We start from the raw sequence: 72089 nt of genomic DNA, 5'->3' as shown, positions 1-72089 counted from the left end.
CAGCTTAGCCTTTTGCTAAGCGTCACACGGTCTACGAAGCAACTGTGATGGAAGTCGCTTCGGCGACGCGACCGTGTAACTGTATAACAATAACTGCGTAGCCTACTTATTACCGTATTCACTGTTCACTGCGTCCAGTAGTTTATTCCACGTTACTGTACATCCAAAGGTTGAGGGTTGTATCTCCAATATATAACCATTACTTTGATACAAGATCCGAAATAAATCGATTATGCATTTAAACATATATCCAGTGCTTGACTGTAATAAGCGACCGTTAAGCAGACGTCCAAAACGAACTAACTTTCTTTTTCAAGTTTCAGAAATAAAAATGGCTTCTTACAAGAGAGGAGCGCATCTCTCATAACGAAGAAACAAACACTGCGCTCTCACTAAATCTAACGTCACATTCCAGAACTGTGGAAGAGCGGACCAATCACGTGCTACTACGAGCTTGTCTCCCAGTGATGCACAAAACACATTATTATTTGGGTTCCATGGAGGGGAGTACCGCGACATAGCTCCCCCTCTAAGTGGGTACGAAGTTATGCGAACACACGACAAGAATACAAAACGAAATGACAAAATTATTGGTAGTTCTGGGTGAATCGGCTGATGGTTGTTGTTACGGCATGAAGCAGGCGGAGAAGAATGATCGTTGTTCTTCTAGCATGACGGTCATTCCGAGTAGCAATCCGGATGTGATAAAAATCCCGCGGAACGGCCGCAGTATCGCGTGAGCGATCGACATGCAGAGTATCCCTGCTCGCGATGACATAATGTCCGTAATTGTCCAATCAGTCCTTAGATTTCTTCTGATCTTTCAAAGTTGTGTCACCCAGTCTACAGCAGTGTTGGAGGTGAATATCTACAAAGTATATACAAGGCAGTAAGAGTCCTTCATAAGGAAGGTGTCTAAAGTAAGTCAAAAATTTTGAATCACACTCATACTCAAAGATGTTCAAGATTCACCAGAGAAACGAAGGGACACGAACACAGAATCCCTAGACTCAAGGTAAGGTAAAAAAAAAAAAGGAACTGTGTACAGCAGAAAGGTACGGTAAAGGCAAGGGTTCATCACTTCCGGAAACGAGTAGGTAACCTGACTTCTCTGCCGGTACGTGTCACGTATTGTGAAGCGGTCGATGAGACTGGGAGCTCATCGGAAACCCTAGGATCATCCTGGGAACGAACGTACTGCATAGAAGGAGTCGAAGAAGTTAAGAACGTATCGTCTCGAAACGGCAGTGACGTTTCGGCATGACTTGAAAAATCCTCATCAGGGGAAGTGTCCATATAAGCAGGTTTTAATCTGTCAATGGTAACTGTATCAGTGCGACCAGCGATGTCAACGGTAAAGTACTTATCACAACGATCGATTACACGGTAAGGCCCGTCGTAAGGTGGACGTAACGGTCCCTTCACTGCATCATGTCGTATAAAAACGTGTGAGCATGTGTCAAGGTCAGCGTCCATATAAACAGAGCGTTTGCCATGACGCGGGCGTATGTAAGGAAAATTGTTGACAAAATCACGTAACTGACGCACGTAGTGGGAATTGACAGGACCTACAACGGGGTCTGCAAAAAAATCACCTGGTAAACGAAGGGTGGTGCCAAGTGTGGCTTCAGCAGAAGAAAAACCAAGATCTTCCTTTATCACTGCACGAGTGCCCAGGAGTGCCAATCCGAGGTGGGAGAACCAGTTGTTTGGGTTGGATTGAGCTCTGATGGCAGTTTTGAGTGTGCGATGCACCCTTTCAACTAATCCGTTGCAAGCAGGGTGGTAAGCAGTAGTTGTACGATGATCACACCCAAGGTATTGGCATAGCTCTTTCCACAGGAGAGAGGTGAATTGTCGACCACGGTCAGTGACCATGGTGACAGGGGCGCCAAAGCGTGATACCCAACCCCAGAGAAAGGCATCAGCACATGCACGTGCAGTAATGCTGGTCAACGGTAGGGCTTCGACCCAACGCGTGTGGCGGTCAATAACGGTGAGAAGATACGAATATCCGCTGGACTCAGGTAGTTCTCCAACGATATCAACATGGACATTCGCAAAACGTTTGTCAGGAGTAGGAAAATGAGTTAGAGGCGCCGAGACGTGCCGTTGAATTTTGGCGCGTTGACAAGAGACACATGTCTTAACCCAAGCTTTAATGTCAGCCTTCATGTCAGGCCAAACGTAGCGTTGAGCAATAAGGCGTTGTGTTGATTTGATTCCTCCGTGGTTGAGGTTGTGCAGTTTGTCAAAAACTGTTTGGCGATACGTCGTCGGCAACAGGACTCTAAAGCGTCCAGTTGAGGTATCCCCCTCGATGGAGATGCCGTGTTCAGGTAGGAGTCGTTTTTCCAACGTAAGAGAGGTAGGACTCATACGAAAGTCAGCTAAGGAGGTGTCATCGTGTTGAGCAATGGCCAGGTCACAAAAGTCGAAGTTGATACCATCTTCATAAATGGCATTGACTGCAGCGCGACTGAGACAGTCTGCGACCAAGTTTTCACTACCCTTTAAGTAGCGAACATCAGTGGAGAACTCACTGACGTAGGCCAAGTAACGTAACTGTCGTGCTGTGGCTTTCGCCATCGTTGCGCTGAAAGCTGCAGCTAGCGGACGGTGATCTGTAAAGATTGTGAAATCACGTGACTCAAGGAAGTAGGAGAAATGTCGGACGGCGAGGTACATGGCTGTAAGCTCCCTGTCAAAGACACTATACTTCTGTTGAGCTGTATTAAAGAAACGAGAAAAAAACATGAGCGGCTTGGCTTCGCCATCGATGAGTTGTTGAACAACAGCGCCAGCGGCAGTATCTGACGCGTCTGTGACTAGTTGGATGGGAGCACCATGAACGGGGTGAGAGAGTAACGTGACTTTCGCGAGGCTCTGTTTCGCAGTCTCAAAAGCATGCTTCATGATGTCAGTCCAGATCAGAGGTTTCTTTGACGACTTACCAGGCGGTAAGGAAGTGTACAGAGGTTGAAGGATTTCCGCACAGTGTGGTATGAACATGCGGTAGAAGTTGAGCATACCCAGGAAACATCGTAATTGTCTTACGGTGGTGGGTAGAGGAAAGTTCAGGTTAGCTGAGACTTTGCCAGGAAGCGGCCGTATGCCGCTCGAGTCGAGCTGGTGTCCTAGGAACTTCAGTTCGGGTACCGCAAAGGAACATTTTTCCTTGTTGAGGATGAGACCGTAGTGGTCAAGACGTTTGAACACCTGAGATAGGTGGCGTTTGTGCTCTTCTAAGTCTCGAGAATGGACGAGGACGTCGTCAATATAACAATAGACATAGGGAAGACCCCGCAGCACTTCATCCATGAAGCGCTGAAACGTCTGTGCGGCACCCGAGAGACCCATAGCTGTACGTTTGAAGTTGTAACTCCCCATTGGAGTCACAAGGGTCGTCTTGTGACGATCCTGTTTTGCTATGGGTATCTGGTGGTAGCTCTTCACGAGATCCAGGCTGGAGAAGATAGTGGATCCAGAGAGGTGGTCTACAAAGTCGTGAAGATAGGGTATGCGGTAGGAGTCTTTCGTGGTTTGTTTGTTGAGCAAGCGAAAATCACCCGTGATTCTGTACCGCCCATTTGGCTTGGGTACAAGGTGTACTGGTGTACCGTATGGAGAGTTCGCCGGTTCTATAATGTCCAAGTCAAGGAGCGTCTGCAGTTCCTTGCGGAGACCCTCCAGCTTTTCTGGAGATAGTCGTCGTGCCCGTTGGCACACAGGTGGACCATTGGTAGGAATATAGTGTTCCGTTGTGTGGCGAACTGGACGGTTGAAGTTCTCCAGCTCAAAAACAGAAGGAAACTCTTCCTCTAGGAAAGCTAGTTCAGCAGGAATCTGTGCTGTGCTCGCAGAAGGTGAACAGGCATCAGAATAGAGTTGAACTTCAGAAGCATCAGTAGGTGAAGTAGACAAATCCGTATCAGAAGCAAAGTCAGTACTCGATACACAGGGATCGGCTGGGGTCGTCTGTAGGAGACGGCCGTTAACAACGTCAGGTGTTAAACAAAAATGGCGTAAGAAATCCAGTCCAAGAATGGGAAAATCTACGTCTGCAACGCGGAACGTCCACTCAAATGTGCGGTCAAAACCAAGCGACAAAGTCAATGGTCTTTCGCCAAAAATGTTAACCGCAGTGTGATTAGCTGCGCGTAGACTGGATTGCGGTTCGGAAACGTCGGTATAACAACGCGGCAACAACGAAAAGGTCGATCCTGTATCAACACAAAAGTTAATGTCAGTAAGAGTGTCAAGAATCATGAAAAGAGCGGAATGTGTCATAGGTCCTGCGGAGCCGAGGCTGCCCACTCGTCCATCCCTCGGCGTTATTCGTTTTTTGGCTTGCCTCTTGGGACCCAAGAGCAAGGTTTTTTACAGCGATGTGCCTTATTACCATATGTGAGGTGGTAATAGCATAAAACACGCCTTGAGTCATTGGACCTCGGTTTGGGTTTGAAGTCGGTGGAGTCCGTAATTTTCGGAGTAGAGGTACTCGGCTCCGAGCGCCTAAAATTCGCAGGCGAGCTCAGTGTAGACATCGAGGTTGTACATGAACGAGAGTCAGAAGAAGCAGTAATGGAGGTTTGGAGCTCCTCCAGGCGGTCCGCGAGTGAAGAAATGCGGTTCTCCAAGTGGAAGTTAATTTCTGGCTGTTTATTGGTATCTTGCGTGGGAGCAGAATTAGATGGCTCTCCCGCAGCAATGATGTCATCTGCTCGTTCGGCGAGCGTTTGAAGATCGTCACCCTTACAGATGGTTAAAAGTTGTCGCACTCCAGGAGGAAGACGGTCAAGAAAAGCTATGCGAAGGAGAGGAAAAAAATTCTCAGGAACACGACCGTTTAACGCAACTAACTGACGTAAACGCTTTAAGAGCTCGGTCGGCTTAAGGCCTCGATCTTTGTTACCATGTAAGAACTCGTGAAGTCTCTCCGTAGAAGACTTCATATTCTCGGCAGTGATCAAAGTTTTAAAATTTTCATACGGTAAATCACAATGTACACAATTATCCAAAATTTCTGTCATATCAGCCAATTGCTTAGGATCAAATTTTTGTACGATGCAATCGAACTTATCACGTGAGCTCATGTCAGGGTGCTGCATGAACGCAGATTCACACAATGATAACCATAATTGCACATTGCTATGAGTAAACACAGGTAATTTAAGTTTTTTTGATACTGGTACGTTTGCCGACAAGTTCATAATATTTTGTGCAGCAGTGTGAAAAGCCTCTGTGGCGTTATTATTTGCCTTAGTATTAATGCTACGCACTACGAAATACAGTAAGGTAGTTAAAAATGACGTCACAATAGCCAAAAGTGACACTACAATAACAATAAACTCCATGTTGGTTGAATTAGGCCAAGTTAAGTTACATAAAAAAATTGTTGCAACGTTCCAAATCCAATCACGTCGGGGTCACCAATGTCGCCTTTCCACTTATGGATGAGTTGGGGTCACCAGCTTAGCCTTTTGCTAAGCGTCACACGGTCTACGAAACAACTGTGATGGAAGTCGCTTCGGCGACGCGACCGTGTAACTGTATAACAATAACTGCGTAGCCTACTTATTACCGTATTCACTGTTCACTGCGTCCAGTAGTTTATTCCACGTTACTGTACATCCAAAGGTTGAGGGTTGTATCTCCAATATATAACCATTACTTTGATACAAGATCCGAAATAAATCGATTATGCATTTAAACATATATCCAGTGCTTGACTGTAATAAGCGACCGTTAAGCAGACGTCCAAAACGAACTAACTTTCTTTTTCAAGTTTCAGAAATAAAAATGGCTTCTTACAAGAGAGGAGCGCATCTCTCATAACGAAGAAACAAACACTGCGCTCTCACTAAATCTAACGTCACATTCCAGAACTGTGGAAGAGCGGACCAATCACGTGCTACTACGAGCTTGTCTCCCAGTGATGCACAAAACACATTATTATTTGGGTTCCATGGAGGGGAGTACCGCGACACGCACAAATGTCGAATTCTGCAGTAAAATGTTGTGTGGTGTGCAATACGCCTAAGCAAACATCACACTTTTTGCCCAAAACAAAGGGGGTCCGGAGTGAGAGGGGAGCCCGGAATGACTCTTCGTACCCCTAGTGAAAATTTCTCTCAGAGGCCCTGATTAGTGCTATATTATAAAAATTGTAAACTACATTGTGAAAAATATACCGTAGGCTACACGGTTCAGCGTACACCCCGACAGCTCAGTTGGTTAGCGTTTGACTTTGTAAACGACGAAGTTTCAAGGTGAAGCAGCGCTGGTTCGATTCTCGGGGTGTGCACTTGAACAACGTATTCTGAGGACTGCTTTCCATTGTTGATGGAATAGTTCACAGACAACAATTCTTCAATAATCGGAAACTTCACTCTGTCAATCTCGGTGACTGGGCCAGTGTCAGTGCTTGTTAGTCCAGTAAGACGACGACACCCCTGGGCACTTTGGTAGCAAAAGGGGATAAGGGTACGAGACCATGATTTGCTTCCAAAATCCTTCATCCTATCATTGACCGTGCAACTTTTATTTCAGATAAAGCAAAGAATAAACTACAGCCAGAACTATAACGAAGAAAACAAATAACCAGTTACTAACCAAAACGATTATGACAGGATATTGCAACAGAGCCATAATAGGAAAGGTCTAAAAAAGGCAATCTAAGATTAGTCTAAAATTCTGCCAAATTTGATCAAAAGCTGAACACAGTATATAAAATTAGACCAATTTATCGTTTTTGGCCACCTGGCAACTTTGCTTGGACGAAACATAATTTTTTATCTGGCAACTTCACTTGTGTAATCCAGTGTTGCCGATTGGTACTCTGGAGTACCAAAAAGTAAAAAAATTGGTACTATTTTGGTTGCATTGGTACCCTAAAAAATGATTTGGTACTCTGCATAACATTTGGTACTATTTTTAATTTTTGGTTTTATCATTCGTATTGTACGTTTTTTCAATATCGGAAAAGTTTGACAACCTGACATTGACAGTGTCATTTCTTCAAATTTGTTTTGCTGTATGGTGTATGGCAAAAGTTAAAGCAACCAAATGCTATCATAAAAATCGTAGGCATTTGAAACATGGGAAGTTGAATTCACTTGGTCGTGCAGCCCACCTAAATCTAGCCTGGTAAATAACAAAGACAAAAAAGATTTCAGCTCCTGTAAAATTTGTAACCTTCCTGTCAATCCACATTGATTTGACTTCTGAAAGAAAAAAAAAACTCGGTGGAAAAAATTATGGTCATAATTTTGTTCTGCGCTGATAAAGTGGATAAAAATTTGTTATTTTTAAAGGTGAAAAAAATTTGGTACTCTGTTTATCAATTTGGAACTCATTTAGAAAAAAATTGGTACCCATTCATTAAGTGTGGTTGGCAACACTGGTGTAATCGCAAAACGACACTGGCACGTCAGTCATCAGGTGAGTGAGAGTGAGGTAAGGTTCTGGATTTTACTTTATAGTTAGTCCAATCAATTAAGGAAAAGTTTGCTGGGCTACTTTCTGCGAATTTTCGTTTGTGGTTTATTTCCATATAGTGTATCGTAAGTTTACCGTAAAATTTTTGCAGAAACGATGGATAAATGACATGTTTATGTAAAGATTTTTGTATTGTACTGTAGGTCCAACATTGTAAACAGCTAGGACTGCTTGCTTTAGGAATTCAATTTAGTTTACGATATTTTACAAAATTAACTACCCTGTTTAGTTGTCAGCTCAGTGAAAAAAACGTAGCGAAAAGGAAACTTGTATCTCGCTATGTGAACATCGATGTCCTTAAAAACAGGTGGAGAAGTGCAGCCTTGAAAGATCAAAATAATTGAGTTCAGACAAAACTAGGCCAGTCAAGTGTGCGTTAAAGATTCCCCATAACGTTTCTGTAGCAGATACTTGTAATGTGTGAGAATTCAATTAGGGGCGTGAGACCAGAGGGGGGGTATCCAAAAAATAGTATATCCAATTTTATTTTAATAGATATACTAAATCTAGGCTGTATACCAAATTTTAGGTCAAAATATTGAAAAACCATTCATTAGGGGCAAAAAATATGATTTTTGACCCCAGCGAGGGAATTTTTTTCATAGAAATTAATTTTGGATATAAAATCTGACACAGTTGAGGGAATCAGTTGATTTAAAAGTGTATTCCTACTCATTTTTCAGCAATGAATCCATTTTTGGTGGTTAAAATCATCTATCTCATGTAGAAAGTGGCCAAAACTTGATTTTTCGTCCAAAAATACTGAAAAAATACCCCTCGAAAAAAAAAATTATTGTAAAAATCTTCTTGCTGTGCCCCCCACATCCCAATTCCAGTATGTTAAGCCCTCGTGTGGGATGGTCAGAATAAATGCAAACATTTTGGTGCTGATAATTAGATCAGCAATTGTGCATGATATTGATACACTTAGAAGGTAAGTTTTGCTTTGTTGAATAGAACTTTGATTTCTTTGGCATTTTTCAAACAGAATTTGTTTGTTCTACCAAAGTCCCACTTTCCTGTAAGAGTAAGCCTTTTTCTATTTTCATTTGTAAGGATCTGTTCTACATCAACTTTGTCATCAACTGGTTTTTCTGCATGTACCCAGTAAACATTCTTTTCAGAGTCCTTTCTCACAAGATGTTCAATACTATAATCTTTGGCTGAAAGCATCTCCTTGAAGTATCCACAATCACTGGCGCCGAGTCCCGGGCGGGCCGCGCCCGCCGGACATTTCAGGAATTAAAAAGAAAAAATTAATGCAATTTTAAGTCCCAAAATTTCTGTAACCATCTGCCACCTTCTGATATTAGCCTACTTACCTTATTCGCAGGGTTTTGTCGCCATATGATAGGCCCTACTAGACCTACTAATTAAGCGATTAGTTTTCGTCAATTATTGCTATTGTTACATTCATGCAACGTTAAACAACGTTGATTCGCCGTTAAACGAGCAAAAGTGTCCATCCGCGCCGTTTGTCTTCACTCTAACACTCGTAGCCCAGTGCTATAAATCAAGTAAATTGCGCAAACCTGTGAGGAACTTCATTCGCGGCAAAAGTCTGACCGCAATTTCCACTGCTTTTACATTGTTTTTACGGTGTCCCATGTTTTTTTCGTAAACAGTTGTTCGTAAACAATTGTTCGTAAACAATTGTTCGTAAAATTAATTCTTCGTAAAACAATTCTTCCTAAAGCATTTTTTCGTGCATGCAGTTGAAATTTGATGTATATATACGAAGAAATGCTTTACGAAGAATTGTTTTACGGATTTCATTTTACGAACAACAGTTTACGAACAATTGTTTTACGAACAATCGTTTTACGAACAACTGTTTACGAACAATTTGCCTATAACCGTTTTAACATCGGTGTAAAAACTGTAGCATTGTTCTTCATAGGAGTAATTTTCTCTCAAACGACGTTATTAATAAAAAACTGCTGCCAAAATGCTCTATTTTGTCGTCTCAATCATCACAGTTGCGTCTGTTACGTCACTGATGTTAAACTGTGCACACGTGTTGGTTTGGCCGGATGAAACCGTTGGTTGTCATTACAATTGAAACCATTGCAAAGATGCTGCACTTGCTCTGAAAATAAATGAACCAAATATTCGTACCAGCCGATGTCGTTCAAGCAACAACACCCCTTCTTCTGATGATTATTTTGGACAAGTTTATGCAGACGTTCTATCCAATGCTTCTAATTTTTTGAGCACACGCTACTCTGCGAACAACTTAGAGTTTGTAGAAATTATGGAAGACTTGCTGAAAGGAGATGTAAAAGCTTCATCAGCAGATATAACACGCCATTTTCCGGATATTAATTCAGCGGAATTGATTTCCGAAATCAGAAGATTCAGTACTTATAAAATCTCCAAAAATTTAGTTCTCACAACTGGTGATGATTTGTGTTCGTATTTAAGTAAAGAAGAAGAAAAGCAGCTAGTTTATCCGAACATCTCTAAACTTGCTAAGCTGTATTTGACCTTGCCGTGCACTTCATGCGAGGCGGAGCGATCTTTTAGCACACTGCGAAGAGTGAAAACCTACTTGGGAACTACCATGACGCAGAAACGTCTTAACCATGCCTGCATCATGACCGCTCACAAAGAAGAAGTTGATGTACTTGACGAAGACAAAATAATTGCGCAGTTTATCTCCGAAAGCACTGTTCGGAAAAACACATTTTTTGTTTAACTATGTTATGGAGCGCCGTTTGTAAAAACGTGTTTTATACCTTTCGTTCTTTTCCCCACTATGGGCATCTCGGGATCTAAATTGCCGCAAAATCACTTCTGCGTTGCATTACAGCATCTTGTTTCTTATCTGTGCGCCCGCTAGGAGCGACTTATCGTATGAACCCACCGATGCATTGTGTGTGTTATCGTGTTGTATCAACAATAGTAATGTAATTATGGAACTAGTACAGTATTGCAGTTTTCGTCCCGCAACCCGCACATACCAATCACAAAAAATATGCGGAACTGAATTACGAGGACCAGACGTTGTTGCGTACCAATTATATTTATTACTTGTTTCCAAATCGTGTTAGAGGAGACATAGACTTAAATGTAAAACTAGGCTAGCCCAACAACCTAGCAAAATCGCCCTTTTGAAAAACGCACAAAATAACCTTTATGACGTGACAGTATGTGTTCGCCCGCCCAGCTATTTTGAAAACTCGGCGCCTATGTCCACAATGATCAACAGAAGAAAGTGGTCTTATACTTTGAATAAAGGTTTTGCAAGCTTGGTTCTTGTGCTGCAGGATTACTTCAAGCATTGTCTTTGTTTGAAAAGCTTTTGGATGAAACACCAGCAAACAACATTTTGGCGCAAGCATATCGTATTTACATACAGTGTGATGTTTTCATCACTGAATTGAGAATGCTTGCTTACTTTGGACTACACCTTACATTCCCTCTAGTGAATTGTGTGGAAAAGTTGGATGCAGTGTAGCTAAAATCTCTGTTAAAGCCATTGCATGAGCAGCTTTTAAAAGACCAGTTGACTCTACTCCAAGACTATGAGGTTAAATCAAAGTGGGAGGAGATTTGCCTGAGTGGAGAGCTGGAGCAAAAACTGTACCATCTCATGTGTCAAGGAAGTGCTGAATGTCTCCAACGCCAATGTGGAAGGGAATATGTTTTCCCAGGACCAAACTGTGTGAAAGGCTCCAGGGCTGCGGCCTAGTGTGTGTGTCGGCCTAGTGTGTGTTTAAGCCTGCTAAAAAAAGTGAATACCCAAACAATGGTGACTATACGCCACTGCTACTCTATTACAACACTGTTAAATCACAAAATATTGGTCACTAGTTGTCACTTGTCATAAGCAATAATATTGTGGTCTGCAGAATAAAAGGATCTAGGGCCAATGTCTTGTTAATTTGTCAAGTGTGCAAACAGTGCAAGGATCAGTTATTTCATTGTGAAAGGAATAGATGAGCCTCCAAAGATAATGTGGTTAACAGTCTGACCTTTACACTATACTAGCAAGTAACATTAGACCTTACTGCCCCAATGTGTTAAGCAAGAATTAAAATGATCGATTCCAGTTCTTAGGCAGTTCAGTGACGTTGCCCAATCTTGTTTTTGAAGCTTAGATCAAATTGGGAGGGAGGAGTCAGAAGAAATGATTTATTTTAGAGGGTCCACGATACGTTTTTGTATGGCTCGTAACTGTTGTTTCACTATGTGTTAGTTTTGGCTTGCAGACACACAAAAACCATACCACTTCAACTTGCATTAAAAAAAATTACTTAAAGACAGTATTCTCTCACAGACAAGAGAAGCTGACAAGAAACGTCATTATTGCATCATAATTGCTAAATCAGCTATTATTGTCCGGAAGAATATAGCAATAAGTGATCAGCGAGCATTCATTTCCTTGCTTGCACATTCAACAACCGCTAGAGAGATTTTGCCACAATTGAAAAGGACTTATTGTTATTTACTTCTTTCTGTGTGAACCCTGATGACTGATGAGTGATGAGGCTCCAGCTCACCTGCAACTAATTGAGCTTCACTGCAATGCCGAGTGCCAAAGTCCACAACAACATTTTTCCCTTGTGCTTTTTTGCTAGTCTTTGGTTTAAATAAAATTCCAAAAAGGCATACGCTTTGCGGAGAAAATGTTGAGCTTGTCAGGCTCAACTTATTTGTGGGAGCAGATGTTCTCGGTTATGAACTTAATGGTTGAGATAAAAACTGAGCGACTCTCACATACCGTACGTGATGTTTTTTTTTTGTTGACCACTAACCCTGAACCAGACTTTACATGTGCATTGAAATCAATACGTCAGTTTTATCCTTCATATTAACACAGCTTTGTTTTACTTGTTTCTTCACCTTGTTTGTGAAGAAAGGTTGCAAATCTGAGTGAAGAGAAAATAGTTAAATCTTTAAAATAAAAAATTCTATAAAATAGAAAAACAAGTCACCCTGTGCGTCAAACAAAAAATGACATCATATGTAGAGATGTACCGATACCAATATTTTGGCCGATACCGATCCCGATACCGATATCACTTTTTTAGGCCGATACCGATACTGATACCGATATTTTGGCCGATACTTTGGTGTTACAAAAAGAAACAATTTTGGTATTTGCAAGGAATTATATCAAATGCTAAGCTTTACCTTATTTGCAAAAAACTATTAAAAAAGCTTTCAATTGGCATAATTTATTAAAGATTCAAGAATCCAATCTCAACCGCATTGTTGTGTCATAATAGTCTCTCTGTAGGTATCATGGCTGATACAGCCCTCGATGTACAATGATGTTCCAGTTTGATCGATCTCGTGCGTCTTGCCAAATTTTAGTAGGGTTTTTGATTTGTGGTTGAAAAGTAAGTCATAATACAGTAGAATTCGCCTATAGTGACTTTGGCTATAGTGACACCCATTGGTCAACAAGACCATTTATTGATTTGTTTAGTGAGGATTCGTAGTCCCATTGCTATTATTTTGCGCCTACTTGAACAGGTTGTTATTTTTCTACATCAATGTGATGTTAGTTACTACTTTAAAAAATCTATATAATATCTTTGCTTCTGCAGAAAATCCCCAGCAAACGCCTTTTTTTACATGTTTAGTATCGGCCACAGTATCGGCCAAATTTTACCGATACCGATACTAAAAAAATGGCCGATATCACCGATACCGATATATCGGTACATCTCTAATCATATGTCAGATGTTGGAATCGACCATTATAATGGAGCAGATACAGGGTGAAATGTACCGTACTGGAAATCGCGATGATAAATAGCATTTGCACTAAATTGTCTCTCCCTTGTTCATTTCTTGTTCAATTTTAGCATATTTGATATTGTTGGAAAGCACAAGCAAGTCTAAAATCGACAACTTAGAACAACTAGTGATTAGTGAAGGCCAACCAAGCTGGTTTTTTTTTCGGTCATCTATCGGTCATTGACTGATTTTTTAGCAAAATGTCCGAAAAAAATATGGTCAATTCGGTCAAAATGTCCGAAAAAATATAGTCAATTGACTAAATATGACCAAAAATGACTAAAAATGACCGAAATAAATAAAAAATGGCTGAATTTTTCAAGTCATTTCGGACAAATGACCGAAAACTCTCAGCAAAAAAAAAAACTAGCATCCAAGTAACAGCTAATTAAATGTGATGTATGTTGAACATGGTTTTCGTTTTTGGTATCTATAGCCAGGCTAGCCACTGAGTTTATTACCGATCTTTTCGCAAGATTGCTGATACTAATAAACATACCTTTTTGTTTATGAAAATTGTTTAGGAGTAAGCCTTTTAAAGGGCTTTCATAATGACTTCAAGAGAAGATTATGTTTCTGAGATTGAAGCTATTCAAAAGAAAAAAGCTCTCCTTGAATCTGAACCACCAGAAGAAGAGGAAGAAAACGACACAGAAGGAGAGCCACGTGGAAGAGTGAAACTCGGAGAAGGGGGATTTTATGATCAAGAGATTTATGGCGGGTCAAAAAGCAAGTTTGCAGGATATGTAACATCAATTGCACCAAATGAACAGGTACCGTACAGTATTATACATACATATTTTTAAATTTACCTACAGTTTAGTTAAACTGTACCATATGATATCCAAGAAAATTCTCATACACTTTGTATTAGTTATTTTCAAGAAAGTATATGCCTTCATACGATGCCTGTGACGTTTTGTATTGAGTTTGAAATGCATCATACCACTACCAGTTTATTTGGAAATACAGCAAATTTATTTTAGCCAGAATACATTACATAGGAGTTTTTTGTGTGTTGACAACTGCACCCTACTGGCACTCATAAAGTTTGCGTCTTCTGTTTTCAGGAAGATGAAGATGATGAAGTTGTTAACGACTCTTCAGCGTTACTTGGAAAGCGGCAGACTTACAATGCACCCGCAGCTTTGTTGAATGACATTCCACAGGTAATACGAGTAATGACGTTTTATTTTGTTGATGTTACTGATGGAAAGGTGTTATTGTTTTGGATCATGTCTACTTGTCTAAGTCAGTTGTGGTCATGTTTCTGCTACAGCATTCAAGGTCTGCCAGTTTAATTTCATGCTTTTGAACTGTATTATTATCGTTTGCATTACAGACGTTAAGTAAATGTTGTCTAATGTTTTTCAGGGTAAGGACATTGATCCTTTTGCTGAGACAAGGGCACAAACCATTCTTTCAAGGGAAGACCAATATCGACAGCAGCGTATTCGTCGTGCTATCTCACCCGAAAGAAGCGATCCATTTGCTGATGGAGGAAAGACTCCAGATCCAAAGTTAGCTCAGTATCGCGACATTATGAAACATCAGGTTTGTGTCACATTTTTTTTATTGGTCAACCATCATTTCAGTAATGTCTTTTCTCTGAATATGCATTTTTTACTAAAAGACAAGAAGAGTTGATTGGTGGTAAAAACTTGAAAATTGCGAGTAGAAAGTTGCACATAGCTCGAAGCTGCAGGTTTTCATCTTCAGGATCTAACGTCAGAATAAAGTAATAATAAAAGCACTTTTAATTGAACATTGCTAAGTTTGAATGGAGATGATTTTTCTCATTTAACTTTAGCTTTTATTGAACTGCTGCTTGCGAATGTGATCGCTTTTTTAAACTTTTGTTATGATTGGGTTTCTGCAACGTTTAACTTAAAAAAAATGTAGAGAAATCGTCAGACATTATATTCTTGTGCGTCAAAATGAAAATGTGTCCAAGAAAGAGTAAAAATTGCTTTTCTGATGTATTTCACCTAAATTTTATTTGCCAAACCAAAACATTTTCCAGTCCTAAGTTCTGTTAAGTTACATGACAATCATTGGCTGAAACAATGGCCACATTGCAACTACTGTCAGTTCTCTACATTCAAAGCCAGCCTTTCTGTGGTTTGCAGTCCAGTAGCGTAGAATGGCCATTTTTTGGATGTTCAATTTTTTCAGAAAACTTGAGTCTACTTGTATTTAAAAAAGTCCTTGGTGCTATTCAACGAAGTTAGCTTTGTTGTTTGTTGTTTTCTTGTGTTTTTAAATACAAGTAAACTATATGCTTGAGGTTTACTGTAAAAGTGAACTCCCAAAAATTGGTCACGCTCCATTGGTCTGCACCAATTATGTTACCCACCATGTTCAAGTCTAAGGTAATTTTATGTTTTTTACCAGTCGTTGAGTAAGGAAGAACGGGAAATACGAAATAGAATATCAGAAAAAATGAAGGCAGGAGAATTGCAATCACATTCAACTGCAACTACTGCTGCTCAACCAGCAAAGAAACGAAGGTTTGTTTCTTTTGGAGCTTTTTTGTAGTCTGTACTGCACCGTACATGTATTAATTGGTTGAACGTTCAAAGGTAATCACTAACTGATTTGAAACAAGCCATTGAATGACAAAACATACCAATAGTTCAGCTGAAATTAATGGGGTCCTCATCTATGATTTGTGTCATTTCTTGGCTTACGTTTTTGACATTGGCTTTTTATAATTTATAAGAGTTTTTGGTACTTTTTTTGTAGATGGGATGCCACTCCAACCAATGCTACCCCATCTGCACCAAAGAAGCGGATGACGTGGGACCAAGCAGATACTCCATCACATACTCCTAGTGCACAGAGATGGGAGGAAACACCTGGAAGAGTGAAAGGCAATGAAACCCCCGGTGCTATTGTAACTCCTGGACCAAGTACAAGGGCTTGGGCTGAAACCCCTGGTCACATGACTCCTGGAGCTGTCACCCCTGGTAGAGGTACCCCTGCTGTGGGTGCAACCCCTGGTGGAACCCCGAGCGCAAGAAAGAATCGATGGGATGAAACCCCAAAAACAGAGAGAGAAACCCCTGGTCGGTCCATGGGTTGGGCAGAAACACCCGGTCGCCAAGACAGAGGAGAAGATAGCATTCGGGATACTCCTGGAGCGAGTAAGCGGAAGTCTAGATGGGATTTGACCCCAGCAGCGGCAACTCCAGGAAACCAGACACCGTCAGCAACACCAGTATTTACACCTGGAGGAACTCCAAGTGCGTTTACTCCAAAAACAGGCATTTCAACCCCTGGGGGCACACCATCGATGTTTACTCCTTCTGGTGTCACCCCTATCGGTATGAAAGCCATGGGCATGGCTACTCCCTCCCCTGGTCAAATGATGTCTATGACTCCTGAGCAACTGCAGGTATGTTTAACCTGTTTGTAGATATGTTGTTTAGTAAGATATTACCTTAAGTGTTTTGTCAAATGACGTGTAGTGTTATCATATGATCATGTCATCATATGTTATCATATGAGCGATCATGTCATCGTATGTTATCATATGAGCGATCATGACGTCATACGTTATCATATGAGCGATAACATCTACAATTCTTGTATTGAATTCTTTGCCAGGCTTGGAGGTGGGAACGTGAGATCGATGAGAGAAATCGTCCTCTGACTGATGATGAACTTGACACTATGTTTCCTGAAGGATACAAAGTGCTTCCTCCTCCATCTAGTTACATGCCGATCCGCACTCCTGCTCGGAAGATAACCGCCACTCCTACTCCCATGGGAGGAAGCACAGGATTCCACATCCAAGTTGAAGACAAATCGATGAAAAGTTTGTTGCTTTGTTTCATTGAGAAGGATTTTGTTTAGTTGAAACTTAAAAACCTTGCTCCCATCGCACCAATTCTGTTCTTTTTACATTGATTCAACGTATGCAGACCAATGTAAGAAAGACAGACTCCAAATTATTATTTAAAACTTAGCTACTGGCGTTTTGTTAAACCTGACAAGATTTGATAAATTGAACCATTGATGCTTTCTCCATTAACAGGATGTTATTTATTTTAACTTCACAACAACACCCACAAGCTCACGTTTTTTTGCTTCTAGTTTGTTTTGTTGTTGTCGATGTATTGTTTTATCAACTTGAAGTAAAGTGATTTAATTCGCTATCTCGCGTGTGACTGCAATATTACTAGGTTGAATTTCAATTGCATTCGTATCATCAACTGCAGAATTGCTGTTGACACCCTATTTTTTTCAGGCATTACGGACCAACCGACTGGAAATCTTCCGTTTCTCAAACCGGATGATATTCAGTATTTTGACAAGCTATTAGTGGAAGTAGATGAAGAGACACTCTCTCCAGAAGAGCAAAAAGAACGAAAAATAATGAAGCTCCTTCTTAAGATAAAGAACGGAACACCTCCCATGCGAAAAAGTGCACTCAGACAGGTTCAAGAAAGATTTTTATTTTAACCCAGGCAGTGAAAGGCAACTTTGCCTGACAGAGATTTTATTTATTGATTTCACTTTGTGATTTTTAACTTTTTTTGATACAAAATATTTTCTTTTCCAGGTTACTGATAAGGCTCGTGAATTTGGGGCAGGACCTTTGTTCAATCAAATCCTCCCCTTGCTTATGTCACCCACTCTGGAGGATCAGGAGCGTCACTTGCTTGTCAAGGTTAGTTTCGGTTGCTTCACTCAAGTTTAAAATTTGGATTGGTGAGCAAAAACAATAGTTTGCCAGTCTATGAATAAAAGTAATGTAGACGAAATGCAGTACCGGCTAAAGCAAGTCATAACTTAAGCATGTTGAATAAAAAAAAACCTAACGCAGTGAATATTTTGGCTTTTCTCTGTCATTCTAAGAGATCGTTTCATTTAAAAACAAAGATTTCTATTTTATACTCGCTTATAGATACAGTGTTAACGATAAAGTATTATAGCCTACAAATTTACAAATAGTCAAATCAAGAAAATTGAAATATTTCTGACGCACATTACCACGATCATTAATAAAAAAGAAGACAAATGGTAAAAGAATTAAAGGCAGACCAAGAATGATTTAGACAACAAACATATCCAAATGGACAATACGAGGAAGCAACATAATCATGATGATGATAGAAACAAAGCTGTCGGCTTAATGTTGTAAAGTTTGATTTCCCTGACCATCAAGGTCCGTGTTGTGTTGTACCGTATGTGCGATTGAGTATTTTCTACGAAACAAAATCTTCTAAATTGCCTTTACCCTTGACGCGCAGGTCATCGATCGTATCCTGTACAAGCTAGATGACTTGGTGCGGCCTTATGTCCACAAGATCCTTGTTGTTATCGAACCTCTTCTTATTGATGAGGATTACTACGCGAGAGTAGAAGGACGAGAAATTATCTCGAATTTGGCGAAAGCTGCCGGTCTTGCCACAATGATATCAGTGATGAGACCTGACATTGACAACATGGACGAGTAAGTTCTGCAGAGTATTAGCTGTCATGACAAAGCTGACTCGTATGTGTAAGACATAATGTTACTGTATTTCACCTGCAATAATAACGATTTGTTTTACAGAATAAATAATAAAATTAACGGAGCCTTCTTTTCTCGAGATACAGCATTTAATCACCGGATTAGCTCTCATTTGTGTAGTCAACAAATTTCAAAAAAATTGTTTAAAATTAACTCTTTTATATTAATTGAACGATATATGCTTAGATGTTGATAATAAAAGCTTGTAAAAATTGAGGTATTGTTTGTTTGCATGCATTCGTAAATTATTCGATGCTGTATCGAAAAAAAAAGAGATTCTGAATCTATAATGTTTTGCAGATACGTTCGAAACACGACTGCCCGTGCTTTCGCTGTGGTCGCGTCAGCTCTCGGGATACCATCGCTTCTCCCCTTCTTGAAAGCTGTCTGTAGGAGCAAGAAGTCGTGGCAGGTTTGTGCTGGCTGTCTTGGTTATCTGCTGCAACATTTTCACGATCTTTGTTGATCTTAAGCTTCACAACATGATTCGAGCAATCAAATTTCATACATTCATGTGATTCATACATTCATGGGATTCATACATTCACGTGATTCGTACAATCACAATCACGCGGATAGTAAAAACGTTAAAACTAAAAGTTACTTTTTTGTTCAGCGCTTTGTATTCAGCAGTTGATTTCGTTGTGATCTTTCAACTGCTATGTAGAAATATCAAATAACTATTTTTGCAATTATTCCAGGCCCGCCATACTGGTATTAAGATTACCCAGCAAATCGCCATCCTCATGGGGTGCGCTATACTTCCTCATTTGAAGAATCTCGTTGAAACAATCGAGGCTGGCTTGGAAGATGAGCAACAAAAAGTGAGCTCCTTAAACAATTGAAGCAAAATATTTAAAATAAACCTTCTATATTTGCAGTTGTTAATTTAATAATGCCAATACAGATTCATTTGGAAATTTGGTGATCTCGATGGCGTAGTCATTAGAGTGTCAGCCTCTGAATTGGTAGGCATGGGATCGACATCCTGTTGGGTCGTACCACATACTTTAAAGGTGGCACTGGATCATATTCCCGCGTGGAACTCAGTAAAGGAGTGGATTCAGGGTTTAATGTACTTGGCCGCGCTTCTGTACGGCTCCACTGCCACTGTCTGCTTTTTAAAGCGCTGAGGAGCAACGTTTGTCTGAAATGGGATACAGCGATGTGTGAAAACACACATTATTATTATTATCTTTGCACTGAATGGTTTAGAAGTCCGTGTCTTTACTAGAATTGTGTTCCACCCAGACAGCAAAATTCGTCATCTTTACATTGATTCAACGTCTGCAGACGTTGAATTGAATCAATGTAAAAATAACGGATCTTGCTGTCTGGGCAGTATAGATTCATTGATAATCACAAGATAATCAATACCTGATTCTGTGTTGCCAGGTCCGAACCATTACTGCTCTTGCGTTGGCTGCTTTGGCTGAAGCAGCAACTCCTTACGGCATCGAGTCCTTCGATAGCGTGTTGAAGCCTCTATGGAAAGGTATCAGGACTCACAGGTATGATGGAAGCTTCTAGAAACCGTGAAATGTCCTCTCAGCTCATCGTGACGGCTTAGTGTAATTGTCAACAACAGTATCTTGTACAAAGGGCCATATGACGACAATATCTTAATGGGCGTCGCTGAAGCAATTTAAAATGGAAAAGTTTTGTTTGTGCGTGTAAATTCGCGCAGCGTACACTGGAGACAAATGACCAAATGATATCTCCATTCTCCAACCTCGTTGTACAATTTACAATATACAAGGCTTTAAAAAAGATTTTTCGACTGCAATTTGTAAGTTCTAAAACCGATACTGCTGTGCACAGAGGTAAAGGTCTGGCCGCTTTTCTGAAAGCCATCGGCTACTTGATCCCTCTCATGGACGCCGAGTACGCGAACTACTACACTAGGGAAGTGATGTTGATTCTGATTCGAGAGTTTCAGTCTCCTGACGAAGAGATGAAGAAGATCGTGCTGAAGGTGAGATGCTGCGTTAATGTTTCGATTTCCTCTCTTGTTATGTTATTGTTAGTCTCGCATGAAAATGTTGCAAGTACTGAAAGCAGTACGAAATCCTAGACAACAGTACATCGTACCCTTTAAAATGCATGCCACAAAAGCGTTAATGGAAAGAAAACTGTTGGCGGAAATAAAAAGACCGAAAATCCTCCAATAAACTAACATATTTTGTGCACTTATGAGATGTTGCATTGGACGGTGCAGCAGGCGTTTACTATTTTAGTCTGAGGATTGGCCTACAAACTACAAAGGATAATGACCGCTCGAAAAAATATTCACTTGAGAAAGCCATTGATTAATGTCTCACTGCATAGCCGAGCAGTAAGGCACTCAAAAGTGCCCCGGCTCGTCATCTCTCAAGAGTATTTGACTGTGTCTTTGACAGGACACTTAAAGGTATGCCAGAAGGTGGACAGGAAGATTGACTTCCTTGCCTTCCCGTCCACTTAATCTAAATCTTCAACCACAGGGCGTAAGCCTGGATAGGACAAACAATACCTTACTAACCAAGTAGTGAATTGAACAGGTCGTGAAGCAGTGCTGCGCTACTGATGGTGTGGAGTCTCCATACATCAAGAAGGAGATTCTTCCTCCATTTTTCAAGCATTTCTGGCAGCACAGGATGGCGGTAGACCGCAGGAACTACAGGCAACTCGTGGACACGACTGTCGAGATTGCAAACAAGGTTAGTTCGATTCTTTCAAATCGTCATCACCAGTTTGAACACGAATAGAAAACTACATCCTGTGGTTGTAAGGCGCAAAACGCCATTCAAATAGTAAAAAGTATTTGTTGTACTCCGTAATTACTGACTTCTAATGCATTCTACTACCACCGGTGATAATTATCAAAGCTTATTTCACAAGCAACAAGAAGGCACCGATTCCGAGGATAGCAAGCTAGCGTACTTCCATATCGCAAAAATGTGAGACAAGTGTCGTTTCCTTATATAATAATATATGTCAAAGGTGTCTTTATTTAAACGTTGTCTCTGACTTCGCCTGACACTCTCTTGTAAGACAAGTTGTCATTATTCATTGCTTTTTCATCCTGGGTCATCAACTCGTAATTACATCTATCTAACGCCGTTTGTAGTTGAATTAATGTAACATCGCGCAATGACTTTCAAGGTTGGCGCAGCGGAGATCATCACGCGAGTGGTTGACGACCTCAAGGACGAGAACGAACAGTACAGGAAGATGGTGATGGAAACGATTGACAAGGTGCGTTTGGCGTGTGCCTCTCTCCCAACTAGCAAGATTGCTTTTTTCTACATTGATTCTACGTCTACACTGTTAAAAAATTTTACTGTCCTTTGGACAGGCAGCAAAATAACTTCCTAAGTAGTAATTTTATTTACTGTAATGGAAGTATTTTTACTTCCGTTGACAGTCATATTTTTAATGTTTCTGATCAGTAAAAATACTGCTCTGGATAGTCATTTTTTAAATGTTTCTGATCAGTAAAATTACTGCTCTGGATAGTCATTTTTTAAATGTTTCTGATCAGTAAAATTACTGGTCTGGATAGTCATTTTTTAAATGTTTCTGATCAGTAGAATTACTGCTCCGGATAGTCATTTTTTAAATGTTTCTGATCAGTAAAATTACTGCTCTGGACAGGCAGCAAAATAACTTCCCGAATAGTTTTTGTGACAAACGGCATTATGAGAGTAAAATGACTTTCTCTACAAGTAAATATTACACACGTGCATTTGCAGATATAAATTTATTGTGTACAGCAGACCTCACTGGCGACAATGTTTCACAATATATTTCTCAAGATGTTACAAGTATAGCTATTTGTTTGATGTTTCACGAACACGTGAATTCGCTTTTTTAACTGCAGAGTTCAGCCGAGGCTATATTTCGGCGAAGCATGAAGCAGTAGCGACTGAACAGTGAATTTCTTGACTTGCTTCAATCTTCATAACAAACATCCCTGCCGAAGCATGACCTCGTTGCACAGTCGGAGTACTTTAGGGGGCACATCCCACTTTTTCTTGTCATGACGGATGACCCCAATGCGAGCAAAGTATCTGAGGAAACAACACAAGTTATATCAGTGGATCTTTTCAAATTTGACCGTGATATTTAGCAATGTTTGTAACTACACCACAATACCATCGTGTAGTGAAACCTTCAAATTGATCAGAATGCGTTGTCACTTCCACAAACCTTAGAATAATCGTCATCCTCTGGAGTTGTGGGTTGGAACTTGCGTACATAACTAGTATTAACAGTTTAACACCTCTAATAATCAGTCTGGATGGCCGAGTGGCCTAAGACGCAATCCCTCCGGTAATGGGTGCAGTTCTTCGTAGCTGCAGTAGAGAGACACTGTCAAGAACTTCGTGGATTTGAATCCCACTCCAGACCAGCTTGTCACTGGTATGAATGACTTTGTGAAGGAGGGAGTTCCATTATTGTTATTCCTTAGCTCATACATAAACAATTAAACACATTGCAGGTTTACATACCTCTGTATAAACTCCAGACTTGCAGCTGCACTATCTGGATATGACATTGCAAAGACGTAATATGAGCAGAAGTAAGCCAGCGCTACAAAAAAACGACTTGGTTTCCATTGCAAGGTTGCCTTCGATGAATACAAGAAACTTCACTGCACTGGCAAGAGTGGGCCCTGCAGATGCAATGAGGCACAAATGAAACTACGAAGACTGAAATTAGTGCATATTTACATTTACCAACTTCATATTAGGTGAGCAATTCAAAAGTTCACTTGTACATCAGTCAAAATTGTACAAACGCTCATTCACAACTTACCAAAACACACAATTATTGGATGCTGGTACACGAGTTTCCTCAAACTGGGAGATAGCTGAATCCTACAAATTGAATTCAACATTTTTAAGATATTGAAAATAATACAAACATTGTCAAACACTCATATAGCCGCACTCTTATCGCTAAGAAGGCAATGAAATAGAATTTATTAGCAGTAGTAGCATGGTGTTCATATCACACAAGTTATATATAAGCTATATATAAATTTGCAAAGTATGTGTCGGATGTTCTTCCGGGAATGGGAAGGTTGGGTATTAAAAAATCTGTGTTTGCAAGTAAATAATAATAGATGTACGCTACCTCAAAGCATTGATAAATCGCTGAGCAATCTTCTTTAAAATATGTTGTAATCAGTTCCACTAATCCCACTGAGATGGCAAGTTGTCTCCCAGCCGCCAGTTGTCTCCCGGCACATCATAAATGCACAAGGATAATATCCAAGTATCAAGTTATTCAATGAAATGAAATACAACACATGCTCAGAAAAGCATGAAAAAACCTAAATTGGTTTAAAACATGTATTATGAGACGTTGTCACGAATAATATCGGTAATAAGTACTGGTCCTCTTCCTGTAGCCTAATGGGGATTTTTCCTTCTTGATCTTTGGCCAGGGCTGAGGGTCTATCGTTTACCACCCTGGACCTGCTGCTCAAATTATTTACGCTGGTCACACACGAAAGATCAGCCTACCACAAGTTTTATCACCACAGCTGGATAAACCACTCAATTATTTAGTTCTCACTTTTTAACAGTCCTGGGCATTGACTAGGCCTATAAACTGCAACTGACGGCAGAGGTTTCACTGTGAGGTAAAATGGAGTTGCATCTCAAATGTCGTTACTCCCTGGCTACTCATGGGCAAGGTGTAGCACCAGATATGGCAGATATACTCTCTAGCTAGGGTCACAGCTTGTTTTTATAAAACTGTGTAGGCTACCTAATACTTTCTCATTTTGAAGACAGTTGCAGCAGCCATGCCTAGTAATCTTTTGGCAGAATCTGAAACACTATTTGACCGGTCATGACATCACTATACAGGCACTTTTTTCTCTTTCAAAGCAAAAGACGAGAAGCGCGTATATAAGTTCTAAATTCGACAAGTTTATTCAACTTGATCTGTGGCGCGTGCGATACTTCGCCGACTCCTATTCTAGAGGGAATGAGTTCGATACTACCCGGAAGCATTCTTTTTTTTTTAACTAAATTTTGACTCAAAGTGCATTTTGTAGTCAATTTTTAATTTGAGTTGCATTACATTTACATACTATTACCATTTTTTTAAAAGAAGCATTGTATATATCTAACTTGTTGAGAGCAAAAGTGTAATGCTTCGTTCGGCACACACGATCACATCAATCAATCATTTTATTTTTGTCATTAACGCGTCCGGGACAAAAAAGATACTAACTACAAAAATCGATATAGACCTACCAGCACGTTAATGAACGGGAAAAGGTGGCAAAACCTTGAAAGGTTTAAAACGTGCCTGAATGAAAAATTATGTAGTAGGCTATATATCAGTAGTTAGCACGGCCACAAACGGAAAATTACCCAGAAAAATTCTCAAATTCCAGCAAATTAAAAAAACTCTAACTTTATTACTCACATTTGAAAAGACATAAGAAATTGGGCTGTAGGCAACTGAAATTAAAAATTAACTACAAAATGCACTTCGGGTCAAAATTTAGTTAAAGAAAAAAGAACGCTTCCGGGTAGTATCAAACTCATTCCCTCTAGAATAGAAGCCGGCGAAGTACAGTATCGCACGCACCACGTATCGAGTTGAATAAACTTGTCGAATTTAGAACTTATATACGCGCTTCTCGTCTTTTGCTTTGAAAGAGAAAAAAGTGCCTGTATAGTGATGTCATGACCGGTCAAATAGTGTTTCAGATTCAAAGACCGGCGCCGGTCAAATAGCCACTGCCTAATCTTTTTATAGTACGATTCCAACACTGGATCTTCCAATCCAGAGTCCGAATGCTAGAAGCTACTACAACAGAGCTCGACTACTTCAACATTGTGTGTTCAGTAGGCTACAATCCTAGTATACTGGGAAGATGAGTTAGGTAGTTCTTCACATTGACTCAGGGGTGCAGTGGTTAGAAAATTGTAGGGAGGGGCAGAGCCTCACTGCATTGACTGACAGACCGACCTGCCTGATCTAAGTCATTGTTGTTCAGTGCATATTGCTTAACTATGTAATTTCGTTGCAGTTTAATGCAGTTAACTTACTAAAAGCATCAAAATAAATTAATTTCAATGGTACGCTATTGTTCTCATTTGTCCATGGTAAACATAAAAAAAATCAGCAAAGATACCATTTGTACGATTAAACTTGTTACCTGTTCAGTGATACAGGTTTAACGATGCTACTTTTGCTATTGACACGCTTCCTCTGTCTATCTGAAACTTATGACTGCAACAAAACCAGCTGTAACTAAGTTACTGCACTATTCCTGCAACCATGCTTGATGCTTGCATTCTTGCACATGCTCAGTTGTCAGACTCAGTGTTGCCAGATGCTTAGCACCAAAAAGTAAATAAAATTTCACCAGATTGCATACAACTTCACCAGATATGTAAAACACCCTAAATAAAACAATTTCGCCTAAAAATACAAATAGTTTTTAATACATAAGACACTGCCGTCACGCATGCGCAAACCTCTTGCAAAACGTTTTCTATACGAGCGGGGATTTTTCGCTTAAAAGTTTAAAAAAACTTTCTTGAAAAAAATAGATTGGGGGAAAACTTTACTAGATTTCACCAAAAAGTTTTCTGGTCCCAAAGTCAAAAAATTTGGCATCAAAGGCCTCTAAAATTGAATTTCACCAGAATTTTTTTAAATTTGTTATCCTATTTCTCCATCTGGCAACGCTAATCAGACTCTGCAAATTCTGAGCGGAAGGCGGGAAATTGAGCGCGGACCAGGATAACATTCGTCAGCCCATTGGCTGACGACTGATCATCATCATCATTAAGTTCCTTCCTCTCGTCGAGGGTTGGAGGCAATGAGACGCCAAGTTTCTCTGTTTTGAGCTTTTTCTTTTGCAGTTTTGTAGTTAAGTCCTGACCAGTCTTCAATATCATTAGTCCAAATTCTTGGTGGTCTGCCCTTATTTCGTTTGCCGTTCATTTTTCCTTCTAGTAGTTGTGTTTGAATAGAATTATTGCGAATCATGTGGCCAAAATATTTCAATTTTCTTGATTTAATTGTTTGTAGAATTTCCATGTTGGTTTGTATTCTGGATAGTACATCTTTGTTTGTGATTTTATCCTTCCATGAAATTTTAAGCATTCTTCTATAAATCCACATTTCAAATGCCTCAAGTCGTTTAACCATTTGTGATGACAGTGTCCATGTTTCTGCATTGTAGAGTAGTGTAGTCCATATATAGCATTTCGCAATTCGTTTTCGAGTGTTGATGTTAATTTTGCGTGTTGTTAATGTCTTTTTCATTTTCACGAAGTTGTTTCTTGCTATTTCTATTCGTCTCAATATTTCTGTATCGCATCTGCCATTTTCAGTTATTGTGTGTCCCAGATAGGTAAAGCTTTTGACTTGTTCGACCAGCATTCCGCCAATGGTAATATTTAAACTTGGTACATTTTCTTTTCTTGTAATAATCATAGTTTTCGTCTTGTTTATGTTGATTTTCATGTTATATTCCTTTCCAATATTGTTCACTTTTTCTATTATTGTTTGGAGAGCTTCTGTTGATTCCGCCAATAAAACAGTATCGTCTGCATACCTTAGGTTGGATATGTTCATACCTCCTATGCTGATACCCTCCATTCCATCAATCTGTCTGAAAATCATTTCAGTATACAGGTTGAATAGACATGGAGATAGTATACATCCCTGGCGAACTCCACGTTTTATGTTCATTGCACCAGATAGACCATCTTCCATCTGAATAAACGCCTTTTGCGTCCAATATAGATTTGCTATCAGTCGCAGATCTTTTCCATTTAAACCTATATCAGCCAAACATTGCATCAATTTTTCGTGTTTAACTCGGTCAAAGGCCTTTTCATAGTCTGTAAAGCAAGTATAAACATCTTTATTGATTCGGTTGTAACGTTCACATATAGTTCTCATATTGAAAATTCCTTCCCGTGTTCCCTTTCCAGGCATAAAACCACTTTGAGTGATAAGTGATAAGAGACGACTGATAAGTGATAATAATTCTCGGGTTTTAGTCAGAGAGTCGAACCGTTTGACTATAAAACTCGGGTTCGGTTCGACTCTCTAGTACTTTCAGTGCATTTTTAAGGAACCAATATTACAAACAATTAAAACATTTTTGTTGGAAGCCCGTGAGTTCGGATCTCTAGCAAACTTTCCTTCTAGTCATGATTGTTTCAATTAACCCACGAACTCTATATTGCTGGCCAAGGTAGCCTATATCAGATATCAAAACAGAAAGGCATGACATAACGTAGCATCCCACTGTTTCGAGAATGTGCTGGTGTGACCGTAAATATGTTGACCGGAAAAAAGATTGACGTTTCGTAGAAGTGCTAAATATATTGCTGCACAGGAGTAGGCTATAGTAGCCTAATCGGACTAAAATAACGGTGTTAATAAAATGTTACTGCCCATGTAGCCTACCGTACCTATAGTACAATTACTGCCAATGCAAGTTAAAAAAAAACTATAAAAAGTCAGTGAAATTTTACTATTTTTGTCAGTAAAATGCAAAACACTTTCACAGACCAGTAAATTCACTTCGAAAAAAGAAGTGAAATCATCTACTACGAAAAGAAGTAAAATTTAAAACTGCTCAATCAGTGATTCTACTATATTTGGAGTAAAAAAACGTCTTTGTCTAGTAAATATACCACAAAATGGCCAGTAATTTCAAGTACTGTAACAAGATAGTAATATTCTACTGCTCTTTTGACAGTAAAATTACGAAAATTTTTAACAGTGTAGACCAAAGTGAAGCAGTTTTATAACTGCGGATGTTTGAAATTTAATGGAAATTGAAAAATAGGTTCCAAGAAACTTGTTTTCAAAGTTATTTTTCTTTATTATTTTAATTTTTGTTTACACGCCATGTTGAAAATGGTCTTTTTGATTCAAACTGGTTATACGATCAAAGCAGCTACGATCCAGCTTCATTGCAATGCATACCCAACAGGGTTGCTAAGCCTGTCATTGTAGGCGAGCATCCGCTCAAAAACGAATTTTTATGTGATTCTTTCAACACGCAATGTTCTACTCACATAGTTCGATTTGAACTGACGCTCAGTTCATGGGAATCGAATTTTGATGCGAACTAGCTCGAAATGCATACTTTGTTCATATGATTTTGTGTCCCAGATCCTGGCCAACCAGGGGGCGGCGGAGATTGATCACAGGCTGGAGGAGCAGCTTATTGACGGCATCCTCTACGCCTTCCAGGAACAAACCACAGAAGACGTTGTGATGCTCAATGGATTCGGTACTGTGGTCAATACGCTTGGAAAGCGCGTGAAAGCCTATTTGCCGCAGGTACGTTCCAGATATTGCTTTATGCTTTGTTACCATCGCTGCTTTAAACATTTTATGTTACCACATATTCTTTTATGGATGGTTGGTATTTTGCCTTGTTAAAAAGCGGCACTTACTCGTATTCTCGTCACCAATCACGTGACAGGCAAGAGGAATTGCGCAATATTGCTTGGTTGTGACGTCAACGACCAAATGATGCCCGATGGGGAAATACCTTGTTGGCTTTGGGCACTCGACTTTCGCTTACTGGATATCAACCTTTATTATGAAACACACAACGCTTATTAAACATGTATTGCATCGACTGCTTGCAATGGTAAAAGTAGCACGTCTGTGCTGTTCATTGTCATTTTGGTTTCTGTATAAATAAAGCGGTTCAGTATTCAGAGTCACGTCAACGACATGACATTGTACGCGTCATCTGCATAAAAAAACTCAAATCCACGACATTTATCTTATTGTAATTGTAATGCAGTTCAATTCATAGATTTATGGTTGGACATTATGGCTGAATGGTTGAACTGCTGCAAAAAAGTAAACACTTTTTACAGATTATAGAGCTTCGGTAGAGAGTTTGTCTTGTTGAACCATAGGCATACGAAGCCGAGCAACGTGATCAAGTTTAACATCTTCAAGTTTATTAGATTTACATAAACATAAAGCTACGCAACAAATTAAGTATCGAACGTTTTCGACATCACAAGATGTCCTCTTCAGGAATAATATACATACAACTTAACTACATCTGAAAAAATACAATGGTTAACTAAAAATATAAACAGAAAAAGACAAAAACTGCACAGTACTTCTGACTACTTTTACAGATTACTTTAAAAGTGTTCTTTTGGTGTCTGCTGGTTTTCATTGCCAGAAATCTGTTTCCGCTTCTACGATAAAAACGAACTTTCTATAAATTGTTCGCTTTTATGCAGATCTGTGGTACCGTGTTGTGGAGGCTCAACAACAAAGCAGCGAAGGTCCGGCAGCAGGCCGCTGATCTCATCTCTCGCATCTCCGTGGTGATGTTGGCGTGTCAAGAGGAGAAGTTGATGGGCCATCTCGGAGTAGTCTTGTACGAATACCTTGGAGAAGAATACCCTGAAGTCCTGGGTTCAATTCTCGGCGCACTCAAGTCCATTGTTAATGTTATTGGTAAAATATGTTTGAAGATATTTCTTAGCACAATGAATCTGCAAAATGTGTCATCATGTCAATCACCAAGACCAGGGGTGTGCAACCTTTGTTACAGGAGGGCCAGATATAAATAATTGGGTGAAACCGCGGGCCGCACGTTTATTTAACATATGATTTCTAGTAGTTGCAGGCACAAAAGAGTAGTTTTTCTTGCTATTCATGTTATTCTTATATTGGGGGTTATCTCCTTCCAGAAATGATAAGTTAGGACGCATAAATTTCTGAAGAAAACTGCTATTCAAATTTATTGTCACACTGTCTTTAAACGTGCTCAGTGAGAAGTTTGCAGCTGGCTTCTTTTCCTGACGGCTTTTCCAAATTTACTTTAATGGAAGTGATCGCAATTCGAAGTCCATTTTCCAAGTGTTGGTCTGTCAGAACCGATCAATAGGGAGATTTCATGACGCCTGTTTTAGAAAAAAATGTTCACACAAATACGTTGAGCCAAAAAGTGCCATTTTTGAAGCCATGGATTTTTGAAATGTGGAAAGTCATCTTGGTTGAAATGTTTTCGGTAAAAATCGCCAAGATTCTTTTTTAAATACTTTGCTTTCAAATCCTTTTTCTCTTGAAGATCAATCAGTTCAAGTTGGATATCAGCTGGTGCTTTGTCAATGTCCGTGTTGAATGGCGAAGAGAATATACCAAACAAATGTTCATGAGATTTGAAGTCCTTGAAACGAGCCAAAAATTCATACAACAATTTTTCAAATTTAGTTTTCTTCTCCGGATGCATTCCATAGTCTCTCAAAGTTGGAAAGTGGAAAAGATGTCCTGTCTGTATGTGAGCTTTCCAAAGTCGTACTTTGTTCATAATGCCTTTTATGTGACCATACATTTTTAAAAATAATTGATTAAACTACCATTCAACGTTTTATAGGCAGAGAAAACTTTTTCTCGAACCGTAGAAAATTTCATGATCAGATCACCGCTTCAATGCGTGATGGAAAGCTACAGATAAATCTGCATCTGGCATTACAGAGTGTAAAAACAGTGTTGCAGAACGCGTTTTCGAATATTAAATTCTCATCAGTGCAACTACGTTTATGAACGCAATAACAACGGTTAACTTTAAACTCAATACAATACATTACAAACATTATAAGGACATATTCTCAGTGTTCAATTGAATATTAATAAATCCAGAGACATCAGAATAGAAAATTAAATACAATGGATTGGCGGTGGCCGGTGGGAGACTTCTAAAATGGTTAACAGAAGGTGCGAAATCTACAATATTCCACTCCACAATGAATTGTTCAAACGTACCAGACTAAACTAAATTACCGTATAAACATGTTTCGCGGGCCGCACACAATTCAAAATTGGCACATCTTCGCGGGCCACATAATTTTTCTTCGCGGGCCACATTTGGCCCGCGGGCCGCACGTTGCACACCCCTGACCAAGACCATTGCTTTAAGGTTCAATTCGTACGATGGCTAAGACTTACTACTGTTACCTGTCACTTTACTAAGCTACCTATTCTGTTTTTATCAACAGCGGATTTTTTAAGCTGCCGATTAAGCTAGCCATCTGATTAAATAATCGAAAATTTACGTAAAATTCATCTGGTCAGTAATCGGCTATTCTAATCACTGGATTAGGGTGAGTGCATACGGAATAATTATTCCTTGAAATAAGTTGCTTAATCAGCAGATTTGCTTAATCGGTGAATAATCCACTGTTGGTTCGTCCATTCCAAAACCTAATTCAGTTAGGTTAATTTATTGCATTTAATTTTAGTGCTTCTATTGTTTTTTTTTGCTTCAGTGGTCACTTTAAAAATGGGCCTTTGTCTCTTTCATTGTTCTCTGTTATGCTTGACCGGGCATTTCCAGAAATTATCGGTTACTCTATTATTAAAAGGGTTGAAAAGAACGTGGTCAACGACAAAAGCAACTTATTTCTGGTTTCCCAATATCTTTTGTCTTTTCCTCCAGGAATGCACAAGATGACTCCTCCTATCAAAGATCTTCTTCCTCGTCTCACTCCCATTCTGAAGAATCGTCACGAAAAAGTCCAGGAAAACTGCATTGATCTAGTGGGAAGGATCGCTGACAGAGGAGCAGAGTATGTCAGCGCCAGGGAATGGATGAGGATCTGCTTCGAGCTTCTTGAGCTTTTGAAAGTAAGAAGGAAAGTCAATCCTGTTGCTTTTTTCCACGTTATTTTCCATATAAAACTGGTATTCCATCAAATATAGTTATTGCTCTCTAAAACCTCTACAAGCCTGTTTCACCCTAAAAAGGGGATCATGAGAAGGTGCTTATTCAAATAGATTCTATTTGATTAAAGACCTGCTAATGACCCACCTTTCAGGTGAAACAGGCTGTAGAGGTTTTTGAGAGTAATAAGTAATAACTATATTTGATGTAATTCGCTCTGCTGGACTGATATTCAATTCGTGGTTATTTCCTAACTAAATTGTTATGAATCGTATGAGTAATTTTTAATTGTTATTTCACAATTTTGTGCTGAACCACTCTTTGCTTTTAAAAGCGCTAAAGTAGAACCATTCCCTTTATTCAGAAAGTATAGTTCTAAATTATTGTTATCATGAACTCTATCCACTCGCTCACACTTTCTCCCCCCCCTCTTGGCTCTCACCTTTGTCTTAGATTTTCGCATTACAGGTCACCGTGGTTGTCGTGTGTTAACGTGGCCGATCAATTTTTTCTCAAAATTTTTACCAAAAACAGGCTCACAAGAAGTCGATCCGTCGTGCCGCAGTGAACACGTTTGGTTACATCGCCAAAGCCATCGGTCCTCACGACGTTTTGGCAACCCTGCTCAACAACTTGAAGGTTCAGGAGCGGCAGAACAGAGTCTGCACCACCGTGGCCATCGCTATCGTCGCGGAAACCTGCTCCCCCTTCACTGTCCTGCCAGCTTTGATGAATGAGTACCGAGTCCCGGAATTGAACGTTCAAAATGGTGTGCTGAAGGTGAAAGATTTGAGTTTTGTTATTTACTTAGCCTACGATTTTTTGATCTACACTTAAACCATATCCTAAAACGACTAAACTTCAACTAGAAGTATTTAAGCATAAAGGAGCCTTCTTCCTGGCAGTCAGTACAAAACTTGCTACAATCGTTGCCGAGAAAAAGCATTTAAATGGTGGCTATTGGCAACACGATACTCTATGAACTCTGGGATTACTTTTTTTACCATTCATGCTCGGTTCATAAATATGCTATGCACTTTTAACTCAAGTAACAAGTAGCCTGAAGCCATGCAGCATAAATGCGGCTACTCCAAAGCTATTTTTCGCCAATTGAAAGTTTACTGCACTGAAGTCTATACCAAGCTTAACTTTTAAAATAAGGTCTAAAAATAAATAAAAAATGTACTGAAAAACGTCTGCAGACGTTAAATCAATGTGAAAAGGAACGTTTTTGCTAGTTAAGTACGTATTTTCAACACAAGAGTATTCACAACCTGCAGGCCATGTCCTTCCTCTTTGAATACATCGGCGAGATGGGCAAAGATTACATCTACGCCGTTGTTCCTCTGCTCGAGGATGCTCTGATGGAACGGGATCTCGTGCACAGACAGATTGCGTCTTCCGCTATAGCGCACATGTCTTTGGGAGTTTACGGCTTCGGGTGCGAGGACGCACTGAACCACTTGCTCAACTGCGTCTGGCCGAACGTCTTTGAAACCTCTCCCCACGTTATCCAGGTATGGTCGGGAACCTTACGTTTGTCAATGTTAATTAGACGTTACGGAAACCTAAAAATTCTTGACGTTAAAACGATGTAAAATGGCAGCTGTCGCTGGCTGGGATGCGCAGTGCATTTTAAAGTCGATCTGTTATTATTGTAATTAGGAATGGTAGAAGTAGGGGATTGCTCACTCTAAAAGAAGGTGGACAACTGGAGGGTCATAGTGTTATGACAAAATTTGGTGCAACTACAGCTTGAGGTCTACCGTCATATGTCGCATACCCAGGTGCAGCGTGTTTGACCTGTCTACGAGTGTAGAAAGTGTATATTGCCAAAATAGATGTATGAAAACATGTGATATCATGCTTATGTAATGCTATACTAGGCATAATAATGCAGCAATAGTTTTCACGCTACAGTGCTAGCAGTAGTTAACCTCACACTGCTGTAGCAAGGCTCTGTCGATGTTCAAGCATCCTAAACCTCAGGCAAAATATAGCATTTCATTTGTTAAAAATGAATTTGTGTAAAAGCAAACAAAACTTTTTGCAGTTCTGCCAATTTTTAAATTTTGCAGTGACCCTCCAGATGTCCATATCGCAAGAAAAATCAGTAAAGCGAGTCGTCCCGTTATTCCACTGTTCCTAATTGTAATAAACGTCTGAAAACATTATGAAGCGCTTGTCAACAGTAAGAAAATTGACATCCTTGTCCGCTTAATCAAGATCTTAAGTCGGCAGATGTATTACAAAAAATTTGTAGTCTGATTTTGCTATTCTAGAACGATCGAAATTAGCCTTCTATCGTTGCTATGCGACTTCTTTGCCTCAAAATACTAACCAGCAATATATTTTTGCAGGCTGTCATGTCAGCTCTGGATGGGATTCGCATATCACTGGGACCTACCAGGTTGATGCAATACTGCCTGCAGGGCCTGTTCCACCCGGCCAGAAAAGTAAGAGTTGTACCAAAATTCGGTTTCAATTTGTGCAATCGAGAAATAAAGTCTCAATACATATTATTTTACCTACCGCGATTCAGTTCGCCACTGCTGCAGTGTACGCGATACTGGCTTATGTGATGACGCATTGTTACGTATTTTCCAGGTTCGAGACGTGTATTGGAAGGTGTACAACGGCGTGTACATCAGCGCCCAGGATTCCCTGACCCCGGCGTATCCTCGCGTCTACAACGACGACAAGAACCAATACGTCAGATACGAGTTGGATTACGTTCTCTAGACCGACGGCATTCAGTTTGGAATCGAAAAAACTTTGAACAACATTTCATTTTTGTACAGTGCGTTTCTTTGAAGTGGTAGAGACTTGGATCAACATTAGAAGTTCTAAAAACATTCAACGACTAATGTACTGCTGACACTGACAGTGGCATTAGTTTGTGGTTGCGACTCATATACCTGTTGATGAACTAACTTCCTTTGTCCTGAACGCCTAAATTCGATGTATATCTTCCAATTCTATCTAACTAGAGATGCTGTACAGTCTTGATTAAAAAATCTCACCAAAAAAATATTAAAAGTGTGAATATTCTAAATTTTGTTTCCCGGACAATAATTACAGAAGTAAAAACAAAAATTAGTTTTTCGTAGTGCAGCAGAAGTATTTAGAAAGACTGTTGCTACAACTATGAAAACTTGACATCTTATGTTTTCTCACCTTGATTGACTTTTTTGGTTTAAAAAACTCTGGCATGACTTATTCTAGCTCGGAATTCTTTTATTTTTGGAGTTTAATTTTATAAGATGCTAATTGACAAGAAATGTATTCCATACAAAAACATCGCTTAGTGCCGCTGTTGGCATTATTGCGTTTTACCATAATCATTTCAATAGTTTGGCGATGTGTACAAAATAGAAATCACTACGGGACTGCTTGAAAGGTCTTAACGTGGTTAAGCGTTTTCTTGAAGTTGATATTCGAATTTATAAGTTTTAAAGCCTGACAGGATTTAGTTTTGACAGAACATTTTCTGAAATACAAGTTGTCTTTTTAATCAAACTTCTTGAATGTGCTTATCATAAACTTTTGTTCCTCGAATTCGAACGCACATGAAATCGCAGCTAATCTGGTCAAAGTAACAGGACGATAAAGGGTTTGTTTCTACGGTTTCCCTGTGTAAAACCACACACCACGTCAAGGCAAGGTCGTTATTAATTGCTATCGTTGTCACTTTTGAAACCAAAACCGAAGAATTTTTGTGAATACACCAATCATTGTAAAACGCATTCGTTTTCTGGCAAATTGCGCTTTTGATTTCGATGGAATGCGCTTTCTTTTTTAACATGTATTGATATTCTGTCAACCTTAAATGAACTATCAGTTGTCAAAGACGAAACTAAGTAGATCTTGTGAAAGGCCTTGGTTTGGTTGGTTTTTAAGTCTTTATCCTCGGACTGACAAAGCCTTGATAGGTTATTCCTGGTAGTTTCGCATACTTGCAGAGGCTCTTGACGCAAGGCTGGTTACCGCGATTGGCAGAGTGAAGTTTTCCGATGGTTGCCGGGGAATTATTTCATTCATTAGTTGCCACTGAATGGAGAGCAGTCCTTAGAATGCGTTGCTCAAGCGCACACTCCGAGAGTCCAACCAGCGCCGCGTGATCTTGAGCCGGGCGCGTAACCACTAAGCTAGCGGAATGGAGCACAAGTAATTCACACTCAAGTCATTTGGCCTGCAGGCTCAAAACATGAGTTTCTACTGTAAGTCGGGAGCTTCTACCGTAGCGAGTGCATCTCTGCCACTGCAGATACTGTAGTGAATCAATTGGAAAGGACTTTGCTGCCGGGTGCAGAAGTCACTACTTCACGCAGTACAGAAACAAAAATTGCCTTAATCTGCACGATGATGTTGGAATTGTCCAAACGTACATCCAAGCAGTCACCTACTGAATTTAAGGACACGTGCTCAGTTTGGTTTTATTTCTGACCATCACAACGAAAAACAATATATGCGAAACATAGCAGAGGTCTAGAAATAGGTAGCCTATAAGCGGGGACGATACAACGTGCTCGATACTAAAACAGAACAATCAGTTTAAAATATAGCACGGTTGCAACACCTTCTACGACTTCCGACAGGCCCACCGTGAAACTGGTTAATGGAAACTCTGCACTTTATGTCGATTTTGCCCTTCCTGTAGTAACTTCTATAGAATGCCTACTTTCAGATGCAATAGAAAAATTCTTATCACTTAAAAGTATTTATTACATGTTGCTTTTCAAAAGTGTCAATAGCCTACTAAGTAAAATTTGATATCAAGTTTGTTGACAAAAGATTTTTCCTAATTGATTATATCATAGAGCTTCGGTAGAGAGTTTGTCTTGTTGAACCATAGGCATACGAAGCCGAGTAACGCGATCAAGTTGAATATCTTCAAGTTAATTACATTATAGAAACTCAAAGCTACGCAACAAATTAAGTATAGAACGTTTTCGACATCACAAGATGTCCTCTTCACGAATAATAAAGGCAGGAATAACACAACATACAAGAGGACATCTTGTGATGTCGAAAACGTTCGATACTTAATTTGTTGCGTAGTTTTGTGTTTCTATATGTAATAAACTTGAAGATGTTAAACTTGATCACGTTACTCGGCTTCGTATGCCTATGATTATATTATGTTTCATAAAGGAGTGAATGTAAGTTTTCAATCTTCTTAAAACGACAAAACAATTTTTCAGCTGTGTGGCTTGTGTTTGTAGAATACTTTTACTATTTTTACCATTTAGGTCAGATTGTAAGCCTATCTATAAGTTGTTAGATTCACACAACATGATATCTTGTAACTGCCCTAATCGGCATATGAGCCAGTAATTGTATAAATAAACAAACTTGCATTAGCTTTGGAGAAACTGCATTATGTTGATTTGACAATTTCATCAAGATTACCTCACAAGCAAAATTTTTTTTACAATTTGTAGCTGAGCAAATTAGCATAATTTGGTACAATCAGTGGTGTAGGGGAGACCAGGAGGGTTGTTACAATTTTCAGTAAATCTAAGATTTCTCTTTCAATATTTGCACTGAAAATTTTGTGCAGTCTGACCACATGACGAGTTCTTATAATTAGGCAGATTAGGCTACAACTTCAAAATTTAAAAAAGATGTTGGGAAACTTGTAATTTTTATCTGATGTACTTTTACTCCGTGTGTTCAGAAAACTTGGTTTAAAATTATTGTAATTTTTTCACAAATTTGTGACAGTTTGCCATTGACAACAGCGTCATCTAGTAGACGGAATAATTCACAAAACAACAACACTTCAGAAACAAGCCAAGCTGACCTGCTATTAAATTCTGCAATTTCGTAATTAGCCTTAGCAATGTTTTTGAAAGAAATATTCATGTTTCTAACAGATCAAAGAGATCTTAGACACAACATAATCTTTGATGCACAATTGTTGAGGCTACATTCTTTGCGCCAACACTTTATTCCTACAACAATGATGCCATTGACTTATAATCGATTGGAAATTGATGAGTATTTTCTGCTTTTCAAAGACAAAAGCTCATGTCGAGACTCATGACTTATGATTTTGAGAGTGATTTTAAGTCTAAACACCCCAAAGCCGCTCATAGCTTATTTACCCTTTTATAAATTGTTTGGGAGACGATCTGTCCAGTGATAAACGAATCATCGTTTCTTGTTTTTGTTTTTGTATCGTTGTCTGTAGAGCTCGGATATTCATTGATTGATTAATTTCAACGGAAAATAAATAGCCTACAATTATTTACAAAACATTTAGTTTGCAAGCCGAGGTTATTTGAAAAAAAATGTGATTTGGCAGTGGGCCTACAGTAGGTTTAATGAATGTTCTGTTCTTCAGGCCTGCCATAAAAGCGATGAAACATTTCACTGCCTATCAACCATGAAAGCAAGAATCTTTAGGTGAACTTACCTGTTTCCCTCTTCCACAGCCTGTAGATTAGGAAATCAAGATGAAATGAGACAAAAAATCGTTTGTAATTTGCTTACATCGTCTTAAGGTTGTATCAGATTCTTGGTTGCGTAGATACTGCCAGAGAGACCAGTTTTAATTTGATCAAATTTCTAAACTTAGGGCTAAGCTTGGCAACTTTTATTCACTTGCAGTTGTTCCAGCATGGATTTTAAAAGTAGCTGCATAATATATGAGTCAGGTAAAAATCTGATACAAAATGCGGTAACTATTTTATTATTTATCATGCATTCAACGTAAAATGCTCACGCCAAAGAGTACAAGATTGATATTAAATTGTCTGAGCTGAAATACGTAAAACTTTTAATCACAATACCAGCAAAGCTCGATTTGACCTGTTTTCTAAAATCGATCTGTCGGACGTGAAATTGTTGGCGGAACAACGGAAGAGATTTCACAAACCTAAAGCGTTTTTCGTTGATCCACAACGGAATAATATAAGATAAACTTTTGTTAATGTACATATTATTTTATTATCTATGTCAGGGCTACTCAACTGGCGGATTGCGGTCCGAATCCGGACCTTCTGGGTGTTGAAGGTGGACCTCGAGCTTCTGGAAGAATAACCTCATTGCCACATTTTAGGGCTTCTTTCAACAGATTTCCATTTGGGAAAAGCATTTTTTGTGATTATCGAAGGAGCTGGGGGCTTCGCCCCCAGACCCCCTAACGCTTTGCCGTCTTCTCAGATGTGAGATCCACACAGCTACACTACAAAGAAACACAAGACATTTTTTCCTTTTTTATTTCTTTGTGTGTGTCAGACAAAAATCCAAGTCGTGTTACATACTAGCTGAAAAGTGTTTCGGTGCTCGTAGGTTACTAGTTGTTTAATATTCATGGTTGCATATGAAATATTTACCGGACCGCAAAAATATTCAACTTGTCAAAATGGACCTTTGCTAACATTAGTTGAGTAGCCCTGATCTATGTGCATCAGACCAATAGGTCTATATTTACTGCCAAACATGCAAAAAACAAAAACAAACTATACAAATAATGTAACTGGATTGTTTTGTCTAAAAACATTATTATTTTACTTCGCGTTTATTAGAACAGTGGTTCCCAACTCATGGGTCGCGACCCAAAGTTGGGTCGCCTGATAATTTTTTTGGGTCGCTTGTTTTTCAGGCATATTGTATCTTGGGCGAAAAAAATAACAATAGAAAAAATTTAAAATGTGAAGAGATCGATCACAAAACTGGAAGATATAAACACAAGTCATGAAGCGTTTCATGTCGAGACATCGGAAGGCTTTGTAGCATGATCGTAGTGCAAGAAGTTTTAACAATTTTCGCTTTTATTATTGTTATTATTATTATTAAATGTACACCCAACAAAAATTTCAGTCTCCAAAATAAATTAACTTGACAAAGTTACGGGATATATATTGTAACGTGCACTATGTCACGAACGCTATGTCGGACAAACCATGACAAAGTTTTCCACACGTTGGGCCACACATAGTCTGGTGTGGTAAAACGCATCAAAGACAGAGCCCCAAGGGCTGTATGGACTTATTGCTTTCTCCACAGAGAGGCCTTTGCTGCAAAAAAGCTGTTTCAAGAGCTGCACGAAGTGTTGAATGATGTGAAGTGTGTAAACTTCATCAAAACAAGTCCACAAATCGGCATTTGTTTTCGTTATTTTATTGTGGATTCTGATTATTATCAAGCATTGCTGTTGCACACAGAAGTGCGATAGTTGTCACGAGGTCGTGTCCTGAAGCGAGTTTGTAATTTGCGAGAGGAGATTTCTATCTTCCTGAGGCAACAAAACTGTGTGAGATTAGCCGAGAAGTTTTTGCTAGAAGATTTCAAGGCAAAAGTTGCTCACCTTGCCGATATATTTGACTCTCTGAATTCTCTAAATTTATATATGCAAGGCAACGGTTTTACGGTGATTAATCGCGCCGCAAAAGTTTCTGCTTAACACAAAAAACTCATATTCTGGAAAAGTTATGTCACCAGAGATGAGTACGATATATTTCCTCAGCTAACGCAATATATCTGTGGCAATGAAGTTGATATTAAGCAAACGATAATTAGACACCTGGAACAGTTTGCCAAAAAGTTTGTGCACTACTATGGAGAATCTCTAACACTTAATAACCAAAATGATTGGATAATTGATCCATTTGTTGGAAAAGATCTGCCTCAACTTTCCATCCATGTTGCAGAACAGTTTATGGACATAACGACAGAAGTAGCAAACCGCATTTCTTTTGCGTCCTTCAAAGACAAATAACCCAAAGATTCTGCAAACATCCACTTTTGGGCTTCCATGTACAAAGTGTATCCCACAGTTTCACAATTAGGGATTCAAAAACAGATTCCATTTGCAACAACTTGGCTTTGTAAGATTGGATTTAGTGCCATGTGTGCATTGAAAACTGAACAGCGAAACCGGCTGGAAGTTAAAGCCGACATGCGGCTATGCCTAAGCAAAATAACGCCTCGATTTCAAAAACTCACTGACAGCAAGCCAGCACAGCTATCTCATTAGTGATTTGATAAACATATTATCTTCCGAAAAAGTTACTGCTTTTGTAGTGCTGTTTGTTTGCAACGCAATCTTATATGGCTTTTAAAATATTACGACAATTTGCTTGGGTCGCAAGATTTTACCGAACTGAATTTTTTTTAGAAATGGGTCGCCTTAAAAACGAGTTGGGAACCACTGTATTAGAAGACATAAAATTCTTGTTGAAAAGTATGTAGACATTTTAGAAGCTTTTGTGTCACTGATATGATTAACAGCTTGCAAAGCTACGGCAGCTATAGCATGATGACATTTATACCTTACTTACGCTGGTTAGCCTATTGTAAAAGTGTTAAATTTAATTAAGAAATTTTACTGTGAGGTTATCGATATGCACTTTAGTTTACCTTTATTTGCATGACATCTTGCCAACATTGCCAACAATTAGTCTAGTGAAAGCCAATCTAACTTGACAAATGGATGATCGTGTTCATTTGTAATGGAAAAACGCAATTCATTGATTTTTCCCTATTGCGTTCAACAATAGAATATGATGTAGAGGAAACAGTGAATGATTCTTCCTTGCATTTAATTAAACAGAAAGCATATTCCCAGTTGAGCCATGTCCACTTTAAGTAAAATATCACATTGTTCAATTTCACGTCGCCTGTTCATGCAGAACTAATTGAATTGGCCATCACGCACAATCCGTGAGACTCCAACAGGTTATTTTGTTGCACCACAGCGTTTTTGTTCGTTACAAACGCAAAAATAAAAAGAAGTCGCAATACTAGCAAAGATTTTCGTGCGTGCTGAAAAAAGAGGCGGCAAGTGTGAACTTCACCACGTTTGACTCCTAATAATTCTAATGTCTATTGTGAAATTCAAATATTTTAACAACAGGTCCTAGTAGCATGCCAAGTTGACTAGATATGTATGCAGTTCTACATAAGCTCGTTAACAAACGGTTTACTTTAAACCTTTAAAATTCCAAGAACAGGTTTGCATGAAACAATATGAACCGGCTTAATTCCACCATCGTAGGATTCGATCCCGTGTTCGACATTACTCGTAATTTTCTCAAAGGGCCGTGTCTTTTAATTGAATAAGATCGTCCTTTAACCGTCACGACAATAGTAAGAGTCATACCATTTGAAAAATGTCTTCTTGAAATAAAACAATCTAAATCACTTAAATTTCAATCAAGTTTGAACGAATTTATTAGCGGAATCGAGGTGGCACGTTTTTGAATGGGCTTCAAAATGGCCTATCTGCATTGCTTAGAGATATGCCTTGGTGTTAGGCTACAACTTTCTGAGGCCAATTTGCTTGATGGTAAAAAGTACGTCGGAGTAGATTATTTAGACTGTAAAGCTTTAACACACTATAATTTTCTTTTCAGGCCAAGAGTGGTTTAGCAAGTTGGTATTCTCTACACCCCAAAGAAGTGTTTTGTATGTAGGCCCACATTAGAGTGTACCTTCCAAAGCATTATTAGTCGAAGCCTCGAAGGCCTCATGTGTGTGAACCAAAGTTTTCATTTCTGAATTGGCTGTGTTTTGTGGAGTGCAATTACGTTGTTTCACCGTCAATCTGTTCTGGTCTATCGTTAGTGTATTAAATACGAATGCTTCAAAAATTTTGAAACATTTGCATCTTTTGTAACAATTATCGGGCCGAGGCGAAACGTTCCGATGACAAAATTAAGGTATTCGTGTACTCAGTGTGACTGGCCCTCTGTCACTGCAGCTTCAAAGCTTGCAGTGTAAGACTGAAGAAAAACTTCCTTCTATCAATTAAACGCTCTCCAATCAAAAAATCGATAAAACGTCACTTTTTGAAAGCCAATGTATTGGGCAATTTTTTCTTAGCTTTCAACTATGAGTAAGCTGCCCTGCTTCGGCAAAAATGCATTTGAGCTCAGTTCAACTGGAAGCAAGGTGTTTATGTTTCGCGGTTAAGATACATCGATAGGTATGTAGGGATATGAAAGAATAAAAAACCTTAGATGTAAAAGTTTAGAAGACTACTGTCTTTGGAACCATACAACGATACAAGACTTTATAATTAACTAGATATCACTCAATATAAATACGATAATTTTTAAAACACGGTTAACTTAGATCAGGGATGTCTAACCTGCGGCCCGCCTGAGGCTTTTGTGGGGCCGCTACTCATTTTCACTCCAAGCAGTACTTTTTAGCAAAATTGCTAAAAACTGAAAAATACTAACATTTTAAAATATTCTACTTCATCTCATAAATTTGTTGAGATTTGTGTCGAATAGCATATCATCTTAGCTGGAAAACAATGTCAAAATCTCATTGAGTTCATAATATAGAAGTAAATTTCGGTTGCTTTTTGTGTGTGTGTTATTTGTTACTGTTTTCAAACATAAAGTTAATGATTTTTAATCGTTTTTTCTTGTACTCATTTTTCTTGAAATTTAATAGGTTCTGCGACCCATTAATTTATTTCAAGTGACAATGCGGCCCACTCTAATAAAAGGTTAGACATCCCTGACTTAGATTAAGGGTTATGCTTATCATGGAAGGTCACAAATAATTAGCACAGTAATCAAAATAAAAAAAAAACTCATACCCGGTATCAAACTCAGGACCTATGGTAAACCTGATGGTAAAATCTACAATAAAACATCAAAGGTGTGATTTATGGTTGCAGCTGACCGGAAATGCTCTGCTGGAAACAGCAGGATGTGAGCAACAATTTAATTACTGTATTATTTACTTATAATCGATTATTGTGTTCAAAAAAATGGGCTATAAAGTCAAATTTATGTTTATATTGACTGATCAAATAATTAACTGACATTGTTTAAATAACAACATATTGTATACGTGTGTGGCATTTCTTTCTCAAAATGAATGACTAATCAGCAGTCTAATGGCTAGAAAGTTCGCTTTTCTGGAACAACAAATGGAATGAAAGTCGTATTTAAGTTAAATAAAAAAAAATTCATGCATATGTAAACAAATAAGTTATTACAAAGCCGCCTAAAGAATTGCAAGCATTCGTAAATGATGTTTTTTTGCAAATGGTTATGATTTGATTTCCATACAACACCGCGGCAATGTACCGGCAGAGACGTTGAAATTAGCTTTGTCAAGAGTATATCCTGTTCAAGTGGAACGCTACTACGTGAAATATTCCAGCTTGTCAACCACACTGTCCATCTCCTAAGAGAGTTCAGATCATAGGAATGCCAAACTGCATCTGCTTTTGGCTTATCCGCAACACTGGAAAGGTTACACTTTTTTTCTGATTTACAAAACAATGTACTTTTTATGGGTTATATAAGAGCAATGCCATTGGTTTTATTTTATGTCATTTAATGTTTTTTCAAACTTAATGCAAATAAAATCTAACTCTAAAATCTGCGAGAAAAAAAGTGCAAATGCTAACCAAAAATAGTAGCAAAATTATAAGATACTTCTTCAAGTGAGAAAGCATGGATGTAGGTCAACTAGCACGTCACTTATTTTTTTTCTTTGATTCAACGTCTGCAGACGTAAAACAAAGTGTAAAGAGAACTGGTTTGCTGACTGAACAAACAAATTAAAAAAATCGAACCGCAAACGTTTCGGAAAAAAATGAAGCTCTATTTAAATTTCACGTTAACCTGTATAGTAAGTTATAATAGTATAGATTCATTGCCGAACCAGCAAAGAAAAAACTCCGCTTTCGGAATTTCAATTTTTTTTATCTTCATTCATTAGATCAGCGTGACTTAAAAGTGGAACGCATTGAAATGGTTGTCAGCTTACTGTAGTCTACTGCACCCTACTTTAAAACAGTTTAAGCTCTTGACTTGACACTACACAGCATAGTCTAAGGCTCTAAATAGTGCAGAATTCTTTCATGCAAATTCAACTTTTACAAACTTAAAAAAGAAGCAAAAAATCGAAAAAATATTCCTAAAGACTATAAAACTACATATTTGAAATAGGACAATTTAAATGATTTGATACGTCTTACTACCTGAGGTATTTCGTCCACCAACAATGTTAAAAAGTAGGCAACTGTTTGTTTTTCTCACTAGCATCTTTTCTACCCTTGCAAGCTAAACAACTTGTTTTTTATTGCTTTATATAACTTAACCTGTTTTACAACGCATTTCACTATTCACTAGATTTTGATGCCTCTGGTACTTATAAGTATAGGCTATCTAGCTTTTATTATTTTTTAGTTCTTAAACAAGAATTATGTTTGTTTAGAAAGAAATATTTCGTAAGCTAAATCTGCAGTAAGTATTGAAAACAGCATCCAACTTGAAGCGATATTACAAACGTACCTTCGGTCTCAACTATCTTGAAAGTGCTCAAGGAAATCATTGACGGACAAGGAACGTTTTCAGGTGACTGTGTGGAAAAATGTAACGGGCCCAGACAGCTGCTTAATCCGGTAATGATCTTTTCCAGACTGGACACCAATTTTGCCCGACTAGGAAAAGATCTGCACTAGATAAGATGGCTGTCAAGGTTGTCGCAACCTCTTTGTTTTTGTTATTTAGCCTGGTCGAAAATAAAACAACCTGTGATTGGGTTTAATTATTCGACTATTATTATTTCTTTTGTATCAGTCAAAGCAATAACAGCTTTGTCACACAACTGCGTGATGTCCTCTCTCTTTTTATCTTCCTGCAGCAGTGGTGTGGCTGCTTTCCACGTATGGTATCACTGACAACATAGAATTTGTTCACACATTGCAAAATCGTTAAGCAGCAACCAGCAGGCTTATGCGGATAGCGTATTAGCAACGTTCCTGCAGCGCTATCAGCCTGACGGAAAAGATGTACGAAGTGTTGCGGCCATGCCAAATCCTTTGAACTTTTGTGTTTTCAAGCACGCTTTTACTTGTGGTTTGCCGTCTCTACCCTTTTTCTAGGCCCTTGCTGTATTACGTCAAATATTAATTTTTGCATCGATGGTCAGAAATAAAAATATACTCAACTGAACGTCATCAAATTACAATCATATCAGATTTGTAATTATTTAGCATAGATCTTTTGTATTTGTTGAAAAGGTTAGTCAGAGATCTATTCAAAAACTGTTAGCCCAAAAATATTAACTGATGGTACAAAAGTGTAGATGCTACTGTACAATGATACCAAAGTGAAACGTAGATGCTAAACTACATTTTAAACGTTCTATTTTTTATTATATTGTAGAGATGATGAGATTTTGTAGAGATGTGTGAGTTTTGAACAATATTCTTGTAGTCTGCGTTAATGAATGTAATCTTGCTGTGGGAGCTTTTGGGTCAATATATTTCAAGATTGTAGTGTTGGGTTGGTTTTGCCTCAAGATTAGAAGCAAAGCTATCCAGCAGTATGCAGTTTGAGCGCAGTTTAAACGAACATTGAATGTTTAAAAGCGTAGTTCTGCATTATTCAACTTAAATAGTGAAAGCCTGTAAATAAAAAACTGCTAATTTAATGACTGTATTCTAAATCATAGGCCACAACGCTCATTAGATAAACCTGCCATGGCCAAAAATACAAAAATCACAGGAGGGAAAAAATACGTAAAAGCGTTTTAATTCTTGCTATGTAAACTTTCAACAATTTCAACGTTTAGTCCAAAGGTCAGAAAGAGATTCATCCAAGAGCATTTACAGTACGTAGGCTAGTCAATGACTGTTTGGATATGTACTTTAATTAATAGATGCTGAGTTTAATGCTTATTTTACAGGCTGTAAGGTACCAAAGCACATTATCCCAAATAAAAATTGTATATAATTTTTTTTTGTATTTTTTGTGCATTTCATAATACAACTCGTTATGTATTAAGTTTCAGAATGTTAATCAAAGATAAAATAATACTGTAAGGCGGTCTTTCCGTGGTTTTTGTAGGTTCAAGACAACTGTAGCCTACCATAAAAAAAACTCTAGTTTGCTTTGACGTAAATCTTTTGAGTGAGTTTTTGCTGACCGACCCTGGGTTAACTTTTCATATGTGACGCTCTGCTATAACATTTCGTCGCTATATGTGCATTGTGTGAGTTGATTTAAATGTAATATAGCCTTTTTTTCGCATTATAACCCTAAACAGTTTTTTCTTCAGGAGTAGTTGATTATTTTTTCCATGACGAGGGCACATAGCGTTGTGCCGAAAACGTTCAATTTTTTTGTTTTTGTTTGCTGTCATTACTTGAATAATGTAATTCAGCCTTCTTAAAGGCGTAGGAGCCAGGGGTGCACTCGCACCTCCAAACTTTTCAAGTAGTCAAAATTTGGGCAAATTTGATAAAAATTTGAACAAGCACTTTCAGCATGTTTAAAAAATTTCATTAAGATTGAACTTATTTTTGATTTTTTTCTCAAATATATAATCAAAATTAAATCAAATATAGTTATTACCATCTGAAGCCTTTACAAATTGTTTCACCTAACGGATCATCAGAAGGTCTTATTAAAATAGAATCTAAACAATAATAAAATATAAATAGAATCAATCTAATCAAAATTATATTTTTATGTTGAATTTGATGCTTGTAAAATTTAAAAAATCCACCGAAATTGAGCATGATTTAAGTTGCGAGAGTTAAGAAATAAATGTGCAATTTGTTGAGAGCTCGAAAAACTTGAGCAGAAAATATCCAAATGTCTACAAATTTTATGAAAAGTATGTCCCAATCCAATGTGCTCCATTATTGAAAATAATGCTTCAAACGTATAACTTACAATATCAACATGCTCAGCTGAAATTGTAGCCTGCAAGTTTATTTCATAAGATTTGAAATAACTTTTCAAATTATCTTCAACATCTGAAAATATCCAGATGCTTACAAAGTTTATGAAAATATATCCTAATCGAGATGTGGCAATATTCACTTTGAAAGTGATGCTTTAAAGACATCACTTACATTCTTATAGGCCTAATATAAAAATGCTCAGCTGAAAATGTAGTTTACATGTTTAGTTTATAAAAGTTTAAAAGTAACTTTTAACTTGTTAAGATTTTAGATCATTATGGCAATTTGTATTTTGAGAGCTATTATTATTTTATTGATGCGAAATGTTTTTTCTGTATTGAGTTATGTGTATTGTTATGGTGCTGTTGCATTATTTGGGCGATACTGTAGTTGACAAATTGCATTTATAGTAGATACCAGACTATTGGGAGCAGTGTAGAATTTTTAATCAAGTGGACTACGCTTTTTTGCAGAAAATATTTGGGTGCATTTAATTATAATTGGGCAAGAATTTTTTCTCACCCCCTTAAACTAACTGTCCTTTTCCCCCATGAGCCTTTTTGTCAATTAATCGTTTGTGGTGCGTGATTGCACTGGAAAAAAATATTAAAAAAACAATCCATATGTTGCTCTGCTGAACAAATTGTTTTCTATAAAAGTTGTTTTGAATTGGTAGCCATACATTAACTTGTTAATAATAAACAACTTAAATTTTATTTTGTTAAAAAAAGTTCTTAAATTGAAACTGTTTTGCGATGAAGACTAATTTTCAGACCGGTTGATAAGTTTATACAAAAGGCAATGCACAAATTTCATGAGCACTTTTAAATTTTTTAAAATAAAACAACAATTCGATGAGACTAACTAAACAATTTGTGTTTTGCCTTTTGCAGATAAGCAAACGAAACGGAAATATTGAATCGGGGAACGAAGGGCTAACCTACAATTCAAAAAATCTGAAGAAGGAATGATATTTGACATTGAAGAATTGGATTAAGTCGTCATCTTTTTGGAAAAACGTTTGACAGTGGTACCTTATTATCGGATTAATCAAATTTCTGAAAGATGAATTGTTTACGGTCTTGCTCCATAGGTGTTTCTATGGTAACTGGACATTGCGTTGGAATACTGCGAGGCCTTGTAGCTCCATTGCGTGACCGTATCAGTGATACAAAGTCTCAGAAGAAGCTTATTTTAACCATTGTTTGTGTCGCGTTGCTGTTGGACAATATGCTCTACATGGTGATAGTTCCAATTATAACGGAATATTTTAAAGACGACCCCAACGTTGTAACGAAAGCGGTAGATACTTCAACAAGCACTGATGGTGCAGTAAGAAACACTTCATTTCTTGATGAAAAGACAGAGTTATATACAACGTCTGTCTACAAAAGAGCATTGGGCTCTACTGCTGGAACAAGTAGTTCTGCAAATGAAGATGCTTTAACTGGTGTTTTATTTGCTTCAAAAGCCATTGTCCAATTAATGGCAAATCCATTTACGGGTACCTTCATAGATAGGGTTGGGTATGTGATTCCTCTGACTCTAGGTCTTATGGTTATGTTCATCTCAACAACTCTGTTTGCTCTTGCTGAAGGGTTTGGGATACTTTTTGTAGCAAGAAGCATGCAAGGCTTAGGATCAGCTCTTGCTGACACTGCTTCATTGGGATTGATAGCTGATAGATTTCATGATGAAAAAGAGCGATCAAAAGCTCTTGGAATTGCCCTTGCTTTCATTTCTTTTGGAAGTTTGGTCGCTCCTCCTTTTGGAGGCTTCCTTTGCGAGTACGCAGGACGGGAATGGCCTTTTTTAATTTTGGCTTTTGTTTGTTTAGTAGACGCTGTGCTTCTTCTCTTGGTGCAAATTCCAGCTTCAGATGAAAACAAAGCAAAAGACGGAAATGTACCGGTTGGAACACCAATCTACAAATTATTTATAGATCCGTACATAGCTGTGATTGCCGTAGCTCTTATGATAGCTAATTATCCGCTTGCGTTTCTGGAGCCTACGATTGCAAAATGGATGGAAGAGAACATGAAAGCTGATAAGTTCCAAATAGGACTAGTTTGGCTTCCCGCTTTCATTCCTCACGTTATGGGAGTATACTTAACCGTCCGGTTAACCGTAAAATACTTCCGCTATCAATGGCTGTATGGAGCATTTGGCTTAGTCCTTATTGGAGTATCAACTGCGGCTGTGCCAACCTGTAAAACTTACGTTGTTCTTATGATACCTTTAGCTTTCATGTGCTTTGGAATAGCTTTGGTAGACACAGCTCTTCTGCCTACTTTAGCTTTTTTGGTTGACGTGCGTCACACAAGTGTCTATGGAAGCGTGTATGCCATCGCTGATATATCATATTCGCTTGCATACTCACTGGGACCTATCCTTGCTGGCCAAACTGTTCATGTTTTTGGATATTTGAAAATGAATGTTGGTATTGGGTTGGTAAACATGATGTTTGCTCCTTTTCTACTCTTTCTTCGAGAGGTTTATGATTGGAAGCCTGATAAAAGTGAAAGATTAAATCTTTTGGATTTGAACGCGGCTCCTCCTGAACCCCAAATAAAGGACGAGCCAGAGGAGAACAACAGGGTAGAAGAGATTACGGAAACAAGCGACAACAGGTTATATGTCACCCAACGTCCGATAACTAGACATGGAAGTGTTGTTTCTAGTGAAGATGAAGAGGAGTGGTCGTCATCTCGAGAAAAGCGCAGGTTTAAGAGGAAGGACCTTATCCGGAATGGATCTTTGAGGCCAAGTGATGCCACTAATAAAAATGTTATTCAGACATCTGTAAAACCTAGACCTAGACCTCGCACATCTTCTTCCTTAAAGAAGAATAACCTTGTGAGTGTTCACGAAGCTGATGCGAAGAATAAGTCGGATTCAACCAATAGTCACAGTACATCTTCAAAAGAACGCTCCGAAAACACTTTTTACGAATCTCAGACATCATTTGGAGTGCAACCTTCTCTGTCCAGAGACGAATTACAGGCTCTCTCTGAGACAGGAATTGAACTACATAACCCTTTATTTGATCGCCATGATATACCTGAAACAACCCAGCAATAATATAAACGGACAAAAGCATGTTGACACATTTATCAAGCATTATATAACTAGGCCTACCGTAGCTGAAAAAAGACGTGCACAATGGTATGAAATCCGAGAAAGATGTATATTAAAACAAGTTTGTATCGCACTGCGGTTACAGTAGTGAGTTAATTGACCTTGCACAAACTTTGTGAGATAAAAAAGGTTTATTGCTACGATGAATATTACGTCTCTCATATACAGAAGTTTAAAATATTTTTGGCTTTGTATCTATGTCTTACTGAGAGCAGTCGGTTTTGAAATGTTAGACAAATGGCAAACGGATGCTGGTGGATCAGCAAATTTTCTTTCTTGACAAACTTTCATTAAAAATGATTGAAAAACCTGGTTTCAGATTCAAACCGCCTTTGTACGAAAGTTTATTTCAGTGGCTCCCGCTCGCCTTTGTAATAATAAACCATAAAGGTAACTTTAGAGACTTTGATGAAAAAGGAATATATTTGTATGTATCATGGTCTATAAATGCTCACATCAGGATTGGAAAAATTGTTAAGGCTGGGACTCAAAAAAAATTTTAAATATAAAATTCGGTTTCAAAAACTCTAAATTTAGCTGCCAATCTCTTAGCTGTAGCTACCTGTGTTTATAGTGGTTGACTGCCAGCAATATTTAATCAAGCCAACGGGCTGGATCTGCCCCTCTTGCCGTAGTTTATTTTTTTCCTGGTCTATATCCTCTCCAAACGTTCGTGTTTAGGTTACGATATTGAACGAACTCTTTTCTTAGCAGTATAACGATCCAATTTGGCTTTCAATGTTAGCCTACAATGTTTTGATGTATTCATTGATTCGTATATCAATAAATTTTGTGAAGGCTCTTAAAGTTGTTTTTGAATAAGTTGTATTTGAGTTTGCATGGCACAAAAGCAAATGTAATATTTCATACAAAATAGTGGGTTCAGATATATGCACAGTTTTGTGTTTGAAACTTAGCACCTGAGCGTGTTTGGAAGTAGAAATGTTTGAAACAATCATAATCTGTCGTGGAATTGCATGTGGTTCATGTCATATCGCTCTTAGACTATTTAATTATCGCTTGGTTGTTTAAATTTTGAAATAGAAATAAAAATTTGTCCCTTTTCAGTTTTGTTTTCTGGAGCATAGAAAGTATTTTCTTTCGAAAGCAGCGAAGCGCTTCAGTAATATTGTATCAATGTTTGGGACCAAAAATCTTTGCCTGCACCAATATCGAAGGCTTGAGATTGTTCATTAGGTGCTGTACCCGTTTTCAAGGATTTTATCTGCAATTTATTCCTTAATCCCGCCCTCTCGTTGGTTTCTGCTGTGTACCGGACGCCATAAAATTTTTATTTTTTTTACCACGATTAAATGTTGTGTGAATGTTTATATGAGTGTTTTAGTCAATTAATTTTGTTGTTGTTTTTTCAAGGTTGTTAAAGAAGTTTCACTAGTTTTTCTTTGTAAGAAAGAATAAATTTCTTGCTACACTTTAACAGTATTTAGTTGTAATTATAACTCGCACGTGTTGCAATGTAAGATGTGACTATTACAGTACAAAACACTTTATGGCTCAAACAGGTTACTTTTACAGTCGCTGAGGTGAGGACAGAGCATAGTAGACTACTTAAGTTTGCAGCAAAAAAAATTACCAAATTTACAAAAAGGAAAATCCGTAAGAAATAAAATTGCAGAGTGGTGTGTTAGGTTGCATGAGTCAAAATGCAAGTCAAGTATTCCCCCTTTTGGTTAAAACCGACTACTTGGTTTGAATGTCCAAAGAAATCACAAAAATATTTGACATAAAATCGTTTTCGAAATGAAACTATTTTATGAATTATTAATCAAACCACCAATTGCTTCAATGGGAAAATCCGACACCAGATTGGTTTTCTTCTTCCACCTGGTTTTAGTTCATTTGCCACCTTTTGTTGAGGTGTTTAGTTCTATCTAATCAAAAAACAAAGAGCCCAAATTGCGGGTACTAAACTCATGTTCAGCAAACAATCGTTTTGAAAACATTAATGGCACTGAAAATGAAGACAGTATAATTTCAAAACGTTTGTTTGCTGAACATGAGTTTAGTACCTGCATTTTGGGCTCTTTGTTTTTTGATTTGTTTGGTTTCACTTGCAAGAAAAAAAGTAGTTTGTGCAATCCTTAAATAAAGCTCAGGCTATCTCAAAAAATGAAATGATTTCTTGGCCGTTTCAACTCAAATCTGCACCATCAAGTTTGCTTAACTTCCATAAAAACTATTAAAGGTTTACCGCAAACCGTGAAAGCAAAAGTAAGTCAGAACTTTGGTAAAGAGTTCACTTTGTTGTTACAAAAACATACAAAAGTAAGTAACATCGACAGGGCCGTTGAGAAGGATGATTTGGGCCCGGTATCAATAAGCCCTCTGACCCTAACTCAAAACACTTTTTAAAAACACGAACTATATCGAAAGAATACGAGATGTTTTCTTTATGTTTCCAGGCCCCTTGGAAAGGTTTTGTACCCCTAAAATCATCCACGCCCCGAGTCAAACATTACCTCCTGAACCCCCTGCTAATGCTACTGAACATCAATAATTTCAACATGCTTCAACCAGTGAAAATTTTTTTGCTGCACTCTCAACACGTTGTTATGTTCTCGTCAGGAACAGCCTGATACATTTGCAATAAAAAAAGAAATTAAAAAACACATTGCAATTAAAGAACGCATGGCTTGATGCGTGAAAGATGGCAACAATGTTTTGATTACTTAATTTAAAATCATCTCTACAGGCACATTTCCATACTAGACCAAAATCGTGGAATCTCTGAATATTAAACGTAAAATCAGTCTTTAAACAGACAGTTGATGCTTGTGGCTTGTCTACAGTACAAAGTAAGTTATTTCGAAACTTCATTGTGACTTTTACGTGTTTACAAGTTTTATGTTGAATGTAAAATGCATTGAAATAAGTTACCGTACTTCACAAAGGAGCCCCTGTGTTGTCTTTTTAAACCCTAGATTATACCCTCCAAAACTATTAGTTCAATTTAAAACAACAGTTTATAACTGCGTGTTTTATACTTATTCATGTAGAAACAAGATGATACAGTATACAGTAACTAACTTTTCTACGTTTAATTTTATAACCAAACCAATTTTGAGTGCTTTCATCAACCTCAAGATTGGCATGTAAAAACGACACTTGTCTATTTGTTAGATTTAAATCTTTTTCTGCTTTGTGAAATATCCCACACAAGGATGAAAAAAACTATACAACTACGCAATTCAAGATACAAGCATTAACTCAACATTGAACTCCAGTGTCAAATTTGATCGCAACAAACAGAGCAAAAGTTTTCTACTTGTTTCTAAACAAGGATATTTGTAGATAAAAAAATTCCTAGTTCTATTCCAACTCATGGAAACAAGTTATGAGAACATACACTGTAAATGAAAAAGGTTCGTTTAGGGTTCTTTTAGGGTTCTTTTTTCAAGAAAAACCCTAGGCTTAGGGTTCTTTTAACAAAAAAGGTTTTTTATTGCAAAAAGAACCCTTTGCTTGCCAAAAGAACCCTAAGCCTAGGGTTCTTTTTCGGAACTTGTTTCGAAAAAGGTTCGTTTAGGGTTCTTTTTTCGAGAAAAACCCTAGGCTTAAGGTTCTTTTAACAAAAAAGGTTCTTTATTGCAAAAAGAACCCTTTGCTTGCCAAAAGAACCCTAAGCCTAGGGTTCTTTTTCGGAACTTGTTTCGAAAAAGGTTCGTTTAGGGTTCTTTTTTCGAGAAAAACCCTAGGCTTAGGGTTCTTTTAACAAAAAAGGTTCTTTATTGCAAAAAGAACCCTTTGCTTGCCAAAAGAACCCTAAGCCTAGGGTTCTTTTTCGGAACTTGTTTCGAAAAAGGTTCGTTTAGGGTTCTTTTTTCGAGAAAAACCCTAGGCTTAGGGTTCTTTTAACAACAAAGGTTCTTTATTGCAAAAAGAACCCTTTGCTTGCCAAAAGAACCCTAAGCCTAGGGTTCTTTTTCGGAACTTGTTTCGAAAAGAACCCTGCAGAAAGGTTCTTTTTGAAACGTTTTTTTTTAACCTTTTTTGAGATTCTTTTAGCAACAACACTGTAAAGGAAGAAGGCTCGAAAAAGAACCTATTAGGGAGCTACTGGGAATGGGGGTTCTTTTTAAGAAAAAAAAACCTTTGGGGGTTCTTGAAAGAACCAATACAGGGTTCTTTCAATAACTTTTTGAGGTACTATTATGAACATTCGATAAAATACCTTTCAGGTTTTTTCTTATTTAATACCTTTTTGAGGTACCAACCTTAGAAAACGAAAAACGATGAAGCATCTTTATTCTTTACATAGGACGATAAAAAAATACAGACCACAACAACTACAAAAATTACATAGGATGATCGATAGCGTTTAAAGAGCACAGAAAACATGCTTGTAACAACGAGATACCGGTACACGTTTTCTGATCTCCTAAAAATCTTCCGAGCATCCTGTATAATCACTGCCCATTACAATTTATTCACAAAACGCAATACCTTGCTTGTTACCTCCACATCTAAATGTAAAATGTGGGTAGAGAAAAAAGACAAGGTATGCTTAGTGGATTTGGGGTACTGGATGTTAAACACCCAGTAAGTACTCAACAGCACGGCCACAGCATCCACTAAATTATCCATGCCAATTACTTGACACCCGTCAACCATGACAGTGAAGCCATCTTCTTCTTCAAACTGTATAACCGGATATGTTGATTCTGATATTGGTGCATTACATTTTGGTAAAGGCAAGACTGTACAGTTTGTGCATGGGCAATCCGATATTGATGCAGTAAGGTTTGATAAACGCAAAACTGTACAGCTGTGAAGAGAGAAGGCATATTGCGTGACCGACAATTCCAATTGACTGAACGAATGATGATGATGATTAAAACATAGTCTACAACATTTGTAAAATGAGATGAAACGACACACGATTTTTGATTTGGTTTTTGTTTGTGCTTTTAATATGCTTGATGTGCATTAATTTAGGCTACTTTAATGTGCGTGTTAGACAATTTCACTTGCGCTGTAACTTTTGAGCTTTCGATTTGTGACTGTCTTTGAAATTATGAAATATTGAAATAAGCAATTTTAGAACGAATGCAATACAAACCGATTTGCCAATTACGAATCCTTTTTTTTTTGGCGATCAGTGCAAGAGAGTGCAAAACAATAAAGAACGCATGACGAAATAAAGGAACACAAGTAGGCGAAACAAAAAACTAACGTAAAATTATCAAAACAACCTTGTGTTTTTATCGTTTTGTGTCGCTGTTCAGTCAAGCTTGAAGTCGTCGTTTAGAAAACTTTTTTTTCGTTTTCGTAAGCTGAAGGAAGCATTTGTGCGTCTCTTGACGTAATTTCTACTAGTTATCGTACGTTTACGGGTCAGACCAGTTTACCGGTCAAGCCAGTGTATGTGGTGACTACAACGCATTTCACAGTTTACGATAATTAGATTAGTGTATAGACATAGAGTCAAGACATCTGCTGCTGCATATATAAGATAGTATCAGTAATTATGCCAACTATCGAAGTGCAGAAATCAACTCGTGAAGATCTGTATGCTACAATTAGTTGGTAAGATACTGTTCTTTATATTATTAATTATGTCGTACTTTGGCGATATACTGGTTAAAAGTTTGTATTCTAAGGATCCTCTCACGTCAGATTAATGTTCTCGTCTGTTGTTTTGTGATTACGCAGCGTGGTCTTCTTTATACAATAACAACAACTTTATACTTTGTAAAACAACAGTTAATCCTCTGTTTCTATTTACAATTTATAATATTGTCTTCAGAAACCGTCGCATCTGGATACCGTCAACTGTCAATGTCTACTCTACTATAAACCTTATTACTGCAAACCTTGTGTCTATGGTTGTGTGCGTGCTAATTGTTGTGTTTTACAGTTGGTTGGCGAGGTAGAAGATGCTTTCAACATTGAGCGTCATTTGAAACAATTGAGAGGGGAGATGGCGAAGGGGGAGAGCTGTCGCAACAACGGCTTGATTCGCGACCGAATGTTGTGCACTCGATCCACGTGTTTGCGCAATGGGAACGAAATGTCGGTTGCGGATCTGCAAGCGAAATATCTGTCGTTGGGAACCGCTGTTTGGGTATGTTGAACATTACGTTCATTTTTATATATATACGGCACTATTTAAAGACTAAAGCCAGTGTGACGTACTGGTTAGTAAGGTGACTGGGATCTAGCTGACATCAGATATATCAGGCGACAACTATCAGGCGATCGCTGCTGGAACTTGTTAGCTCAGTGCAGTAAACTCACAGTATAAACACAGAAGCCTGATTAATTGACAAATATATTTCGCCTTTAAGGATTATTATCCAACTGACCCTGTGTTTATACTATGAGTTTTAATATATCCTATATAGTGACAGAAATCGTGGATGTATGTGAAGGTTAATTTGAGGTTTTTGTCTTTGCAGATGATCGAAGAAATGAACAGTCTGGTGCAAAAAGATTGTGTTGAACTGCTCTCAGAAACTAGCCACCACCGTTTTTATCAGGACGTTAAAAAGCAGAAATTGCCGGCGGACATTCTGAACTTAACAGGTACCGTAACATAACTAAACTTGCATTCTCATTATATCAAGTTAAGTTTAAACTATCTTTTTTTGCTTGAGAAGGGTTTACAATTGACGTCACCCAGCTTTTCACCCCCTCCTCCAATATCAACTTTCAGGTACCCTCCCCAGTTACCGGTTGACGTTGAACGCTCCCTAATTTGTAGTTTGTACAGTATATATAGCAACTATTAATTAATAGATAATAATAGATCATTTTTTAGAGAAGAACTAGTTTAATCCAAGCTGGCTATACTCACGGTACCGTCACTCTTTCATGAGAGTTATCATGGCTACATCACAACCAATGCTATAAGCATCAATTTTCAATGCATGCTTTGTTACGGAAATTGGTGGTTATAATTAAGCTAATTAAGAATGTAAAAGTTGATTAAGAACATTACTGATGTCCTGCATGGCGAGCCATCGCACTTGATTGATAATCGCTAAATGTGATACCAAGTAAAAGGCTCTTGGTTGTGTGTCTCTCACCCATTGTAGGCTATTTGTTTGGTGAAGTGAATGTTGCTCAATGCCCGCACTTGTGCTGGCCATCGAGTTGATATATAATATGCTCATTGTTTGTTATAGAATCCAGAATCAACATATCCGGTTATACAGTTTGAAGAAGAAGATGGCTTCACTGTCATGGTTGACGGGTGTCAAGTAATTGGCATGGATAATTTAGTGGATGCTGTGGCCGTGCTGATGAGTACTTACTGGGTGTTTAACATCCAGTACCCCAAATCCATTAAGCATACCTTGTCTTTTTTCTCTACCCACATTTTACATTTAGATGTGGAGGTAACAAGCAAGGTATTGCGTTTTGTAAATAAATTGTAATGGGCAGTGATTATACAGGATGCTCGGAAGGTATTTAGGAGATCAGAAAACGTGTACCGGTATCTCGTTGTTGCAAGTACGTTTTCTGCGCTCTTTAAAAGCTATCGATCATCCTATATAATTTTTGTAGTTGTTGTGGTCTGTATTTTTTTATCGTCCTATATGTAAAGAATAAAGATGCTTCATTGTTTTTCGTTTTCTTTACACTTGTTCATTTCTACAAAACACGATTTCTTGATAATCGTGTTTTGTGAAGGTATTTGCTTTGTAACCGTCTTTTTCAATAAAACCTTAAGCATCAGTTATAGCACTGTAAGTTTATCTAAAGGTGTCTATTGGAACCATAGGAAGGTTGGTACCTCAAAAAAGTATTAAATACGAAAAAAACCGTGAAAGGTATTTTATCGAACCTTCAGAAGGTTCATAATAATACCTCAAAAAGGTACTAAATAAGAAAAAACCTAAAAGGTATTTTATCGAGAGTTCATAATAGTACCTCAAAAAGGTACTAAATAAGATAAAAACCCTGAAAGATATTTTATCGAACGTTCAGAAGGTTCAGAATAGTACCTCAAAAAGGTACTAAATAAGAAAAAAACTCTGAAAGGTATTTTATCGAACGTTCAGAAGGTTCAGAATAGTACCTCAAAAAGGTACTAAATAAAAAAAAACCCTGAAAGGTATTTTATCAAAGGTTCATAATAGTACCTCAAAAAGGTACTAAATAAGAAAAAAACCTGAAAGGTATTTTATCGAACGTTCAGAAGGTTCATAATAGTACCTCAAAAAGGTTCTTTTTAAGAAAAAAACCCGTTGGGGGTTATTGAAAGAACCCTGTATTGGTTCTTTCAAGAACCCCCTAAAGGGTTCTTTTCTTAAAAAGAACCCCATTCGCAGTAGCTCCCTTATAGGTTCTTTCAAAAACCCCTAAAGGGTTCTTTTCTTAAAAAGAACCCCATTCGCAGTAGCTCCCTTATAGGTTCTTTCAAGAACCCCCTAAAAGGTTCTTTTCTTAAAAAGAACCCCATTCGCAGTAGCTCCCTTATAGGTTCTTTCAAGAACCCCCTAAAGGGTTCTTTTCTTAAAAAGAACCCCATTCGCAGTAGCTCCCTTATAGGTTCTTTTTCGAGCCTTTTTCGTTTACAGTGTAGTTGCTGCTCCTGGTATTTTTTTCCCTTTTTAAATTTAACTTTTATTCAACATCTAGGTCTAGAGATGGAAATGGTAGCTCGCTTTCTTGTGGTTGCAAGCAAATTAAAGAAATCGCAACACAAGAACATCCCAGACAGGAAAACTCGTCATTTTTACATTGACTTGAATCAGCGTAACGATGTTGTAACAACGCTTGGACGACGTTGAATCAACGTAAACATGATGGATTTTGCTGTCTGGGATCTTGTCAGAAGCAGATATTGTCACAAATGAAACGTAAACCTTGAGCAATTGCTTGCTAAATCATAGCCCGTTAAAGCAATACAGACCAAAGTGTTAAAAAATCCTAATGTAAAAGCAGCTGCGATTAGACTAACGCTAAAGATAAGTGGGTCATAATATAGGCTTGATTAAGGTGCAATATTATTGTAAGAAGAGCATGATAAAAGATCACTCCTACTAAATAAAAATAAGCCGTTTTGTTGATATGCTGTGTTAAAACTACAGCACTCTAGCTATGTTTGCTCACGTTGTACAAACCTCTAGTAACAGCAATGAATGCCTCGGGTAACCTATCCTTGTTCTTTGAAATTTGAGGTGAAAGTTATGCCCTTTGATGAAAGTTACGATTTCAGAGCTTTCCAAGCACAAAATTTTTACAATATTTTGCAAATAATTATAAATCAAATATCAGGGAAAAGTTTTCCAAGAGGAAACAAGGAATGTTGGAGCACTTTACAACTGGATCAATTGGATCTAGTTGTCCAGGATCAATATCGACCGATATATTGCAAATGACGTCATAATTCACTTTTCTCGATGTTGAAATCGATTGCGAAGAAGACACCAGCTCACAATTAAGATCTTTCTTATCGACCGGAACGTGTGACAAAACTGACAAGAAAATACGCCTCGATTTAATGCGATCAAGGCTAAGTGCTTATACGCCTTTACCTGCAATCGCTCTATGCTTTCATGATTAAATTTTTTTATTTTGTTTAGTTGAAGAATAGATAAAATGTTTTCAAATTACTTTTTTGATATTTGATATTTTTAATTCCGGTTAGTTGAAAACTTCCCAACAATCCTTGTTGTAGAAGCTTTCTATTCTTTTAGTTGACAATCATTTGCATATCACATCACAGAAGCGAGAACTTACACACTGTCCACTTCAGCGACTAACTCATATCTGTAGTTAAAAGCTCCGACAAAGTGGGTATAGGCTACTGTACCTGAAATTGCCAGGATTGAGTTTCTAAAAAAAAAGCTTTATCAGTCCGAAAGTAAACGCCACTTTAATGGAATCCATTCAATGGGATGGTCAACAAATCCAAAACTATTTTTTTCTGCAGCTCCGACAATAATTTTATGAACGCAAAAACGTGTTTCTCCATTCAAGCGCTTTATTTACATAGACAAGATTGCCGGGCTCGGATAGAACACTTTTGCTGAAGATTTACTGCTTTATTTCATTTAGTAATTAATCAGCATCGTCATAGTGTGGTTAAACTTTATTCACTACGTCAGAGTTACTATTGGTAAACATTTGCTTTGTTTTCTTGAGAAAACAAAATTAACAAATCAAAACTTGATACATTACCACAAATACGATAATATCCGTTATAAGGCTGACAAGTAACAAATGATTTTATTTTTCCGAACAATAGACTCTAGCTACTTGTGATCGATTCTGTAAGAAAAGTAAGTTTTAAATCTTACATAACCAAATAAAAGGTAGAATAAATGCAGGAAGGTTGTTTTTGTTTTTATAATTTAGAAGGAATTTTCTCAAGAACATGAAAGGAAGTTGCAAAAACTCAGATCGGCATGCGAAAACAACGACGAAAGCAAATCTGCAAGAACGAAAGAGTGTGGAGAAGATTTCAATGGAGAAGATCCCTGATGGTGTACGTCATTTTGTGATATCGACTTCGTATGGTTTGATCCACCAACTGTAAGCCATATAGCGTAGACATGTAGAAGCAATAACTAGCAGATATGATGAAGCTACTTTTAAATTTTATATTTTTATCTCAAAAAAAAGAGAGACCATTTTGAATCAAGGACAGGCTGAAATTTGAGAAGAAAAATTTGCCATATGCCTCTTAATATTTCCTTTGTGCTTTAAGTGCATCAAAGTACAAATTGCAGATCAAAAATATGACCTCTGAATCAGTTTCTGGTGGATTTATTCAATCCTCTGGTTACAGCTTATGTTAAAGATTTGAAACTCTGTCCAGTTGATGTAACATCCGGGTGCGAAAAAATTTTTACCAAGAATCATCATTGAACTAAACTGGTTGTTTATATTTATTATTAGGAACCAATTTTTCTTCCAAAACTTCCCGTACCAAACTTGCAAGAAACGCTGAAACAGTATTTGTTCTGTGTTAAACCACTGGTCAGTGCAAATCGGTTTGAAAAAACGAAGAAGTTAGTGGAGGAGTTTGGAAGAGTAGGAGGCATTGGAGAGGCCGTCCAAGAGAAATTATTGGAAAAAGCGAAGCAAACGAATAACTGGGTAAGTGGGCAAGAATTCAAATAAAATATAGTATCTTGGTAGGTTATACCTAAATGCCATTTACTTCAAATTTAAACAACACTATCCAACGACATTATAACTTCATTCGGCAAACATGTAGCCTATAGCCCTCACCCACTAAATTATAAATCTTGTCTTGATAGTTGTCCGGAGGTAATTCAGGATTTCAGTAACAAGGGCTATACCTACTTTTGTAGAATTAATGAACAAGAAGGTTTGGCAGTGTTTTGTCTGGTTGGTGCATGGAATGCTTAATATAGGCTAAATTGTATATCTTCAGTTACTTTATTGAAACAAAACTTCTTTTTTTGTGCTACATCGAGTTGTTGACTCACTACTGCTTAATTTCAGGCTTATAAATGGTGGCTAGACGACATGTACCTCAACAACAAGGCTGCTCTTCCTGTAAACTCCAATCCTGGAATGGTATGGCCGAAACAAAGCTTCAAAGATGAAACTAGTAGGCTGAGGTAAAGCATACTTCACACTTAAATTAGAAGAGTATCGTTTGAAAAATCGTTCACCCAAACGTAGCCAACTTCAAGTGAGATAAATCATTCCAGTTGCACTCTTGTGTGTTAGAAATTAAACTTAGGTGTTATTCCAAATTTCAAATTCTAGCAGATGTGTTCGATTGAGTGAATGAATAAAAAATCTTGCCATTATCTTACTTTTTGAAAAAGAAAAACAAAAAGGTTCTTATTTTCGCCGACTTATTCCACTAAACAGGTACGTAAATAATGTGATTTTGTCAACAAGAAACTAGATTAAAAGTTGATTTCTAAAGGTACCAAAACGTTTATAGGTCACAACTGTTGCAAATTTAAAACAATTGTTATCTTTTAAAAACCTCAAAATTGTGTTTCAAGTTTGTTTTTAATGTCATCTTACTACTAATTTATCTTTATATTGTATACATGTGACATTAAGTCTGTTTTTAAATGACTTTTAGATATGCCGCAAAGCTTACATCAGGAATTTTAGATTTCAAAGTGATACTAGACGCGTAAGTATTTCAGATAGCATACAGAAAAAAAAACCTAGATTACCTTATACTTAAAGATACATTTGCTAAAATTAATTATTCCAAGACTTGTAAAAGCAGAACATAGTGAGCTAACACTCAAGCTGTGTTGTCTATAACTCTATATAGTTAGGCTACACACAAACAGCAAGACTAAATTGAAAGAAATCATTAAATATGATCAAAATGGGTTGCATTGTTAATATGTATTAGGAAACAGACTGAGAAATAGCAATTAACAAAAACCACAGCTTTATTGTTCTACCATAGTGAAACATTTTTCCGCCTGAAAGGTTATAAAACGCGTATTTTTTCTCTTCCGCAGAAGGGCGCTGCCTGTCGATGTAGCCAGAGGACAGCTCTCTGGACAGCCTTTGTGCATGGAACAATATTATCGACTACTCAATTCCTATAGGCTGCCAGGCTACAACCAAGACAACTTGATATCTTTTTTAACGCAAACCAAAGAACCTCAATACATCGTCGTAGCTTGCAACAACCAGGTGACGATTTGGGAATTCTCTGCTTGCTATATCGAAAATATAATGACGAAAAGCAAATTGATATTCATACAGTCTTTTATAGTGAAGCTGAAACTTGAAAACTTTCAGACAAATATTGCAATAAAAGGCTTTTAACTGAAACGAAATTTCAAAAGAAAACTATTTTGGATCTACTACAATACAAGTAGTAAATTCTCCTTCTCACCACCGGCGAGAAGAATTCGTATTTGCAAGTAGGCCTACAATAAACTTTCAAGGGTGATCCTAAAAACTTTACATCGCACTAAACATGCAGTTAAAATCCATGAAAAAATTATATCAATCAAAATTTTCAAAAATGAATCGTCTGACAGACTGGTTGAGTCTTTATCCTCGGACTGTGAAAGCTTTTTTGAGAGCTTTATCCTGGCAGCTTTGCATGGTTATTGCTTGTAGAGGCTTTGAACCAACTGACAGATACAATTTGAAAATTTGGACGTAAATTCGAATTTGAGCCCAAAACAGCTACTATAAGAACTGATGGAGTCTGCAACTGTGATTTGCGGCTAAAAACTCGTTTCAAGATCTTTGATTCTTCGACTATGCTTTTCTTTAGTTTTTTACTGTTGATGTCACAAATGGAAACTATCGTCTTACGGAAGCAGACTTCACGCGGCAATTCGAAAGAATCATCAAAGCGGCAAGTTTAGAAAATGACTCCATGCCTCCTATTGGTTGTCTCACATCAATTGAAAGAAATGACTGGGCAGACGCAAGGGAGATTCTAATAGAAGGCAAGTTTTCTTTTTATGTATTGAAGTTGAATTCGAGTTAACGTGCCTATCAATCTATTGCATAGCTCAGTTGATTAAGTGCCTGACTTCACAAACAAAGAAACTGCAAGACCTAGCGGCGCTGGTTCGACTCTTGGGGTGTGCGCTTGAGAAACGCATTTCAAGGTCAGCTCTCCATTCATCGGCGCCTAGTAAATGGAATAATTTAAAGACAACACTTCAAGAGCATGCGTAACCTTCACTCTATCAAATTCGGTGACCGGGGGTGCGTCAGTGGTTCAAGGCCTCTACAAGTATACGAAATTGCCAGGACTAAGATTTCAACGAAATTGTTTCAGCCTGAAGAAAAGTGCTTTCAGAATTAATCAATGTTTGACTATAATAAACTTAAGTTGATTATTAAATCACCGGATTGTTCTTGATCAGATCCAGTAAATCGAAAATCTCTGGACGCAATGGAGCGTTGCGTTTTTGTACTTTGTCTCGACCAATCAACAGGCTCCAACAGTGACGTCACAATGGCGCACCAAATGCTGCACGGAAGTGGACCGGATTTAAACAGCTGCAACCGGTATAGCAATCTAATATCGTCAATAATTCTGGTTTTTGTTAAAATAGATATAGGTTACGTACAATTGGTCTATCACCTGTGGTTCTTCATTAATAATTTTATATAATGTTGTATTTGGGAGAGGGAGTGCAAAGCTAAAAGAAAAGTGGGGGTAGCGTATGTGTGGCAACCCTTCAAAATAGTCACCATATTTTCAACATTATTTCAGGTTAAATAATATATCGCGAGGCTATGTGCACTTATGCACTATAATATCACCTGCAGTACAATAATAATAACAATAATGTGTTTTTTATATAGTGCTGTATTCATCGCAAATATACGTTACTCTTCAGCGCTTTGCAAAGCAAACAGATCAATGATATAAAATTTGCAATAATGACATAAAGTGATGTAAAAATATACTTAATACATGATATAAAGTCCCAGCATTCTAAAAATCTACTTTGGGCATTGCTTTCCACGATTTCCTCTACTAGCCCACATCCCTAGTTGTCATTCACAGCGGGAAAACGCAAAGTAGCATACAAGGCTTTGAATGGAAAGACTTTCTGTTCGATTCTAAGACATTTTCATATTCTTCTGCATCCGTATTCCAACCAAAGAACAATAAAACATACATATAATTGTCGATATTAAAGAAATACTAAGCGGATAGAATAGTGCTAATACTCACGAATTGTTGCCAAATCTTTATTTTCACAGAGATTTTAAATTACCATATGCTTTTAGAGCAAAATTAAGTTTTGTTGGCATTTTCTCATGACAGATGGTACGACAAAACTATACAACTTATTATCAGCCGTGATGGTACTACCGGTCTGTCATACGAGCATTCAGCATCGGAAGGCATTGCTGTTATTGCGCTTATAGAACATCTGCTCAAGTACATGTAAGTCTTACTCTTGGCAAGATTTTTCTTTTTAGAAGTAAATTTGAAATATCTTTCCAAAAAGTTAATGGCGCTCAAGAATCGTTTTAGTTTTGTTAAAAGTAACGGTGTTCTAAATGGTTTTTGATTCACTAGAAATGAATCATACCACAAAACAATTTCAATTAATGGTTTGGAATAGCCTAGAGCCCTACATGAAGTAGGCTATTCAACTTTTTAGCTCTTTTTCAAATCGTTTTCTTCCAGCAAAAAATTAAAATTGATAGCTCTAAACACAAGTTTACGTTAACTTTGTAAAAACTTTCATTGCTTTTACGTAGCCCATCAGTTAGTCACTCACTTGTAGACACATTGAGTGGCTGAGCGTTGGAAGCCTGTTTAATGAGAAGCCTAGCCGTTAGTTGGTGACATATTAGTTAGTGTCCTGATCGATCTTATGAAAGCTGTCAATTTGACATCCCAAATGACAGTTTAACAAGACATTAAATGAAATTCTTGATGGTAGAAACAAAAATTATTGTTATTTTTTCTTGTTGCTAATTTTTCTTTTTCACTAAATATGAAAGAGTTTTTTCTTCTTCTTTTTCTTCTTCTTCTTCTTCTTCTTCTTCTTCTTCTTCTTCTTCTTCTTCTTCTTCTTCTTCTTCTTCTTCTTCTTCTTCTTCTTCTTCTTCTTTAAATTTACTTGTATGATTCAGGCATAAGGGCTAGGTACAATGACTTTTTGAAGCTAGATATTATTAAAAACTAACATTTAGAGATGCTTACTATATTAATTAAACCCCTAGCAATTTCAGTTTATACAAAGGATGTAATGCCTGTCTTGACCTTTGGCCAGTTATGCTCAGTTGTGTATTGTTTACTTAGCTCTTTGCAAGAAAAAAAAGGACTTTTCCGTTCTTCATCCACAATGGAACTTCCGGCTCCATACCGACTTCAGTGGAAAATCGATGACACTGTCAATAAGTAGGTTTTTAAATAGGTTTTACCAAAGCTATTTCACTTTGAGTTTTCTTTTTAAATTGTCGGAAAGTGCGTAAGAAGATAACCTTAGACGGGCTTCCGTGCAGTCATACTTTGTTCATTCCTGTTAAAGCGAACCCATCTTTAATTTTGTCGCTTAAACATAAAATAACTGTTGATTAGATACCTCGAACTTGCCAAGCAGCAAGCCAAACAGACCGCAGAAACTCTAGATTTGGAGATATTCAAATTCAACGATTATGGCAAGAACTTCATAAAGAGACAAAGCATCAGCCCTGATGCTTACATACAGGTCTCATTGCAACTCACCTACTACAAGTAAGTATTCCTTTACAAGTTTTCTATTACTCATATGTTAATTCTGACCGTGTTTCCATTATATATTGTATATTGTTATAAATTTAAAACAGATTAAATGGCCTTGCAATTAATAAACTTCTAAATAAAAAAGTTGCTTCATTTTTTTCCATTGCTTCCATTTTTTTATTTATTTATTTTTTTATTTCGGTTGCATTTTACTTTCACCCACTTTGAGACACATATGGTTTGCGTCGCGTTCAAGCTTCTGCCCAGTGGATGAAAATATATAGATTAATTAAACGGAAAGGAAAGAAAGCCTGTCTTTGTGTCACTTTCAAGCACTTCTTTCATTATCTTGCCTCAACCCAGTCACGTGCCATCGATGGATGAATCAGTTTTTTTCGTGTGTCGAATGCCCTATTTGTGCGTTTTGTTGATAGAATCATGTTTGTTAAGAATCTACAAATGTCTCGTTTCGACGTACGAGAGTGCTTCCACAAGAAGATTTCGACATGGAAGAGTGGACAACATCCGGGGAGCCACCTTGCAAGCTCTTGATTTTGCAAAGAGCTTAACAGAACCGGATGAAACTGGAAGAATAAGGCTAGTAAGTTACCAAAATATGCTGAATAGTAAACTTAGTGGTCACAAAAATCATATTAAAATGTAAAGCATTATACCATGTGGCAAAGAAAAATAGAAATCACCTAATAGGTCAGTTTGTGTGAATTGTGGTTTTGTTTAGGTCACTGTATCACTTGACAAGAGGCATTAGCACTGTATTGAGTTGGTAGCTAATACATCGATAATTCTTTTTAATTTGGTTGTTTGCTTTATTTTACACCGACTATATCATAGCAAAAGTGTTAAGCTTGATGAACTTTGCAAATTAATTTTATTTATAGGATGCTAGAAAAATGTTACTTCTCCGAAGAGCGATAAAGGCTCAAACTGACATCACAATATCAGCGATCACTGGATATGGGATCGATTGTCATCTTCTTGGCTTGAAAATGGTAACTATTTTAGCAATTAATCTTACAAACCAATGTTAAAATCTAATGTTGATAACTAGAAGTCTTCGAAAAGTAGGACAGCCAGAACGTAGTCTGACGCTTGTACACGTGAAAATTTGTTTACACTAGACTAGACTTTCAAAAAGTCCTTTAACCTACATGGATTGAAGGCCTACGTTGAGTTTATGTAAAATAGGCTGATTTACTATCTGAAGTCCCTGTCTGAAATACAGGCCCGGATTTAGGGGGGGGCAGTTGCCCCGGGCCCCCCGACTTTTGAAGGGCCCCCCTATGTGGAAAAAAAAGGTGATTTTGTGCTATATTTTTCCTTTTGGCTTTTAAAGTTTCTGCAAAATGCTGTGCAGTACTGGACTGATGCTACTGTATACGTAGAGATGGTTTTTCGCGCCGTAGGCGCGAAAAATTTTTTTGCACGGGGGCCCCCCGATCTAAAAGTGCCCCGGGCCCCCCATCAGCTAAATCCGGCCCTGCTGAAGTATAAGATATGCTGTTTGAAGTAGTTTTACATGAGTTTACAAGCCCATGACAAAGCCCAAAAGCTGGCAAAATTTTTTGCAAAATATGCCGTTGATGTGTCACGATGACGTAGAGCAAATTCTAATGTAGAGTAAGGAAGATTTTTGGTTTTGATCGTTGTTGTTAGTTATTCGGCTGTTGTTGTCTGTGTATCAAATCAAAAGCAATGCTTATTGTTTTCAAACATTTCTACTTTTTTACTAAAGATGGCTCAAGAAATGGACTTAAAAGTTCCAGAAATATTTTCTGATCCTTCATACGACCTATGCAACTACTTTCAGCTTTCTACCAGTCAGGTAAGATAGTTGGGAAGTAGAGGCTACAAGAGAGCATTTTAATTTCTTCTTAATATAACCCTTACAGTTTATAGCCTACAGCGATAGTATTCATCCTGGTTTGCAAAAATCACAAAACTAAACTCGACTTACATGTGGGCCTTGAAGTTTTAAAGTTAAGATGAGACCCAGATAGGCCAGTGACTTAACATAGTTAGCTTTAAGAATAAAGAAACAACCTGGAAGATAATTAGTTTTCAGATACAGTAAATAACTTCTTTTGTAATCTAGATTCCTACAACAATGGATTCGTTTATGTGTTATGGAGCGGTTGTCCCCGACGGCTATGGTGTCTCCTACAATCCTCATGACGATTCAATCGTGTTTTGTGTGTCGTCATTCCGAACTTGTCCGAGTACAAGTTCGGAGAAGTTTGTCCAAACACTGAGAGAATCTCTCTGCACAATGAGAAACATTTGTCAACAATGGAACAAACGGCGATCTTCAAGTTTAGGTTGCTGCTGCGTAAAATGCTGTGTTACCTCTTTAAGCTAATAGGCCCTAAGCTATAAAAGTCACAAATAGTCAACGTTCTTTTTAGAGAAATTTCCTTTTTGTCTCTTAAATAACTATGCTTAAATCATAGTTAGAACAAAATAATTTATAATTTATTTGTTTCAAATAGGACTATAGTGCCTTAAAATATGAAAACGAATGAAAAATATGACGGTCAATAGTAATTTAGAGTCCAAACTATATTGTTGTTACCTTTTTTAGGGTAATGGTTTATAAGAGTGACAAATAGTCGAGGTTCTTGTTGGAGAAATTTCCTCATTTTTCATAAAATTATACTTAGAACAGCAGAATTTTCAATTTATCCTAATTGTTTCAGTTCAAATGCAACGCTTTAAAATTAAGAACAAAGGAAATTCTTACCCAATACGACGCTCAATAGTAATTTAGAGTCCAAGCTATATCGTTTCACAATATACTGTAAATGAAGTGAAAGATCACAAATGGTTGTTTTTATTAATTATAGTAAAAGCACGCTTGGTAACTTATAATCTCTCGAATAGCTTTCAATAAATTTTGTTAAAAAGAGAATTTACATTTAATTATTATCAGCTGTTTTTTTAAATGGTGTACTTCTTGTTAGGCTACTCCTGGTGAACCTAAACAAAAAAATTCTAGTTACTCAAAATAGTCTAAAAACTAAATAAATTTGACATTGAGAAACGACCTGTAATTAAAAGGTGTGTAGGCGTTTACTCACAAACATAAACAAACGCTAGAAAAAACAGTGTGGAGGTGTTGCGCACAATAATTCATCATAGGAAGTTCCCAATGGCATGTCTCTTCCTTTGACATGAATAAACAACTTTTTTAACAAGTGTTGATTTAATTTTCAGAGCGAATTCAAGTTCCCACAACCTTTTCGCTACAGCGAAGAATTCGTGTGTGGTCCACGTGTAGCGAGGGCTCCACCTTGCGAGAAGATTTTTCGATAGACTCGGAGTCATCGGACGATGAAAGATCCGACATAAAGTTAAAATCAAAGCAATTATTTCCTCGCCATGAAAGCTTGCATTGCTTTAAGTCTGCCAGATCAGGTAAATTACAAAAAAATGAATTTGTATCATTGCTGTGTAAGGCGAAAGTTGGGCAAACCATTCTATAAAATACATAAATGAACACATTTAAAATTTATGAGCTATGGTCTCTCTCTTTATTTCACGCACAATATTTTATCCATTTTTTCTTATTTGCTTTTTATCAAAAATATAAATAAAGCAACATATTTAAGTGCAAAGTAACCATTAAATGTTTTGTTTTGTACCATAATTATTTCTGTTGAATGGCCTATATCACTTCACCGTAGCGTAACCTCTAGGAGAATAAATGACACCCAACGCGATACAGTTTGCAAGTCAGTTGCTACTCTCCACATTAAGAGTGATATTTTATGATAATATTGGTGGCCCTACTAAATATTTAAACGTAGAAACTTGTGTATCTAGAAGCTTATGCCAGTAAATGTACGGTAACTAAAATAAGCCAAATTGTCAGCCAGTTTATCCTCTACCCTCCGCTAGCAACGACTCTGACTTTTCACTCTGCAACTTATAATTAGTAATCGCTTTTGCTCTGGCATTGAAAAAAGCGTATTTCTCCTTTGTTTTAATAGAAAAGACACAATCCTGCTGTTTGTTTTATGTCGACAAAATGTAATTTGAATGTGATGTAAGACATGAATTGATTTAAAACATCGTTTAGACGTATCGTTGCTATCTGTGGAATGTATTTCTATTCACCACGGATGTACCGCTATTTTAATTAAATTACAACATATCCTCTTCTTATTTCCAAGAAAAGGTCCCAGACTGTTTCAATTATTGTTCTTACTTCAGGCAATCGAGCAACAGCATTCCCAAAACGTCTTCCCCACCCACATAAGCTGAACCGACGTTTCAGTGATGTTGCAATCCAAAGGCCACTGGTTTCAATCCCACCAACAACGTCTAAGTCTATTATTTCGGCTGATCTATTGGAAGTGTTGAAGCAAGAGAATATGGAAGTCATATAAAACTGAATCAAACTGGTTTCAGGCGCACTTGTATTCATTTTTTGTTTTTCTGGAACTTGTAATAGGCTACCACAAAAAGATGCACTAAGTTGAATTGCAATTCAAACCTATGTAGTAGAATAGGCAACAGCATGCATATCAACTCATTTTCACTAGACTCAGTTCCATAACACTGGTCAACACAATTTTTGATGCAACGGATTACGGAGATAAGAGGGAGGTTTTGGATGTTTTCGAGAGTGGGGAATCCAAAAATGAAATCT

At 37.7% G+C, this 72089-nt stretch overlaps 3 protein-coding genes across 3 annotated transcripts; all 3 read left to right on the top strand.

Annotated features, from left to right (window-relative positions):
- Positions 1–13779: 13779 nt before the first annotated feature.
- LOC145787124 (splicing factor 3B subunit 1-like) lies at positions 13780–36140 on the top strand. Its single transcript, XM_082598850.1, has 22 exons — positions 13780–14024; positions 14322–14420; positions 14626–14805; positions 15646–15761; positions 15997–16648; positions 16861–17071; positions 17504–17694; positions 17819–17926; positions 18510–18712; positions 19073–19184; positions 19474–19596; positions 20168–20283; positions 20594–20747; positions 21313–21471; positions 21917–22009; positions 28928–29098; positions 30031–30250; positions 32235–32422; positions 32994–33239; positions 33740–33976; positions 34820–34915; positions 35067–36140. The coding sequence occupies exons 1-22, from the start codon at positions 13803–13805 to the stop codon at positions 35199–35201; spliced, it is 4032 nt and encodes a 1343-aa protein (XP_082454976.1). The 5' UTR covers positions 13780–13802; the 3' UTR covers positions 35202–36140.
- A 13096-nt stretch (positions 36141–49236) lies between these two features.
- LOC145787928 (putative vesicular acetylcholine transporter-B) lies at positions 49237–51216 on the top strand. The gene has a single exon (XM_082599767.1). It carries the CDS (start codon positions 49237–49239, stop codon positions 51214–51216), a length of 1980 nt encoding a protein of 659 aa, XP_082455893.1.
- A 10405-nt stretch (positions 51217–61621) lies between these two features.
- LOC145787927 (choline O-acetyltransferase-like) lies at positions 61622–71826 on the top strand. Its single transcript, XM_082599766.1, has 16 exons — positions 61622–61732; positions 62146–62346; positions 62719–62837; positions 63320–63373; positions 63717–63894; positions 64490–64667; positions 65094–65238; positions 66008–66130; positions 66998–67096; positions 67277–67432; positions 67871–68021; positions 68320–68430; positions 69174–69263; positions 69534–69756; positions 70652–70852; positions 71651–71826. Exons 1-16 carry the CDS (start codon positions 61622–61624, stop codon positions 71824–71826), a joined length of 2316 nt encoding a protein of 771 aa, XP_082455892.1.
- The last annotated feature ends 263 nt before the right edge of the window (positions 71827–72089 follow it).

Source organism: Aplidium turbinatum, chromosome 18, assembly GCF_918807975.1.
Source record: "Aplidium turbinatum chromosome 18, kaAplTurb1.1, whole genome shotgun sequence".
In the NCBI taxonomy this organism is placed as follows: domain Eukaryota; kingdom Metazoa; phylum Chordata; class Ascidiacea; order Aplousobranchia; family Polyclinidae; genus Aplidium; species Aplidium turbinatum.
This window is presented reverse-complemented; position numbering and strand designations above follow the sequence as displayed.

Bases quoted from the DNA above. Each gene is read 5' to 3' on its own strand.
- LOC145787124 (XM_082598850.1), top strand. From the start codon at position 13,803: ATGACTTCAAGAGAAGATTATGTTTCTGAGATTGAAGCTATTCAAAAG. The intron at 17,927-18,509 runs GTTAGTTTCGGT...CTTGACGCGCAG, and splicing joins AGCGTCACTTGCTTGTCAAG to GTCATCGATCGTATCCTGTA. The intron at 19,185-19,473 runs GTTTGTGCTGGC...CAATTATTCCAG, and splicing joins GGAGCAAGAAGTCGTGGCAG to GCCCGCCATACTGGTATTAA.
- LOC145787928 (XM_082599767.1), top strand. From the start codon at position 49,237: ATGGTAACTGGACATTGCGTTGGAATACTGCGAGGCCTTGTAGCTCCA.
- LOC145787927 (XM_082599766.1), top strand. From the start codon at position 61,622: ATGAAAGGAAGTTGCAAAAACTCAGATCGGCATGCGAAAACAACGACG. The intron at 61,733-62,145 runs GTACGTCATTTT...ATTTATTATTAG, and splicing joins TGGAGAAGATCCCTGATGGT to GAACCAATTTTTCTTCCAAA. The intron at 62,347-62,718 runs GTAAGTGGGCAA...GCTTAATTTCAG, and splicing joins CGAAGCAAACGAATAACTGG to GCTTATAAATGGTGGCTAGA.